The sequence below is a fragment of the Helianthus annuus genome, chromosome 13 (genome assembly GCF_002127325.2).
Source record: "Helianthus annuus cultivar XRQ/B chromosome 13, HanXRQr2.0-SUNRISE, whole genome shotgun sequence".
In the NCBI taxonomy this organism is placed as follows: Eukaryota; Viridiplantae; Streptophyta; class Magnoliopsida; order Asterales; family Asteraceae; genus Helianthus; species Helianthus annuus.
Window position 1 is genome coordinate 94,199,973 of NC_035445.2, and position 70,572 is coordinate 94,270,544.

Here is a 70,572-nt window from a genome sequence, read left to right on the forward strand (position 1 = left end):
CCACGAGCAAAGTTCTATGTAATCCTAGCAAGTAGGCAAAGTAAACATGAATAGTAGTACCTATGGTGTTGAGTCTTGCACGTGGAGCGAAGCGTCGTTGTGGATCGTTGAGCACTGTACTGGTTATAGTCTGGTTTTAATAAAAATGTTTTCCCCTTATTAAAACCGAGTTCTCTATAACCAATGGCTCTGATACCAATCTGGCACACCCCCAAAGTCCACCCGCGGAGTATCACCGCTTGGGAGCGTGACTGACCAGGATCAAGCCACCAATCATATTGAACAATATATGTATATATATATAAATGTAATTCAACCAAACCAATATGAAAGGTGTTCAAAACATAAGTATAATATCAACGTTTAGCGGAGCATAAAAGTAAACCCAACATAAGTATAAGTTTGTAATTTCATAATGTTTGACATAGCATCCATGATCCATGTCCACAACGACTGCGCCTCCCAGTGCAAGCTCCATGTGTACCTAACGACCTGCAAGGCATGTAACAGAGAGTCAATAACTAGTTGAGCGAGTTCACAGTGGGTTATTTAGTTATAGTGTTCATTTCGTAAACCGTTTGTTTATTTAGTAACCCATGTATCGTTTATAATTACATCGCGGCCCTCAAGGCATGTTTGCGAAGATTAGTGGGAGTTTCCCATGTATTGTAGACTAGTTATATATGTATCGCGGCCCTCCAGGCATGTGTGCGAAGTTTAGTATCAGTATCGCGGCCATTCCATGCATGTGTGCGAAGTTCAGTATCAGTATCGTGGCCATTCCAGGCATGTGTGCGAAGAGTAGTGGGGGCTTCCCCATGTATCACTAGTCTAGCAGTATCTATAAGTGACCTTCCCAACCGAGGTCAGTAATCCATAATTCCCAATAACAACGTAAGTACAGATAATCATCCAATCCCATTCCCTACCCCGGGAATCCCATGCCTTGGTAAGGGTGTGAACTCACCTTGGTTTGCTCGGTATGCTAAGTTATGTGCTCACGTTAATCAATTGAGTCCTAAAGTACGCACGTGTACGAAATCAGTTTGCATTCACGAAGTTCGCATATAAGTACAACCACAATGGACAATGCATCAATAATCACCGAAAAGCACATTGCACGTATTCATAATCATACAAGTCATGCACATCAATTAACGGCAGTTAACTAACCAGGTTAACTCTTAACATAATTAAACTAAGTTACTGTGCAAATTTCCCATTCGGCGAAACACCCTCTGTTTCGCCGTGAATTCCCTTCGAAGAAACACCACTATTTCGTCGTTGTAACCCTTGGCGAAACGCACTTCGTTTCGTCATGACCACCTCAGCGAAACACACATTCGATTCGTCATGACTGGTTCCGGCGAAACGCATTTGTTTCGTCGGATCTGTTTCGCCGTGAGTTGTTTTCATCAATAAATCAGTTACGTCGTCATCATATCAGTTACAAAGATTAACATAGAAAACCCTAATAATCATGAACAGCCGTTATCAACATCAAACAGTAATCATACAGAAATCGCTCAACGTATAATCATCATCTAATCATCATATCATGATCATCACAATACTCGTGTCTATCCTGAACCCTAGTTTAGCCGATTAACAAAATACACCACACCGTCGAACCGTATGGGCATGCTATCGTGCATTCGGATCACATTGGCAACATTCACAGTCAAGCATTCGATCGTACAATTCCTGGTTTCGAACAGAGTTAATACACAACAGATTTCTAGAACCCTAAGCAAATTGTTAGATTTCGTATAAAGTTACATATCCGGCTAAGCCATGCATAACCAGATCAGGATTATCATACACAAACATTCACAGCCAGTTCACACATGAATCGAATAACTAAGAAATCAGGAAAAATGATCTAACAAACACGCAACTAACCGAGATATTAGTAAAGATGGTTTGATCATTCGAGAGAGCTTGGGAGAATCACACACAGCTGCCGTCACAGGGGGGAGAGTTCTAGGGTTTCTGTTTTGCCAAAAGTGTGACGAACGAACTGGTTGATTCGCTAAAATACCCGTCGTTACGTGTTGGGCCCTTAATGGGCTTTGGCGAAACTAGGCTCGGCAAAACCCATCTGTTTCGTCGAGATTGGTGTGACGAAACAGACTTCTGTTTCGTCGGGTCCTTTCATAAGTCAAACAGTTTAAGTTTTTTGATAAGTTTCATGTTATAACTTAAATCACATAAACATGCAATAATCACAATACGTTGTCATAATACATCGTGTACAGTTACAAGTCAAATAGTCAAGCAATTAAACAGTCAACGTGCAATAAATGTGAATAGGAAATCTTGGAAACTCGAGTTGTCACATCTGCCATTGCATTTCTTTGAAGAAGATCAACTGTTAGATGATCAATACATCAAGGTCGTGCAGTTCTGTGTGAAAAACCAGGCAGTAAGTACTCGAAGCGTTAACAAAGAGAAGATCTTGAGCTTTACATTGAAGATCCCGCACTGATCAAGGGGGAGTCTATAACTGCACTTTGGGTGATAAGCTCAGGCTCTCAAAGTCATTTATGTAATTTGTTAAAAGTATTATGTTGGTCAGAATTTATGAGGGTTTCATGGTCAGGACTTAGTTCCTCTACTATAGTCTGAATTTAGGCATGTGTTAGTCAGGGTTTGCATTGTATTGGGCTTTGGGCCTTTCTATGTCCTGACTTTAGTAGTCAGGACTTCCCATTCTATATAAACTCTTAGTGAAATGTTATACGTGGCGATATCTTTTGTGGAAAGTTTGTTCTTCAAGAAACCCTAATCATTGTCACCGTGTGAATTGACGGCTACTGTGTGTACGTCATTCATCATTCTCATCATTCTTGTTCTACACTTTCTTGATCCAATACCATACAGTAGTGATTGCTAGGTGGATTCCGTAATTGTTGTCTCGGTGAGATCCTTGGGTAGGAGACCTTACAAAGGGTCGTGTAGGTTCAAAAGCCAAAATCTAAAAGTCAAATCTGCATGTGTTAGTCCTTGTCTGGCGGCTGGCTGGACCTATACGGGTCGTATAGGTCTATACGGGTCGTATTCCATTGTTTTTTTTTTTTACAAATTTTTGTATACATTTAATCATAGTTTTAACAAAGTTTAATAAAAGAATTCTTTTATTTTTTAAACAAAAACATTTTCAAAAATTTATCATGTCGTATAGGTTTGTTACATGTTTATTATATTATACTATCTATGTTATGACCGTATTATATACTACACTTTTTTTACATTTTTTTTTGTATACATCATAAAATGACACAATACGCCAATATTCGTCAAAATACGACGTGTATATGCATCGAACAGAGAAAAACAAAAAAAATACATGTTTTGGTATTTTGGCCAATACGAGCGTATTAGTATGCAAAACGATACAATTTTGGCCTATACGATCGTATTGGCCAAAATACCAAAACATGTATTTTTTTTGTTTTTCTCTGTTCGACGCGTATACGTGTCGTATTTTGACGAATATTGGCGTATTGTGTCATTTTATGAAGTATATCTTCAATATGCATCGTTTCGTTGACGTTCGGTTCCATGTGGTATCGTATTCTATGATTACGTTTAATTTTGTTTGGAATCCACTTCTACTCTAATCTATTGGGGTTGTCTGTATACGCCTTTTAGGATATCATTACTTGGCGTATTTTGTCGTTAAATGTCGTATTGTGACGTATATTGTCAATATGTTCCATATTATGGCATATATTGACCGTATAGGACCTATACCTCATCTATACTATACTACATTGTACATGGTATTCTTAAAAAAAATTAAGGAAGTTTTTATTTAAAAAAAATAAATATTGTTTTAGAAAACTTTGTTAAAACCCATATAGACCTATACGACCCATATAGGTCCAATCAAATAGACAAAATCTAACACATCAGTCTTTATCGGAAATTGAAAAAGTAATACGACCCGTATTGAAGGTGTCGATTTAAGAAGTCATGAGTGCCAATAATACGACCCATCTCCAAAACATGTGTACCATCGCCTGCTGGTTCCGTGAACGTTGGATGGTGTTTCACCGGAAGATTCATGGCCACCAACTTTTCTCTCTTTAGTAATCCGTGTGTCGCGTCCATGTGGCAAGCGGAATTCACACAACGGTGTTTATGTTACAATTTTTTTTGCCTAAGACTATGTGTGGTGGGTTGGCGCCCTATGCCATCTCACCACCCACATGCGCCAAACACCATTCCCCATTAGCGTTATGGGGCGTTAAAGGTTGGTGACATACCAACTTAACGGGCATATGGGACGATAATGAAAATTAACTTTTTTAGTCAATCAAACCGTAACAAATCTTTTAATATTATTTAATTTATTTTAGTTAAAACATTATAAACTTTTGAAAGAAAGTTATTTTTACTTTATTTAATTTGTTTTAGTTAAACGGATATACATTTTTGAAAGAAAAGTTAGAACGTCTTACTACAAACGTGAGAATCATTTTTTTTTTTACTTTTTAAAGTGAACTATACAAATTATGTGAATCTCTAACGACATTCATTTTAAAAACTTTAAAACTCATGTTTATTTTGTTAAAACTAACCGGTCAAATCTTTATTTTGGTTATTTTCCATATAATTCATCATATTAATTACACCCAATATACTGTTCCTTTCTCAAGCCATGCATGTGTTTCTCTATATATAGCAACCAAACTGGACAAACCCATCACACTAATCACTTAATCTACACACACTTCTTGAACCATGGCTCCATCAATCTCCATGACCCCCTCAAACCCACTCGACATTCTCGATTTCGTGGTGAACAAAGGTCATGGAGTTAAAGGCTTAGCAGACCTGGGGCTCAAGACACTACCACACCAATACATTCAACCACCACAAGAACGGTTTGATCACACTAGCAATGAAGAACTGAATGAAGATTCCATCCCGGTTATTGATTTGTCCAACTCGGATGACCCGAAAGTAGCAAAAGCGGTATGTGATGCAGCACAGAAATGGGGATTCTTTCAGATAATAAACCATGGGATCCCTATTCATGTTCTTGGAAATGTCAAAGATGCAACTCACAAGTTTTTTGAGTTGCCAGCTGAAGAAAAGAAGAAATACTCGAAAGAACAATCGGGTACCAATAACGTTAGATTTGGTACGAGTTTTACGCCTGAAGCCGAGAAAGCTCTGGAGTGGAAGGATTATCTCAGCCTGTTCTTTGTCTCGGATGATGAGGCTGCTTCCCTCTGGCCAGCCATTTGCAGGTACAAATATTTTATACAAGAGTTTTAGTTAGTAAAACATGGTTGTAAACAAGGTCTCCAAGGCCGAGTACTCCCCGAGTAGTCGCTACAAGGTAGGCTGCCGATGCGACTTTCTTCAACTCCGACTAATTACTCGGAATCGATCAAATGCGGTCAACATTGGCCAAAATCGGATCTAGTAGGTCAACTCGGGCCGAGTTTGACTTAAAATAAAATAAACCATAATTTTATGCCTATAATATTAAAGAAGGAATATCAATTTCACGTATTTTGTTATAAATATTAGTAAATTTATGTTATTTGACATATATTTAATTTCCGAAAACTAATTTCTTTATAATTTGGCATGTCCGAGTACTCCCCGTGTACTCTCCGCCTAGGCCGAGTACTCTCAACTCCCCGGTCGACCGACTAGGGAGCGCCTAGCGACTTTTGCAACCATGGTTTCATATCAAACAACCTGAGTCTATTCTAAATAGAATTTATAAAAATTAACCTAATAAAATTTATAGAGTCTGCATATGCAAATACATGTCTATCTATATACAAGGAAGAATGAGGCAAAATATATCCATATGTATATTAGCTGTAAATGAAGCAAAATATATCCATATGTATATTAGCTGTAAACTTTTGAAAATCTCACTAGGACACTAGACATCATTTTAAGTTTTTACCAAGGATTTGATCCTTTGTTGTAACAAATTGTTGCTTAGATTATTATATTTGTTCAATAGTTTATTTTAAAGCTATATTTTAATCATTACTGATAGAAGTCATAAATTTTATTCATAGAAGATATATGTGATAAATTATATTCATAAGAGATAAAATCATAAAAGTAACAAGAATCAAAGATCACTAACCAAGTAAACTGGTCATTACAGGAATGAAGCTTTGGAATATATAAGGAGTTCTGAAACGGTTGTCAAGAGGTTGCTCAAGATCCTGATGAATGGGCTAAATGTAAAAGACATTGACTCAACTAAAGAATCAATTCTAATGGGGTCCAAGAGGATTAACCTTAACTACTATCCCAAATGTCCTAACCCTGAGCTTACTGTGGGTGTGGGGCGTCATTCAGACGTGTCCACACTCACAATACTACTTCAAGATGACATTGGCGGGCTTTACGTACGAAACACAAAAACTATGGAATGGGTTCATGTCCCTCCGGTAAATGGATCTTTGGTGATCAATGTTGGAGATGCACTTCAAATCATGAGTAACGGTAAGTACAAAAGTGTTGAGCATCGCGTAACTGCAAATGGAAATGATAGTAGGATTTCAGTCCCGATATTCGTCAACCCAAGGCCTAGTGACATTATTGGACCTTTGGTAGAAATGGTTGAGAGTGGGGAGAAACCGATCTACAAACATGTACTCTACTCGGATTATGTCAAGCATTTTTTCAGAAAGGCACATGATGGGAAAGCCACAATTGATTTTGCAAAGGTGTAAAACAATATTATACTAGTTTCTTGTTTCTGGTTTCTCATTTAAGAATAAAAGTTTCTTAAGTAGTATAGGAAGGATCAACCCAAATGTTTTTTTTGGTTTGAAATAAAATTCTTTGTTGCGCATTCAAAAATTAAGTGTAGGAAGAATCAAGCTTGTACAAGCCAACTTCAATATATTAATTCAAGAAAGTAAGATTTCAGTACGCAGACTCATGATTTTATATTTCTAGAGTTGGTTTTTTTTATTGTTGAATGTTACTTAACTCAACATCCGGATATTCGGTTCATTTCAGATCATACAAAATTTGTCTTTTTAACAGTAAAATAAGAGTTAAAATGGTTTGAGTACTTTGATCAAACACATAAAATGTAATATGATTACAAACTAATGGCAAGTAGACGAGCAACAAACTGCGCCGCTACCCCTTTCGGAATAGCAAACCCTACCCTGCTAAACACAAAATTCTGCCCCTTAACATGTGCGGTGTTACTGCTTACCACCTTTTAAACCCGCTTTAAGAACCGCACCGCGTCAGGGGCGAGAGCGCCAAATGTATCGAAAGCGAACGGGACGAACGTGCTGATTACGAAATACTTTTACCAAATTGATACTCATATATTTTTTCTTTTTACTGAGTTTATCTATACTAATAAAACAGATTCAATTGCTAAAGATTAAGACATGTGCTAGTAGAAAGTTCATGCCACCATGTGTTTACTTTGTCTTCAACTTTCCATGACAGTTTAGTCAAAAATGGCTCCCCACATTCCATGTTTGTTACGAGTGCTTTAGTGTTTCAGTTAAGTTACGTTTCTATGGTTTCTATGGTTTGTTCATTTTCCTTTTTCAGACTAAATTTCAAAATTATACTATTTTCCTTAGTGACATTCTTAAACGTGTTATTTTAGTCCAAAAATTAACCTTAGTTAAAAATAAAACCTCGTAACTCAGTTAGCTCAAGAACGTAAATAACACTTAAAATCTAGGGTCGTAAATGGCACTTAACTCCTAGATTTTTTATTTTCTATTTTTTAAATTTCTTTTTATTATTATTATTATTATTATTATTATTAAATGACACTTAACAGTTAACTCCTAGATTTTTTTTCTTTTAAACTTTATTATTATTATATACACAGTCTCTTTCACTTCCCCCCCCCCATCACCACCACAGCCACCGACGTCACCACCCACCACTAGACAACCACCATCTATAACAACCAACACCCACCACTTGTTAAATATGTTTTGAAACATCAAAACAAATAGGGTCCACCATGTGTATCGGCCGTGTAAGACCCTAAATAGTCGTCTAAACAACCACCACCGCAATAGGAACAAATGAATACATGCCCAAATCTCAATAGATCGTAGGGATTTATGTTTTTCCAACACCCTTGGAGCCTGCGATAGATCTAATAAATGGTTTTTAGGCGGCGGTGTTGGTGTTAGAACTAGCATAAGACGACGACGCAAGGGTTCAAGTGGTGAGCGGAGGAGGCGACGACGCAAGGATTCTATGGTTGTGCAGGTCTTCGTCGGTGGTTATTGTGATGGTGGGAGTGGCAGGAGATGATGGGGTGGTCGTCGGAGGTATATGCTGCGGTGATGATGCAATGTTAGAAAGAAAGAGATAGAGAGAGACGAAGAAAACTGGACAGAGAGAGAGAGAGAAGTGGGAGAGGAGAAGATGGAGGTGGCAATGGTGGCACCGGTGGCTGTAGTGGTGGTGATGTAGAGAGTGAGGAAGTGAAAGAGACTGTGTATATAATAATAATAATAATAATAATAATAATAATAATAATAATAATAATAATAATAATAATAATAATAATAATGAGTTTAAAAAATAAAAAATATCTAGGAGTTAAGTGTCATTTACGTCCTTAGATTTTAAGTGTCATTTACGTCCCTGAGCTAACTGGGTTATAAGTTTTTTTTAACTGGGGTTAGTTTATTGAAATGAAATGACACGTTTTCTAAATATCAGGAAGGAAAACGGTACAAGTTTAAAATTTTGCCTAAAATAACAAAATGGACAAACTATAGAGCCGTAAAGAACACTCAACTCTTATTCTTTATTTTATTAATTGTTTTCTTTAGTTGTACTCTTTGCATTCTGCTTACTACTTTAACTCCCATTTCTCCTGAAGGCTAGAAGATAGTGGTCACCATTTATTTCTTCTTTTTTATGTGGACAGTGTCTTTTATGTGGTTGGTGTTTATTTCTTCTTTTATGTATGAATTTCGAAGAAATGAAAGACAATGACTTTATGTGTGAAGAATTTATTGATAGTCAAGTCTGGCAGCTTGAATAATATTTTTTGGATCCTATTGTTGAAGTGGTGAATATGTAGCTAGTCCCAATCGTGGGATGCCCTACGAGCTGGCTTTGAGTAGTGTATATCGATGGAACCGCAGTCTATCTGTTTCATTTGAGTTCAAGAGTTATGTACTCTGAACTATATCAACATGTTATGTTACTTTTTTAGGGTACAAATATGTTATAAAACTAGCCTAAACAAATTTCAGTTTATAACTATTGAGCCATTGATAAAAGGAGTAAGAAAAAATAAACGAATGATTCAATCTTACATGTATTAATAGTTACCTTGTATAATTTACTTTTTTTCCAATTTGAGTACTATGCCTGTGAATACAATTGAAGTTGCTATCATAAATGCAATTGGTTTATTTAAATATTTCAGTACTTTTAAGTTAACTAATTAATATTAATATTAGTTGTTATTATTATTAGGGCTGCAAACGAATCGAACGAACATGAACAAAATCTTGTTCGTGTTTGTTTGTTAAGAAATATATGTGTTTATGAACTGTTCATGAACGCTTTCCGAATGGGATTTTATGTTCGTGTTCGTTTGTTACGGAAATGAACTTGATCGTGTTCGTTTGTGTTTGTTTGTTAATTTTAGGCAACGAACGAAAACGAACGCTGATGAACACAAATGAGCACAAAATAATGTCGATGAACACAAATAAAAACAAACGAACACAAACAAGGGTTCATGAACAGATTATATAATACACATACACTTATAAGTATTTTATTTGTCAGAATTTTGAAGTATTTAAATAGTATATAAAAATTAAAACACTAATGAACTATCGAACACAACGAACACGTTACCGAACGTTCACGAACATAAATGAACGGACGCGGCCTCTGTTCATGTTCGTTCATTTAACGAAACGAACGAAATTTCTTGTTCATCTTCGTTTGTTTAATAAACGAACACACAAACGAACTTTCCGCCGAACGGTTCACGAACTATTCACCGAAGGTTTGGGTCGTTTGCAGCCCTAGTTATTATAACTTATACAAAGAAATATTGTTTAAAATATGTAGGTTTTAAGGCGAAAGCAGCCATTAAATCAACACAACCACCACTAGACAAAATTGATATTCTTTTTTAATATTTTTTATATAAAAACTAGAGTGTGAGGTGAAGGTTTGTTATTGGAGGAAAAACGAGGTTTTTAGGTTTACTTTTTTCCCCAGATTGAGTAAGAACAAATAAACGAATAATTCAATCTTACATGTATTATTTACTTTTTTTCCCAGTTTGAGATACAGATGTTGTTGGTCAGAATCAACTCAGTTCTTTACTACGTCATCATTTTGAATACAACTAATTTTTAAATAAAGTTATATCGAAATTTAGAGGGAAAAATTTAACGCACCGCATTAGTCCTTATAAAAAACCGAATGAATGAAAGTTATAAAAAAAATAAAACTATAGGGTTAAAAACGTATTTTATTTATAATATAAGATGTGTAGTGTCTCAAGAACAAGACAAGAACGGAGACACTCATCTGAAGGAATTTTCTATATATTCGTAATAAAACAATAAACATGGTTGCCTTTTATTGGCTTACAAAGTAAATTCCGGAATAACCCACTAAGGGGACACGAGGTGGTTCACTAGTGATAGAAACTATCACTCCCATTGTCCAATCATATCATGCCATGTCATCAACCAAATTTCTATCACTAGTGATAGAAATGTAGGCGGGGTGGTATCACTAGTGATAGAAAAGCTATTTAAAAATAGGTCTTAAAAGTTGAGGGACCTGAATTGAACTTTTCATCAAACTTTGTATTCAATTGTTTACAAAAGGACAAAAGAATCTTAATGGGTGGGACAAAAGAACCTGAAATTATTACGCGTGAAGATTATTACGAGTTATAAAAATAACGAGTGAAACTTAATAGGCGGGGCGGTGTTCAACGCGTTATTTTTGTTCATCACGGTGCTATAACGCACCACCCCGTGTCCCCTAACACCACAACTCAAGTAAATGTAGTGACTAAAAATTGTAAAATGGAAGCTAAGTCATAAAATGGAAAAATGCATGGCAACGTGGGTAATGGTAGTGATTGTGCACATATCATTGAGAGTTGAGAGTGGCATCGTACAATTTGTAAATTGGAAGTGTTATCGGTCAAATAGTAAAAGTTTTGATTATTTAAATCCATTATCCCAATAAAGAATGATGAATCTTCATCGCGACCCTAGTTCTTATCGCCTTTTGACATAAGCGATTGTTGATGATAATTGTAGAGATTATTGGATGATGCCGGTGGTTTTTGCATTGGTTGTGATGGTTGTATAGGGTGGTGAAAAGGTGGAAAATGATATGGGAGGAGACACGTCAGTTAATTGAGTTTGAGTGATGACCGTGGTTACTTCTTGTAAAAGAGAATTATACCAGTCCACTCTTGCGTCAAAGACTAAATAAACAAAAAAGTCTATATATCACGCACCGACTAAATCAAAATAAGTGGTTTTCTGGTTGGTATCATACGTCTTACCTTGACCTTTAAAGTCTAACGTTTCCAACAAGGCAAAAGCTTTGTCACCCAAATTAAGTTGGAAGAAAAAAAATCAAGATATTTTATTTTCCAAGATATTTTATTTGCTTTAATTCAATAAATAAATATATATATATATATACATATATATATATATATATATATATATATATATATATATAGGTGAAGTATAGGAAGAAAACACACTTTAGTTAAAAAAAAAAAAAAAAAAAAAAAAAAAAACCTTAAGAAACCTTTGTAAAAATCCTATTTAACATTTTTATTTTTTTTCTAGAAAAACAAGGAATGTAACATTAATATTTTTGTAAAAAAAATAACAAAAAAGTGCCGAGTAGTTTTTTTAAAGTTAAAGATTTCATGTTACATAATATATATGTCCAAAAAAATGTAACATGTAGATTTTGAACATTTTTTTTTTCTACAAAAACTAGTCGACGCTTTTTACGCTTTTTTATAAAAATGTTCAAATACATATATGTTACATTCCCTGTTTTTAGGGTTTTTTTAACTCAAATGGGTTTTCATTTTATTCTTCATCTATATACCTCTAATTAGAAGGTTTATTGGTAATGTAAAAAAGATTTACATCGGGTGTAAAAAAAATACATTGCCGTAAACAAAATTTACATCGGGCGTAACTACCAACTCGACAGTTTCTTTTTTTTATTTACATATGTGTTTATAATATTTTCATCTACGTTTGTGTATAAAATAGTGGCCCAACTCGCGCGAAAAGTAGGAGTTTTAATGGTTCTCACAAATCATGGTGGTTCTTAATTGAACCGAATCCTACATATATATATATATATATATATATATATATATATATATATATATATATATATATATATATGATAAGGATCATTACAGAACACTAATTATTGCGAGAACAAAAAGAACAACTCTAAATCACCAAATTTTGGGATTTAAGGTTCATATTTCTTAAATTTTATGTTTCTTATATTCATATATGCATTATATATACATAAAAAATTCATATATTTTTTCCTACACATAGTCTACATACATATATGTAATTTAGCTTACACATAACCTACATGTGTGTAGGTTATTTAGAAACTGAAGATTCTTCATATTTTGTTTTAAATTCTAGTGTGAGAAACAATAAATCTTACATTTATAACATTTTCATTTACTTTTTAGGTTTTTAGGATTGAAAAAATGAGTGATTCACTTTATTCTGCGTGTTCTCGCAATATTTAGTGTTCTGCATAGAACTTTATATATATAGTGGAGGGTTCAAATGAGAAGAATTTTTGTGTAAGAAGAAAAAAGAAGAAGTTTCAACCAATAAGAATGCTTCATTTTACTTCATTTAATATTTGCATTTAATTTAATATAAGGGTATATTGGTAAACTTACAAAAATCATTAATTTGTATCTTTCCCTTTAATAATTAACTAAATTAAATTTGTAACTCCTTTTCAAAATATATACTTTTTTCCAAATAAAAAAAACAACTTAATTTAAAGTGTAGAATAAATTACTAGTTGTGTAGGAGAAATTATGAGTTGTGTAGGATATAATTCGAGGCGTGTAGGATAAATTTCGACTGTGTAGGATAAAATTCTTTAATGTGTAAGGTATATGTAGGAAAATTTTGATATGTGTAGGTTTTGTAGATTATATGTAGGATAATTAATGATTAATTGACTAATTAATTAAAGAATTAAAAATTAATGATATGAATTATAAATGAAATAGTATTTTACTAATATGCCCTTTCTTCTTTTTCTTCTCACATTATATTTCTTCTCAAATGAACCTTCCCCTATATACATATATATATATATATGTATATATATATATATAATTAGGGTAAAATGAAAACTCATACGAGTTGTAAAAACTTAGAGAAATTGGTCTTATAAAAGTTTTTTTAAAAAAAAGTATTTACTAAAATCTTTAAAAAAATCAACTTTTCTAAAAATAATAGTTGTTGTTGATTTACACCACCCGTAAAAAACCTTACAGTTGATATAAAGGTTGATTCATGCTGATGTCAACAGATTTTTAAAGCAACGTAAAAAGGCTAAAAATGTCACTTTAAATTTTTTTTACAGTTTTTTTGTAATATTTTAATGTAGGTGTGTGTGTAAAAAGATGAGAGCAAAACTCGCACAGAGGGGTTTCACGAATTCCCACGCGTCTCAAACCAAAAGTTAAGACGTTTCCTCATCAGCCATCCACCGAAAGCCACGTGTCCACAAGTGCTGAAACGTCTCATTTTCTGTTCCGCTCGTTTTCCGGCAATCCTCTCCGGTACAGTTGAAACGTCTCATTTTCTGTTTTGACCCCCGACTGACACCGGCCTTTGAATCCAAACCCATCCGGTTCAAGCCAAGGAGACCACTCGTACCGCATGTACGACCCAGATGGTGATAAAACCTAGATGGTTTTGAGATGTTGGTCCGGTCTATTGAAGTTGTGGTAGGTGACGGTGGTGGGGGTTGTGGTTAGTACCGGTTTTTGTTGTGGGTGGTGGTTGTGGTGGGCGGAGAGTGACGATTGTTGGTAGGTGATGGTGGTGGTTGGTATGTGACCTGGACCATGGCGGTTTACGGTGGTGGTTGTGGTGGGTGGAGGGTGGTGGTGCTCGGTGGAGGGTGGTGGTGCTCGGTGAGGGTGGTGGTGGTGCTCGGTGAAGAAGAAAGAGGAATAGTAGTTGTGGAGAGAGAAATGAATGGGTCTGGATGATAACGTCTCAGCTTGCCATAGTTAAAGCATTTCAATGACAGCTGGTTACAATTGTGGACACGTGGTTGCAAAAGGTTCCTAAGAACCCACCTACTTGATAACATATGCAAATTAGTCAATGCTTTCTACAACCTTTTGTTTTTAAACATACAGAATTCTTTTGAAGTAATAATTTGCATAGGATAGACCAATAGGGAGGAACAAGGTAGATGGAGTGATTGCCTAAGTGTTTGGACATGTGGCTTTCGGTGGATGGCTGATGAGGAAACGTCTTAACTTTTGGTTTGAGATGCGTGGGAATTCGTGAAACCCCTCTTTGAGGGGTTTCAGTTGGCTATTTTTGAAATGTTGACCAAGTCTTGGCTATTTTGGAGATTACCCCTTCTAAATAATCTATTGCATGCAAACAACCCAAATTTCTACACACATTTAGGGCACCAAATTGCACCAAATACATCATCAAACAACACACATATGACCATTAACTTTTATGAACCATTTTAGTACTAAAAATATGAATAAAATGCAGGTTATATTATGTTTTAACAAGATCATCGAATGTATATTCATCATCATCCAAATAACACACATGTAAACAGTCTTTCAAGCAACAAACACACAACCATGTATACATACATATGTACGGATATACCTACACTTACAAGACTCCATTTTAAAAATAAAATTTCAACAAAATCTATCTATTATACTAAAATAATTCAACTTTGCCATATTGCCTATTATTGGCCAATCAATTGGGTGATGTGGACACTCTCTTAATCAAGAGAATCCACTCTAGGCGCCAAACCTATACTTTCCTTTATCTCATGACATTCATCCACTCTTTTTTATCAAAGAGTGATTGATACGTTTCACCATCAATCAATTCATCAGACTTTCCATTTTGTTTAAACCATTCCTTTTCATCTTATTGCATATCACAAACCCTAAATCTAAGGCAATCCTTGCACTTTGACGATTAATCTGTGCGAAGACAATGGATCTAACATTCTAGATCAAGGTTAGACTCTTCTTCTCTGTAGTTTTTCTTCTTCTTCTTCTTCAGATTTTGATTCTAAGTTCAATTTTCAAATCTGAAATTAGGGTTTATATTGTTTAAACAGTGTCGATTTTTTAATGAATCAAATGGTTTTATCAATGGATTTCTAGATAATCTCCTCCTTCTACGATTGTTTGGTGTGGATTTCTCACAATCAAAGGTACAACTTACCGGAGAAGACGATGTTTCGCCAAACCTATTCCCATCTCCAGGTTTCCCTACGAACAGAATGGTGACCCACAAAGTAAGATTTAAAGGTTAACCAAGTCTAATCCTGTTTCTGTTCTATCTACTACCGGTTATTGATGTTTACACTGATAATTTAGGTTTCAGTTCGTTAGGATTACAATGGAGATTTGTAGGCTGAATTTTTCCTAATGTTTCAAGGTTTGTTACGGTTTTAAGATGAACTTTAAATCATGTAATCGTTTATCCATGATCATGTTCATTATCTGCATAATTTTGGATTAAACACCTGATTGTGTTGATTTATGACTGGGGGTTTAGATGATGAATTTGAATTGTGCAGGCTTTTAACGCTTTTAATACAGGTAAATGTCGTATTGTTTTGACACTAGATGATTTGATTCTATCTGCCAAGGTGTTTTCTATGGTTATTTCTTGAGAACTTCTATGGATTTCAGTAAGGTAAACCACTGTTTGAGAGACCTACGGTGTAATTATGATTTGGTTGAGGTTTCAAAAAACTCATAAGCTTTCTTTCTCTTCAAGTTTAATAGTGAAATAGGCTTAATGAAGTGCTAGAAAAGGGTATATGGATGGTGAATAAGTTTAATAGCGTAATCTTGTCGTTGCAACGACAAGACCGTTTTGTATGTATAAACTTAACATGACCTCAAGAATACGGGCGGTGAGACCCCTATAGCGTTATAAATGTTAAGGGAGGCTTGTACGAAATTAATGACAAAGTATTGTGCAAGTAAGGTTTCTAGCATAAATGTATTTCTAAGTATAAACGTATAAAGCATGTTTGGATTCAATTGTATGAATAAAGTATTTGCGTATAAGTGTTTGTATGAGTTTTTGTGTATATATATATATATATATTGCACCCAAAAGTGATAAAACGAAAAAGGGGGTCATGTATACTCACGGTGAAGCGGTATGATCCTAAATCATGCGCCGACCATACAAGTCAGCCTCAGGTCGGGCGCGAGACCATACCCAAGTTAAAGAAAATTGATAACTTCACCGACCTTGTGGCGGCTAAACAAATGTGTTCCAAGTCGCGCGCGAGGTCAAGACCAAAACAAGATCAGTTTTGACACTTAGCTCCTTGGATAAAAGACCTAGCTTCCTTGACCTTGCACCGATTGTATGGGATATAGCATAGTCGCGCGAAAGCAAGAAGCGCAGGTAAACATCGGACAAGTACCAAAGGTACAAGTGGCAGAACAGTGGGCCAATAAACGTCCAACAGGTTGTACCTGATCGTGCTGCACGATGGATAATCGTACAGGAGCCAAAAAGGTACACAAGGACGTATACGTGGCACCAATCAGTGTGCGCCGACCACTGCTCCACGATCTCCATTTAGTTGCTGATGACAGACCAGACAGCAAGGACGATCGTCAGGACACATGGATCCATTCAGCATGCACCAGCTTCCCTCTCGCCTGGAATCACTAACGGTCGTGGCAGATAGAGCTGAATGGATATTTCTTGTTGTCGTCCTCAGGCCCAAGGCCCATCAGCCCATCTCTCCACAAACCACCTTAGCTATAAATAGGGAACTTCACCTCCAGGTTTCAGGATCGCTCTCTTGCTATCTCACTTAATACACACACTATTATCCTCAAAACAGTTACTTATTCTCACGCCGGAGGGTGGTTACAAGGAGAACCCCCCCTATTCTCCTCCTTCTAATGAGTTTACGATGTGTTAATTGTTTTGCAGGATCTTCATATCTGTTTAGACGAGAAAGAAAGAAGATTAACCATGTTTGGATAAGACACTAACCACAAACTAAGCTTTCCGATTAAACCGCGAGTTGACGAGTGAGAGTGGAGCATCGAAGTTACCCTACATTGGGGAAACGAATGTGTATGAGTATTTGGAGTTTGTAGAGGGTTCGGATTCGGAATTAAGTATAAAAGTATATGTACACGAAATTATATCTTGTCTAAATACTCGTTTTGACACTAAGTTCTTATGTGTTTTCATGGGTCCTAACTTGCCCATTAGAATCACAAACGAGGAGTTTAGAACGAAGATAATATAACCTATGTCCTTGACCTCTAATCATAACCCGATTAGCATCCAGAATTCGGTTAAATATATATTATATATTTTATGGTATAGGTTATAATTTGTCCATCATGTACTATCATATAAATCATGTAAGTCAAGCATGGAGGTAGGATTAACCTCATTGTATGTTTCACCAAAGCACAAAGTCATCAACTTAGTTGATAACCCAGCTGGTCAGAATAAAAATAAAAATACACCTAACGAGTTCGTCAAGTAGCCAAGTAAGATCAACTCGGGTGTTCCATACCCATCATGGCAAATGTTGGAGGTGCGGCAGGGTTGTGTTACTTTGATTCTTGGAAGCTACTTGGTGTATGAAAAATGTGAACAAGTGAGATTTTGTGGAACTTATTTGGATAGCCAAAGCTTCCATGGTTCACACACAACTCATGCACAAGACTTTCAACATAGAAGGTTGAAGCTTGGATGGATTTCAATCACTTGGAACAATTGGACATAATTTAAATAAGGTTTAAGCTTGTCTTCTTGGTGGAATTTAACTACAACACAAACCCACAACTATGAACTTAGTTGGGAGCTTGGTGGGTACAAGTTTACACCAAGTTTTAATCAAAACAAACAAGATATAAGAATGAAATTCACAACAGAAAGTTTGTAACTATCTTGGACCTCAATGTGGTGAGGTTCCACTTTAGTTTGCCAAGACAAACTTGTGGAAACCTTCCTAGAGCTTATCCAAGAAGTTTAGAGAAAACAAGAAGAAGAAAAGATAAACATAGTGAGTTAGGAACTTACTGTGAACTCTTGAAGTTCGTTGATGTGCTTGAATCACTTTGAGAGAAATGAGAGGTTGAGAGTGTTTGAGGTGAGTGGAAAGGATTTAGAGTGAAAGAAGGCTTGTATTTATAGGCTAAAATTAGGGTTTAATCATTTAATGAGTTGGTGTTAGTTTACGGTTGAATTAAAGTAAAAGCAGAACTTAAAAAAAATCTAACTGATGTTTGCGCGTAACAGGTACAGATGGTCCACGCGAAGGCATGATATCCCACACGAAGGATGCCTTGTCCGCACAAAGGCTACTCCTTCGTGTGGAGTGATGAGTGGTTTGCGGCAAAGAAAGGACATGAAGTCCTTGTTGTTCGCGCGAAGGAGAAAAAAAGGAGGCGAAGGCCCATTGTAGGTGGCACGAAGGCCCATTTTGGGTTCGTGTGGGAGAGAAGTGGGGGGAAAGCCCTTTACGGGGCTTGTGTTTCGTGTGGCAAGGGGGAGAAGGCCCCTTGCCTTCGTGTGGGCCTAAAGACCTTTTCGTGTTGGGCTTTGAAGGCCACTAGTGCCTTCGGCCAAATGGTGAGTAGGGTTAGGTTGGGTCCTGTTTCTCGTATTTGCAGCCCATTATATATAACTCTAATTTACAACATTTGTATGCATAGAGAGTTGTACATTGTGCTTTAATAATATGTTATACCAGTTTTGCTGATTTTGTCTTCTCATTGGGTAGATTGGATGGTGGAAGAGACATAAGCCCACACAGACACCGTCATTCATCCTCCTTCATATGAAAACCTAAATCATCTTCCTCACACTGTCACTTGGATACAGAGAGATCGGGAGAAAGAGAATCAGGAGAGAAAGATCCGACCACACTCCGGCGACCGCTGTGGTATCGATGACGGCGGTGCTTTATCTACTTTAGGGTGTTGTACCATTTGCTTCAACTTTTGTATCCTACATTGCGGTTCAGATTGACGATGCGTTTAACGAACTGCCCAAGGCTTCCATTACCGTTCCTCCAACTTCAGATTTGCGGTGTTTATCTCCGGTCCCAAATCTCAAAATTAGAGTGTTGTTTGTTTGGGACAGGCCTTTTTTAGTTTTTCGTCTTCCATACCAAATGGATATGGTGGCATTCTTTGGATGCAAAGGTTAATTGCTTTTGGTTTTTATTATAGTCAGTTGTAAAAAATCTTGCCTACCTAATCTATGTTTAGGTTACTGATATTGCACATTAGTTCTATTGTTAGACCATGCGTAATGGTTAAACATTATAATGCCCCCACCATGGGGCGTTTTGCGCCATGTGGCAGCCTAGTCAGCAAGGGGCATTATACCATAAAATGGTGTAGTGTGGCATTATTCAAATAATGCCCATGCAATCATTTCCCAATTATTTTTTTTAAACTTTAAATACTTTATTAAATAAAAAAATACAATACTAGAAATAAAAAACATAAAATGCGGTTAAATAAAAAAAATACTACAAATAAAAAAATTAAAATCCGAATTTAAAAAAAAAAGACTAGTTTTCATCTTCGCTTTCTTCACCCTCGTCCTCCGTTTCTTCCTCTCCCTCCGGTGGTACATACCGAACCGACCATGCGTGGTGTAGTAAATCAACCATTAACTGGGAATGGTACGGTTCGTAACGCAACTCTCGCGCATTATTCACTCTTTCTTCCATTGACGCCTGCGGATGCTCTTCTTGAACGGCTTCTGGCACATAATTCTGGCATATTGCCTTTCCTTCGTCTTCCAAAATCATGTTGTGCATGATTATACACGCGTACATAGCATCTCTCATTTTTTGCTTGCTCCATGCACGACAAGGATTTCTCAAATAATGCCAGCGTTGTTTAAGAACCCCAAAGCATCTCTCAATGTCTTTTCGTGAAGACTCTTGAACCTTTTTAAAATATGCTCTTTTTTCATCAATAGGATCACTATACGTCTTCACGAAAATCGAATACCTAGGATATATTCCGTCGCTCAAATAATACCCATGAGGGTAGTAGTTTCCATTTGCGTAAAACGACGCTTTAGGAGCTTTGCCAGAAATCCACTCCTCTAACAGCGGAGATTGTTCAAAAACATTAATATCATTGCATGACCCGACCACGCCAAAGTAAGCAGACCAAACCCAAAGGTCCTGTGAAGCAACCGCCTGAAGAATAATAGTGGGTCCTTTTTGGTCACCCCGTGTGTGTTGGCCTCGCCATGCAGTCGGGCAGTTACTCCAACGCCAATGCATACAATCTATGCTCCCGATCATACCAGGCAAACCATGCTGAGCATTATGTACCTCGTAGATCTTTTGAAGGTCGTCTCATGTGGGCATTCTAAGATAACGCGCACCGTACACATCAATTATACCTTTATAAAAAAAAATAGTCACAAAAAAAAATAAATTATAGGAATTGTAAACATAGACAAAAAAAATAAAAGTATACTCGATGTTAAAAAAATAAATTGTAAAGTATAGGAATTTTACCGCGACAAAAATGCTCCAAGCTATCTCTCGTTGTTTTCTCCCCCATTTTTAGATACTCGTCATTGATGTCGGTAGTGTTTCCATAAGCAAGGATTCGTAACGCCGAGGTACACTTTTGGATACCGGTAAATCCAAGTTCCCCTCTCGCATCCGCTTTTTGTTTAAAAAAATCGTAGTTGGCTTCCAAGTCGTGGACTATACGTAGAAATAACCGCTTACTCATTCGGAAACGACGTCTAAACATTTCGTTCGAATATGTCGGCTCCTCATCAAAATAATCTTTCATCAAACGATCGTGTGCCCCGCGTCGGTCTCGTTCAATATAACCTCTTTTACCTTTTTTGGCTTGGGGGCGACGACAATGCTCGGCATATCTCATCGCTAGTTTACAAGCACCCATAACCGCCTCTTGCTCAACCTCCTCATCGGTTGAACCATCGCCATCCGCAAAAAACTCGTGGTAGCAATAGTTTAGCATGGAGGAAGAACTAGGAGAATCCATCAAGTTTTTATAAAATGCTTGTATTTTTTAGAGAGTTTTTGTGATTTTTTTGGTTGAAAATGATTGTGTGTATATATATATATAGGGGGAAATGAAATAAAAAAAAAATAAAAATAAAAACTAGCCGTTAAAAACTAGCCGTTTGGATTGGTCATTCAACATTGTTCAAGCGTTTTTATAAACACGCCGGAAACAAATTTTTTCAAAAAAAACGCCCGGAAACGCCCCATGTAATGGGGATTCCGGCGTTATGGAGCGTTTTTTTTGAATTTTTTTTAAAAACAACGCCCCGTTACGGGGGGTCTTATAATCTGATGTCTAAGTGGAAAACTGCAAGGAGAATATGTAACATGAAAATTTAGGCAAATGGACCTGGCCTAATCGACTTATTCATGAACCTGGTGTATGGATTTTGCCTCCAAAAAGGTGAAAATCTCAATTACAAATGTACATACTTTTTGTTCTCTTTAAAAATCTTTATTTACAATATTTATTTCTATTGATCTCATATGCATCTCTCTCCAATAGTATGAGGGAATCATAGCTACCACATGCAACATTACTGATTAAGTGATAAAGGATCTGGTACTCTATCTTTTTTACACTTCAATTTGATAAATGTTTTTTAGATTTCTTATTTATACTTATGGAACACCCCACATTGCTGATAACTTTGGGAGGACTTCATCCGTTAAATATCGCAGTCATTCCTTGACAAATCTGGATATGAAGCCCGAATGCTATACAGTTGTTGTTGCAACTAATTAAGCGAGTCAAGTAAATTACAATTTTGATTTACATACATCGGACTATCTACTACTATAATGCGCATCTCTTTATTTTTTGTTATATTGTGCAGTTATACTCACGCCCAAAGAAGAGGAATTAATGTGCTTGCTGACATTGATGTTCCTACCCATGCTCGAGCTCATAATACTTATATATAAAATATTCTTATCTTTTGTTTGTTTGGTTACCCTGCATCTAGCCTAGGCGCCAAAAGCGATCGCCTTTAAACATTGTGATTCCACCATATCACTATCGATGTTGCCATGAATGGCTAGATGAAGAGATGGCCATGCTACTACATATTTTTCACACTTGCTTGCCGCCTTAACCTTCTTAAGTGTTGTGTACGGGATGATCAATAACCGCAGACAAAGAATGACTAGGCTTCAATCTTCTTTGAAAAAAGTCTTTAGGATTATTTTTCTAAGCTACCATCTAACGCATACTACTCTGACCTGCAATACGAGTCACCATCTTTCTCTTAAGAACCATTAACGGGCACCACTTTTGAACTTTGCTTTGGGCCTCCAAAACGTTTGAGCCGGCATAAATAATTTAAGTTATTGGAAGTTTTTGAAGACAAATCAAAGTGGAATAAAGGAAAATGGTAAGAATATTGCTGAAGATAGTAAAGGCTGACGATGAGGAAGAGAGGTTTTTGCGGCTTGACTTGACCAAACTTTTCTTCTCTTTTTCTTACATCCGCCACCATTTCCATTTCCTTGTATATTTTTTGGTTGAAGCTTAAATTTTTAAAGTGTAGGATTGTACTTAACAGGATTGAGAAGCCCAAGTTTTTTTTAAATTGCTATTAAATCGTGCCACTTGAATATTTTTTATCAATTTTTGGGAGCTATGAAAAAAAAGTAGTTCAGCAAGTGCGATGAAAAATACACGTTTAAAGCTTTCATATGTTTACCAGTGTGTCAATTGTGATTACTTTCATCTTCAGCCAATTGGGAGCACCCTTTCTAAGGTATCCCTCTTTTAAAAATCTTGAATGTGTAAAATTTTAACTTTCTTATTAGTTATCGTGTTTTTGTGAAGAATATTGGTGTAAGATATCTTCCTGGGTTCGGGCCGGGGTCCAACATTTGTGCAGTGGTTGTGGCAACAAATATAACATGCATGGGCTCATTTAATTACGCCCTGGATAGCGCCTACTGTTTTCTCCGATTTTTATTGCATTTTTGCAGGTAGGTTGGACTTCTATTCTTCTATCTTAACAAGCCTAGGGCTGAGTTAACATACCTACGACAGGTATGTTGCATAACTACTTCAGTGATTGTGATTTTAATTCAGGGAATTTGTTGTCACGACTCTCTTGTAATATTCTTTTGAGGATAGGATCTAACATGATTAAGTTGAATTGTTATTCAATTCCTTGTAATAAGTTGTATAAATAAAGCATATGAAGAAAACGCCTCACTCACACAATGTAAAAATTCACTGGCCCGCGGAGCAACGCCCGCGGGTCTAAATTCTAGTTATATTATAATTATTATACATATAATGTAACGATGTATTCACTAGATATAATGTCCGTATAAAATAATAATGTACTGTCTTGTCTCAAGTATAGGTTGCGAGTATGAATAAGCACTCAAGATTGTGATGTATAACACAAGTATTAGTCATGTGTATAAGTGTATAAAAATAGAATCTTCATTATGGTCAAGTCTCAGATATAAGATGGGAAAAATATATAATTACGATACGGTACGATTTCAAGTTTCCAAAAAAATAGAAAATACGATTTCACTTTTTAAATAAGGAAAGTACAAAAATGCGGAGCGTTACAAAGCCGAGCTAGGCTCAATTTCCAACCGAGTCGGCTCGGCTCAGTTTCAAATCGAGCTATATCGAGCGAGTTTTTTCCAAACGAGCTCTGAACTACGAGCTTTTTGAACAGCCCTGTGTGTAGCACCTTACCCATTTCAAAATTTTTAATCTAAAATTAATTTTGTATTGTTATGACATGTGAATCTCAACTAAATAAAATAATGATGAAAGAAAAGTTATCAACGACACTAAAATTAACTATACAATAACAATCCTTTTTATTTGCCTTCTGAACAACTAAAGTGATCTATACCATCTAAGGACTAAGAATATGCAAATTTACTATGAAAAAATTAATATATGTATGTTTTTTTTTTCAACACATGATATATGATGAATCTTGATATTAGAAGAGATTATGAACAACTAATTGACAATATAATCATACTCTCATAAATGACCTTGCTTAGGGCTACAAACCCCCCCCCCCCCCACACACACACACACACCCACACACACACACACACACAATGTGCCTCAAAAAACTTACAAATTGCATACCAACAACAAAAATAACCCAAGGTTTGGCAGTCACAACCAAACCATTACCAGTTTAATCCAAAATTCCTATCTAAATCTAATATCGCGATATTCCCAACGCTCACGCATTAAAAACGCTAAGAGCACAAATATCAGCTATACATAACCTTGAAAATCTACACGAACGACAACACAACGGTCACTAGAAACAAAAACATGATATCAGGAACAAGACCAGGTGATCCGTTTCCAGGTGGCCCGTCGGGTCCCATTGCAGGCATAGCCGTTCCGCCAATGCTTGAATTTGTGCTGTTAACAAACCGATTAACACATCAGCATTCGATTAAAAAAAGGTTCTTAAGTACGATAAAATGAAACGCTCTTACCTTCCTGTAAATAGGCATGACCCGTAACCTAAAAAATGAAGATACACAAACATTTAATCATTTGAATATTTTATCAGCATGCATACAACAAAAGATGAAAAAAGAAGCGATATACGTACTCGGGTCAACCATGGTTGTTACGGCTGTACCACTGAAGTCGCAGGTTCCACCCACGCTACGCATTCTTTGATAATAGTCATTAAAAGCATAAGAAGCATGGTTTTCTATAGTATCAGGCATATAACACGCTTGGCCCGATTGAATAGCGCTGCAGTTCGCCTGGCCCGGCCCACAAGCCCAGTTCAGCCCATCTTGCAAGCTAGATGTGTCAGCCCCTTTTCTTGCAACACAAAACCCGCCTGAAGCGTTGTTCACCGTAGTCTGGCCCAATGTATCCGTCCCAAAAGTGTAAACCGAACTCCCGTTGCTAAAATACACACCGTAGCTTTTTTCAGATAACGGGCCGGGCTTATTGTCTTCGTTAAACAACTCGTATATGTAAGTGTTTATAGGGATTGTCGGCTGACTAGGCGGGCCTGAATCGTTTAAGACACGTTTAATCAAATTGTTGCTAAACGTTTGGGCGTTTTCCACTGTGGCGTCACGTTCGTTCGCACCACCGGCCCATGGCCAACCGGTTTCGGTCACAACGATCGGGATTACCAAGTTGTTATAAGCTGACATGGAGTTATAAGCAGCATCCACCATGGCGTCAAACATGCTGTCGTAATGGAAGAGGGTGTTCGGGTCAACTATTTGTTTGACCGGTGTCAGCGGTTGAAAAAGAGCGTATTCGATAGGGAAAATACCGTTGCTTTGTAGATAACCGTAGTAAGGATAAGCATTCAGCATAAAAAAGGAATTTGTACTTTTTAAAAAGTCGAGAATTCCGGAAATCGTCGAGTTCCATGATGCGTTGAAAGTGGCGGCTGATGGCGGGAATGGTTTCGGGATTATGTCCATTGATATAGGGGTCGACACTTTGATCGGATAATTAAGGTTCGACGAAACTAACGCTTTGTGGAGATTTCTCATTGCGGGAACCAAAATGCGTGCAGCGTGCGGGATTGTTGAAAGAACTTCGCTACCAACAGCTATGGCGGTGATGTTAGTGGCGGGTACAAACGCTGCGACGTTTTTCTTGACCCAATATGCGGCTGCAGCCGATGATTGTCCGATTCTTAAAACGTCTTCGTTTGTTACGCTGACCATAACTTCAATTCCAGCGTCAGAAAGTGCGCTAAGGAGGTGATTATCAGCGTCGTAAAGACGTACGTGTGTTATTCGATGGGATCTAAGGATTGCCACCACTTGTTCGGGTGACGGTAGGTTTGAAAGATCAGTGCCGATGTTTACTCCGACAAATGCACCTGCGGTTTCGGGAATTTGACATGATTTTAAGAGAAGTAACAAGTTTGACTGAAAAAGTCAAAGTGAAGGGGGGTCAAGATTCAAGAACAGTTGACATTACCTAATGTGAAGGACAAACTTCCAAGCATAAGCAGAAGATATCCGAGCAGCATCGTTGCGAAACAGTTTGACCGGAAGTTTGACCACGAGTCTTCGGTCCTGAAGTTCAAGATCAAAAGTCAAAATTTGTGTATTGGAAGACATACAAAACACAAAATTTCAAAATTTGTGAAGTAAGCAAATTAATTTCAGCAAAAAAAAATGTATATTCACACAACACCTGCATATTTATTTCAACAAGATTGAAGACAACAAAATTCAAGATTTAATAAAACCCACATACAAAACAAAAAAAAAAAAAAAAAAAAAAAAAGGCCACCCAATTGAGCTAAAATCTCTATTTACACAACACCTGCATATTAATTTCAGCAAGATTAAACACCACAAAATTCAAGATTTTCAAGAAACCCAAAAACACAAATACACAGTAAGCTAAAACTTACATTCATACAACACCACATTGGTTTATTTAAGTTTTTTTTTTTTTTTTTTGTCATTAAAGATAAAACTTTTATTAAAGAACCGGAAAATTTACAATAGAATGGCAGGTAAAGTGGCAACAAGCTGCGCCGCAACCCCTGATTGAATAGCAAATTCGATCCTATCAAAAACAAAACTTTGGTATCTCGACGTCTAGAAATTGTTGTGCACGACCCTCTACGCCCAGTCCACGGATCAAAATCCAAGATTTTAAGAATCCCATATACAAAACACAAAATCCCCAACTGAGCTAAAATCATTATGCACACAACACCACATTGATTTTATCAAGAGTAAAGACAACAAAATTCAAGATTTTTGAAACCCAAAACCACAAACACACAATAAAGCTAAAATATACATTCACACAGCCAATGATCTCTAGATCAAGTGCTGGAGAGCTTGCATTTCTCTTGAGAGATGCAGGTTCGACTCCCACTTGGTGCAGAGTGAGGCACCGGTGGGCAATGATAGGAGACCCAGGGAAACCTGGGTTGGATCCTTGAGCCAAACAGGTTTTACCGGTAATTTCACTGTCGTGCCTACGGGCGGGTGGATTACCGGGTTTTCCCCGGAATTGGTGGTGGACTCGGGTTACTCTCGGAAGTACTCCGTTTGTCCAGTGGGTGCCCCTAGAGTGCTCGGGATTGAGTTTGTTGGTCGTTCAAAAAAAAAAAAAAAAAAAAAAACATTCACACAATACCACATTGATCTCAGCAAGATTAAAGACAACAAAATGTAAGCTTTTAACAAACCCATATACAAAAACCCTTGCAACAAAAATGGAAATACCTGTACTATACAAGTTCTTTATCAAAAGCTTTGAAAATAAGATCTAAGAGAGAACCTAAAGCAACATCAACCATTTAAGAAGCAGTTCAGTAGAGAAAACATAAACAAGAACAGCTAGTTTCCATTTTATATTCTATATCAATATATTACATAATAATTGTGTAATAAACAGATCATACCTGGCCACTACTGAAAATAAATATATAATTTTTATAATACTTTGTTGCTACAATGGGGATGTGGGGCAGAAGCTTCAGAGTTCAGAGATCTTGTTTTGACCTTTGTTTTCAAAACTTCTCTTTTTCTTAAAATCTTTATATTTAAATCTCAAATTTTTCTCTTTTTCTTAAATTTTTTATATTTAAATTTTGAGGGATTGTGTGAAAATGTATGGATTTTGGTGAAATACATTTCAAGATAATAATAAAAGGTTGACAGCAATTACGAGTAGAATCTCTTTTATAAGATTTTCCTATTAAAATTTTATTTTTTTAAAGAAATTAGTAACATGGGAGAAAGCTTTAAATAAAGAAAAAAAAAAGGGTATTGACAAAAGTGGACATTGAGAATCTTTAATTTGAAAATGAGTGATAATGTATTTTGGCTAATGAAGTATGGTTTATTTTAGTATCCACCCCTTTTGTATCTCCCAGAGGTAAATAAGGGGGTGTTTGGGATTGCGTTTTCAACCTGATTATTTGATTATTGTGTTTTGAAATCGCAAAAAATCTATTTTGAGTGTTTGGTAAAAAATTAATAAAAAGTGATTTTTTTACGTTTTGTAGAGTTCAAAACGTGATAATCCATAAGTAGGTCACCCCTTGCTGCAGGAAAACGTGATAATCCAAAAACTGATTTTTTACGTTTTCACTTATTTATTTTTTTGAAATATATATACTTGCCAAACACTTAAATAGTTGATTATCCGATTATTGTGATATCAAACAACATAATCAAATCCAAACAATGTTGATTATCTGATTATTGTGATATCAAACAACATAATCAAATCCAAACACTATCTGCAGCACGTTTTATTACAGCTAATTATCTGATTATGATTATTCAAAACGCATAATCTATTTTCAAAACTCAACCCCAAACACATCTTAGATGTATCAATACTTAATAGATTCTTAATGGTTTAGACATCTTACTAATTCAGCATTTAATAGCAGATGTCTCAATGCTTCACACATTTACCTCTAAATGATTAAACATTATATAGATTAAGACCTCTTATCTAAATATTGGGTCTTAACTGTTCATACCCCAAAGAGCCCCTTAAACTTTTAAAACTTATATTAAAATAGTGTGAGTCTAATTGTCGCGGTTAATATAATCTGGGTTTTATAAGTTAATGGAGTCATATTCCATATCAAACAATTGGATAATAAATCCAAAGTCATAACACCTAATGATCCAAATAGCTTATGTTTTCTAAATAATTTTAACTAGGATTACGACCCGCCGCAATGCGGCGGGGATTCTTTATTTATAACTAAGTCGATCTACGACCCACACGTTATGTTAAACCTGTCAAACGGGGTAAAAATAGACGATGTAAAAACGTTCACCCACACACGCACGTTGCGTCGTGTTAACTCGCAAAATTTAGAACGAAACGTAAAAACGTTAAGCCAAAGACGCACGCTGTGATGTGTTAAGTCACAAAATCTAGAACCAAGCATAGAGCGCAAAATTTGTGGAAAATGAAAACTATAAAGGACCAAAGTTAAAAGTAAAAAAAGTTATGATGATAGATTGTAAAAGATAAAAAGTTTTGGGTTAAAAGTAAAAATACAAATAGTTTTGGGTTAAAAGTAATTTATGAAATACTTTTGGGTGAAAAGTAAAAAAAATCAAATTTTTTTTTGGAAAACCCCCAAAGCCAACGTTACGACAACCATATGCATAACAATTTTTTCTTTGAAAAATCCCCAAAGCACACCCCGCGTTGCGGCGGGGCGTAAAACGGTGTCAAATAGTACTAATGTCACACAACCGTCATCGACAACCAACACTGACTCGACCTATAATATGCGTATTGCGACGAACCTGTCAAACATGGAAAAATAGAGGTAAAAACGTTGAACCACACATGCACGTTGCGTCGTAATAACTCGAAAATTTTAGAACTATATGTAAAACGAAAATTTGCGAAAGATGAAAAGTATAAGTGACAAAAGTTGTGAAGTTAAATTGCAAATAATGAAAAGTTTTGGGTTAAAGTTAAATAAACAAATTATGAGGGTTAAAATTGGAAAATGTACAAACCTTTGGGTTAAAACTAAAAAATCAAGTTTTTTTTTTTGAAAAACACCCAAAGCACAACTTACAAGTCCTTATGCACAAAAAGTTTGCTAATTTCTATAGGTTTTAATATATTAATAAGAAAGAAAAACATAAGTATGTATATATAAATATATATAAATACACATAAATAGGGTTAGGGTAGAATGAAAACTTAAAGGCTGTTTGGTAGCCTCTTAATGACTATTCAGATGCTACCTCTTAATGGTTTAAAACCTCTGAATGATAAATCATCACATGTCACATTCTTCTACCTTTTCATTGGTAAAATTCTTAATGGTTCCATTAAGAGTTAGTCACTTAATGACTATTCAGAGGCTATCAAACAGCCCCTTGCTAGTTGTAAGAACTTAGAGAACTTGATCTTACGAAAAGTTTTTTCAAAAAAAAATTAACCAAAAATCCTAAAAAAAAACAATTTTGCCAAAAAAATAAAAATAAAATGTTTTTTTTTTTCATTTACGACGGCCGTAAATGATGTAAAAAATGATGCTATGCTTGCTGAAAAAAGTGATGTCATACTTATGTCATCAGCTTTTTACAGCTGTTGTAAGGGGCCGAAAAACACTACTTCAAAATTCATTTATTTTTTTACATTTTTACGGCAGTGTTTTCTAACATTTTAATCTAGGGGTGTGAAAAAATGAAGGCAAAACTCACACGGTAAGATCGAATTCTCTAAGTTCTCACAACTCGGAAGGGTTTTCACTTAATTTAAATCTCATATAAATATACAACTATGTTTATACTTTTATGTATAACCCTCTTAAAAATTTTGATTGTATTAAGAAACATACCTCCGTAACCAATTAAAATTTGTTTATAAGCATTAAGCCATTGATTAAAAGAGTAATAACAAATATACAATACATTTAATCTTGCATCCATTAGAACTACTTGCATTGTATATTTTACTTTATTTTCCAATTTGAGTACCTTTGACATACAAAATAAATATAAAAAATGCTCTTAGTTTATTTAAATAATTCATTACTTTTAATTTATTACTATCAAATATTAGTTATTATTATAATAACTTTATATAAAAATTCATCTAATATAATAATAAGTATTTTTAACGGCAAAAGAAGCCATTAAATCAACACAGCCACTAGCCACTCATGGACTAGCTGAACCATCACTCCGCTGAGGCACATCTCTATAGTAATCACCTGGTTCACCACTTCGGCTCCTGCTACGGCTCGGACTTCTCACAGGACTCCTGCTTGGGCTCCGGCTCCTTGGTTCACTATATGGCGGAGACCGCTCTTTAACAGGACTTCGACTTGGGCTCCTAGGACTGCGACTTGGGCTCCTAACGGGAGAGCCCGAGTATGATCTTTCACGACTATACCTTTTGTCTCGTGGTGATATCGACCTGCAAAAGTTTACATTTTACCATTTTCAAAAAATATATATTATAACATGTAATGTTTGTTAAACTATGTGCTAGGGGTGCAAACGAGCCGAGCGGCTCGCGAGCTGCTTGAAATCGGCTTGAGAAAAAGCTCAAAACGAGCCGAGCCTTATCGAGCTCGAGCCTGAGCTGAGTTTGAGCCTAAAATAAAGCTCGTTTATTTATCGGGCCCGAGCTCAAGCCTGACATGTTAAGCTCGTCAAGCTCGTCGAGCCTTAGTGTAATATTAGTTTTTATTAATTGCCCGGATGGTCCCTGTGGTTTCACATTTTTTCACGTTTAGTCCTCATCTTTTGAAAAAAGCAGGTATGCTCCCTATGGTTTGTTATTTTGTTACTCGGATAGTCCCCTGAGTAGATGTAGTTAGTTTGGAAATAGCAGGTATGCTCCCAATGGTTTGTCATTGTGTTACTCGGATAGTCCCCAGAGTAAATGTCAGGGGACTATCCGAGTAACAAAATGACAAACCATAGGGAGCATACCTGCTATTACCAAAAGGTGGGGACTATTACTAAACGTGAAAAAACGTGAAACCACAAGGACCATCCGGGCAATTAACTCTTAACTAATATTTAATAACATTACCCCTTATTTAAAATTTTCTAGTAAACGAGCCGAGCCGAGCATATTTAAACTTGGTTACAGGCCGAACCGAACCTAAAAATAAGTTTGTTTAGTAAACAAGCCCGAGCTACACTTAACGAGCTCGTGAGCCTAAACGAGTCTATTATTTTTATTTAATATATTAATTTTAATTAATAGATAATAAACGAGCCGAACTCGAGCTTTGAAAACAAAGCTCGAACGAGCCAAGATCGAGCTCGAGTCTGGTCGAGCTCGGGCTAGACTCTATATGCAAGATCAAGATGCTTTACTAACCTTGAGTATTGTCTTCGCTTAGGTGGTGGAGAGTACTCACGGCCACGCGATGGTGACCTGGCATAGCGAGGAGGTGGTGAGCGGGAGTAACGACGAGGCGGTGACCGCCTACGATCACTAAATCTGCTGCCGCCACCCCTACAATAACATGAGCCGTATATATTAACTATTTTTTTGTGAAAAAACCAATATTAAACAGCAAATAATAAAATTTACCTCCGTTCTCTAAATCTCATATCATCTGGTTTCTTCCTATTCTCCTCAGCGAAAATGATAGAGATCGCATACGTATTAGTATATTGTAATAGTGTAAGGGGTATTAGTGTAATTACTTTTCTATAAATAAGGCATTAGCCATTAGTGAAGGATAGGAAGAGAATTAGTTGGTGATTAGGCTCATTGCCTTGTGCATGAGAAGGGCTTAGCCCTGGACCACTTTGGTGGCTAGTATTTGTATTATCTTCTTCAGTTTATCAAATATAGTTACAGATTTACTTTCATCATCTCCATTAAATCCTGTTTCCTATCAGAAAACAACCGTCATTTGCCTGCCTTGAAGAACCTGACCATCCATCTGGTATTTTGCTTCTGCGGCATCGGCAGGGTCTACAAACTGAACAAAACCAAATCCACGCGGTTCTCTGCCACATATTAAAAAATAAAATAAAATAAAAATTAATAAAAAAAAGAGTTGTATGTAAAATACAAAGAACCAAAAAACAGGTTAAAAATTTTGACAAAGTAAATTCAGTACAGTTTTTGTATAGAATTCAGAACCAAAGAGTTTTTACTGTTTGCGTAAAAGGACGAGTTACGAACTTCTCCTTGTTATCGGTATAAATTGTGACTGCTGACCTTAAATTTGTAGGTATAAATATGAGTTGAAAATCTTCAAGACTTGAGATCTTGAAATCTTCAATATCATACACACCACCTTCAACGAAACTCTATGAATTCAATATACCAACAAAACTTTTACTTCTACACAAACATAGTTGTCGATATCGAATAGCGACAAGGCACCTATTGGCTACGTAGCGAATAGCGATAAAATAGCGACGACTATTTTATAAATAGCGATTACACTAGAAAAGGAATTTTGAAAATTTTTATATGTATATTACATCAAAATACCCTTGTATATATGCTATTTTACATGTATATTTAACAAAAACCTATAAATCCAGCTATTTTATAGCTATATCTAATTGATATTAACATCAAAAAAAAAAAAACTAACTGTCGCTAAGTTCGCTATTGATCGCTAAGACCCATATAGCGACACTTGGTTGCATGACTACATAGCGCGCTATAGCGGTCGCTATAGCCGCTATTAACAACTATGTACACAAATAAATCTCAACAACCTTTACTTAAAAAACAATTTGAGGTAACATAAAAAAATTGCCAGCCGCCTATAGAACAGCATCTATACTAATAGGCTTTACAAACAAGGGGGATTGTAAAAACAGCATTGACAAATTTAAAAAAAAAAAAAAAAAAAAAAAAAAAAAAAAAAAAAAAAAAACCATATCAATTCAGAATTTTATAACCCTCTGGGTCAATTGCCAACGAAATGTATTATATATAACACCAGAGCTCACCCGCTATAATAATCCCTTGGCAAATAAATGTCCTTTAGCGGACCAAATTGTCCAAATGGCCTTCGGAGGTCTTCTGCCCTGTATATTACAACACATTAGTATACAGTTATAAAATTATTTTGAACTACGTTTGAAGAGCAACAAATAATCTATATTCTTTCAAATAAACAGAAGATTTTAACTCTCTCAAACAAACGAAAACAAGTCTCTTGAAGAAGCAATTCAACTAGAAACCCGTGATAATACGTATGCGCTGAGCAATCACTAGCCATAAGGTAAAAACACACGAATCAAATGGATTTAGAGGTTAACAGCTATAACAAAGCAAAAATAAGAGTTAAATGCCATTTTAGTCCTTGTGGTTTGGGCCATTTTGCCAACTTAGTCCAAAGGTTTGAAACGTTGCCATTTTAGTCCAAATAGTTTCAAGTGTTGCCATTTTAGTCCACTGGGTTAACTACGTCCATTTTTTATGTGAGCTAGAAGGGTAATTCGATCATTTTATATGGTTGAATTGCCCTTCTAGTTAACAGATTTACATTTAAAATGACCGAAATGCCCTTCTAGTTAACAAAATAAAGGGATGGAGTTAGCCCAGTGGACTAAAATGGCAACGTTTAAAACTATTTGGACTAAAATGGCAACGTTTCAAACCTTTGGACTAAACTGGCAAAATGGTCCAAACCACAGGGACTAAAATGGCATTTAACTCCAAAAATAATGTGCAGAAAGTAATTTTTGCAGCACTCATTTAGACTAAAATGATGTAAATGTTTGGTACATACATTAAAGATGCTCTAAGATAGCCATATAACAATCTGATAGCACATACCTACAATCACGGCGGAGATTACGAACTAGAAGACTGGTGGGAAGATCTCTACCTCGACTACCACCACCGCCGCCATAGCGGCCCCTGGGACTAGGACTCCTTCTTCTACCATAACCACCCCTGGGTGGCGGTGATGGTGAGTAGCTCCTCCTACCCATTCTCAAACTCTGCCAAATACATACAAAATAATATATATAAATATGTATCAACAAAAAGCATACTAAACCAAAACAAAATCATAAGCAATACAAGTGAATGCAGATTTAAACCAGATAATGATAATGATTTAATTAAACCGTTTGTTTTAAAATAATATAATGCAATAAACCTCTACCAAGAACATCACATCAAATAGGCGAATCAAGTAAACCTCTATGTTGTCAAAAGCCCCCTAAGCGCTCAGGCACTGCTTCTGGGCAATTTCTAGCCGCAACCAGCTAAAAATGGTTAAAAAAAACCTTACATAAGCATTGAATCAATCTAAAACATCTTAAACTAGCCCTAAGCCATCCTAAAACATATCTAAAATCCCTAAAAATGGTATTTTATACTATGCGCCTAGCTTAAAAAAGCCCTCGTTTGTAAGCACCTAGGCTTTGGGCACCTTGAGGGCGCCTTAGACTTTTAACAACATAGATAAACCCGACGTTTAATCTTCTTCTCAAGTCAATGTCTACACTCTATTTATCGTTGACCCTGGGTTTTAAAAAGCACGCCTAGGTGCGAGGCACACTAAAGCGCAGGCTTCAGCGACTCAGGGCACTTGAGGCGCGCTTTTTCCACAAAGCGCAAGAAAAGCGCATTTTCTTGGGTTTTTTGAGGTCTGAGGCGCGCGCCTTATGTATTTTGGGTGCTTTTGTGTTGTTTTTATGCATGAAAGTGTTGTACAATAGGTTTTTTGGCTTGTACATGTAGGTAGTATGATATATAAACCTTATTTATAACTATATTGTGGATAAGGGATGCTAAAAACCTATGGGATATATACAAAAATTTATATAATCTTCTTGCGCCTCGGGTACGAAAAGCCCACCGCTTTTGCGCTTCGCGCCTCATTTTTAGACCTCATCGCTTTTGTGCGCCTCTAGCTTTTTAAAACCAAGCGTTGACCATCAAAAGCAAAAACAAAATCATACGAACCGTCTATTTACTGCTTCACGAATATACCAACAATAACTGTCTCATAACTCATAAAGGACACATACCTACCAAACTACACAGACCAGTCAACCACAATTTTCAAACCTTACTACAAATTTAATTACCACAAAAAACATAAAATTAAAGACATAAATACAAAAACATCCTACTTCACTTATTTGCAATTCTATTGTCACTACACCACAACAATTTCCAGTACAAAACCCTAATTTTCTGATTGAAACCTCAATTTCTATAAACGTAGTTACCAAACGAGCAAAATTCAAATACAGATGTCTTCTAACTGCAACTACTGAAGATATGTGGACAAATTAGGTCAAATTAAAGTCGATTATAACATGAAAAGGTCTGTAAACCTAATTATGAGTATGTTTTAGGCAAGATCTTTAGAATATATAATATATCAAACAGGAGATGTTTAAAAGTCGATAAAGCTAATCAATATGATTTGAATTGCAAAAGTATATGAAAATACCTGTGAAATTCGAAGAAAAAGGTGATGAACGAAGAATTGGGGGAAAAACAGGCGGCTGAAAATATGCTACTCTAGCTAGCTAGGGTTTGTGTTTGTTCTTTAGATTCTCATAGTGGTTATTGGCACGTGTTTTTGCACGCCTAAATTTTTATTTTTTTTAATTTATATTGAATTTCAATTTTTTTTTGTTCGGTCCTCTACTGTGGTTTCTTGGTATAAGCTTGTTTTCGTGAGTTGTTCTTTATCTTCGACGCCTTTAACGTTATACTCCAAATGACATTGATTGCCTTGGAGGTTCCAAACCCAAAAGACCAACCTCAATCATTATTATGCTAGATTTATACTCAGTGACCCAGGATTTTATTTCAATGGGGTCTATTTACGGGTCGGTCCTTGTTTGGGTCGAGTTAAAATGAGGTTTGAACTAGATTTAAAAAAAATAGGCTTATCAAGGATTGAACCCATGACCTCTTGGTGAAAAAGAGGGAGATTTACCACTACACCACCTTTCTTTTTATTTCTATAGTGTCCACTAATTGTATTTATGGGGTCCATATACAATTTAATATACCGAATCTACTATTTTTTTTTTAAAGATTGAGGTCCGGGGACCCTGATGGCACCGATGTGGGTCCGCCCCTGTTTATACTAGGTACTTTTGTCTTTGATTACTTTTACAACCACCAAATTTGATGTCCATGTGAAACTACATGGTTATACGTAGGGCTGTCCAAACTGCTCGACGATCGAGGATCGCTCGATGATCGCTCGAAAAATGATCGCTCGATTCCCGCTCAGTTTGTAAATGAGCCGCTTGGATCGGTTCGATTCAAATTCAATCCAAGCATGAGCAAAGGTCCGCTCGCTCGTCGATCGCTCGGTTTCGCTCGAATTATTTTTATTAATAATTAATATATATATATATATATACATTATAGATTTTAAAGATTAAAAGCCCAAAAAATATACTAGCCCAAAAAAATTAAATGCCCAAAATATATACTAGCCCAACTTAATAGTTAATATCAAAATCTAACCCTAAATCCCTAATTCCTGAAACAATACTCATAAACTAATTATTCGACTTCGAAAACCTGCATATCGCTGCTGCCAGTTGCCTTGCCACACACCGAAATCTAACACCAGAAGTTTATGGCTTTTGAACTAAATGACAATTTGTATTTCGCACTTTATTTTGTGCTTCTTGATATTGTTAAGAACATTTTTAGAATCATGATTTTAGTTATGTATTGCTTTTGTTAGTAAAGTGTTGGACATCTTTAATTAAGTTAGGATTTGTTTTTGTTGAACGCAGCCTTATAATTCAATCGAGCGAAAACGATCCGCTCGATTTTAGTTAGGATTTGATAAAAACTGAGCGAAACCGAGCAAAAACGATCCGATCGATTCAAATTCAATCCGAGCATGAGCATCACTTTTGTGCTCGGTTTTACAAATTCGATCCGATCGGATCGGTTGTAATTCAATCCGAGCATGAGCAGACCCTCGATCGGATCGGATCGGCTCATGAACACCCCTAGTTATATGTGACATGAGGTCGAAGTCCTACTAAAAAATAAACCAACTACACTAAATATATAGTGGTAAATTGATATAGAACACAGGGAGTGTGTGGAAAATGTGTTTACTAAGTACTTTGCAAATTACTAAAATTAAAATTAAAATGCAGAAAAGTAATCTCGAAGTTTGGTTCGTTTGGTTTATAAAATTTAGATTAACTAATTATCACTTAACAAGTTTGTATTCAGAAATGATAAAGAATGTTTTCCCCTAGTTTCAGGTTTTCTATGAATAACAATGTCAAAGTTTACTTGAGATGAAACAAATAGACATAGTTCGTGAGTGTGTGTTTAATTGTGATAAAAGGGGACCAAGTACTTGGATTACAAGAATGCAAGGTTGTCACCCGATAATTAGTTTACTATAGCCAATCCCAAATCCCTCCCACTAAATCCCAATTGCCGATGGCACCAAGAACTTATGGTTTAGAACATGAAATCTAACAACATAACCACGTGTTGGTTAGCAAGACACACTTTCTTGTGTTTTGTCACTTTCAATCAAGGAGCTTTTAAAGCAGTGCGACGCACCATGAAAACACTACCCCTCAAGCCCACAAGAAGGGACACTAGTTAGATCTACACACACGTGTTTTCCCCCATCCATCCAAAGTCCAAAATGTCAGCGTGTCCAAGTATTGATCTTCTTTCCAACGAATGGGTCAAGAAATTCACACGTGCTTCTTTATTAACAAAAATCCCAACACGTCTAAATAAGTCAAGAAGAACATCCCTTTCCAAATCTTGTCGGTAATTCAACCCCATGAGCTCTCTGTAATGTACTACATGCTCCCCAAAGATGTTCAAACACGCCTTGCGACAAACATGACATATCTCATCACCCAAAAAGAGGAGAATCATGAAGCGATACTTAATGATAGTATCAAACCGAAAATCCTAAAAGTCAAGTTTTAGTTAATAACCGAAACAAAAACCAAATATATAATTCCCTTTGTCAATATGGTATAACCCACTTGGTCAGGGAGTTTCCACTAAGGGGGTGTTTGGGATTGCATTTTCAACCTGATTATTTGATTATTGTGTTTTGAAATCGCAAAAAATCTATTTTGAGTGTTTGGTAAAAAATTAATAAAAAGTGATTTATTACGTTTTGTAGAGTTCAAAACGTGATAATCCATAAGTAGGTCACCCCTTGCTACAGGAAAACGTGATAATCCAAAAACTGATTTTTTATGTTTTCATTTATTTATTTTTTTTAAATATATATACTTGCCAAACACTCAAATAGTTGATTATCTGATTATTGTGATATTAAACAACATAATCAAATCCAAACAATGTTGCTTATCTGATTATTGTGATATCAAACAACATAATCAAATCCAAACACTATCTTTCTGCAGCACGTTTTGTTACAGCTAATTATCTGATTCTGATTATTCAAAACGCATAATCTATTTTCAAAACTCAACCCCAAACACCCCCTAAGTGGTTGCTTTCTGAGGAGGTCTCACGTTCGATCCCTACTAAGTGTAAATTATGTAAATATGAATAAGTGAGCACCACTAAGAGGGATTCAAACGTGACGTAAGGGTTTAAATATTTGGCCCTTTGGAGTAAGCTGTAACGACGTGCCGTAAAAAAAAAAAAAAAAAAATACAAACTTTTTTTTTTCTACACAACCCCTCATTTTGAAACCTATATAGTATGAAAAACCTGTAAAAATTGAAATCCATACACCTCTGCTTCGCCGGAGATTCTCAACTTCTTCCTCATCGATTCCGGCCACCGGAGATCTCAGCAACGAACCAATGTAAGATCTCAACCTTTTCCATTTGTCGTCATCATTTTGTAATCCACAACAAACCCTAACCTCTCATTTGTTTACTTGCAAATTCACTGTATTTATAATGTCTTCATTTTAGGTTTTCCATTATCAATATATTTTTAACTAAACTACATCATCAGGTTTGTGTTATTTGTGTTCATTTGATTGCAGATGGAAGAACAGTTTGTACTGAGGGTCCCGCCTTCTGTTGCAGAGCAAATTGAACGTCTGTTAAATGAGAATGGTTCTGATGATAACTCACTGGATTTGTCATTCTCTGGTGAGATAGATATTCATCTTGGTTTAAAAAACCGCACCGTTTTTCGTAGGCGAGACACATTTTGTTTTATATTTTTTTCTTGTAGGTTTCTAGCATCATTTACCCGCTATTTAGACACAAATAATAAGTTTAATATGTGTTCTAGGGTAAGGTAAAGGTTCAAATACGTAGTCATAGGAAGTCTAGGAAGGGTATCAAACACACTTCAATTGAACTCATTCAAGCAGCGTTGGAACCGTCTTGTTTAACTCTACGATATAAGATTTTAAGTTTTCCCTTTTGGGGTTTTAGCTTGTAGATTTTAGAATTTTTGTTTAGATCACTGTGTCTTTTTATTTAGCATTTTGTCTTTTCTTTATTTGCGTCACTGGGTCTTTTTTCCTCGACATTCTGTTATATTTTGTGACCCATTGTGTTTTTGTACCCTTCCTAGATTTAGGAGACTTTGTAGGATAACTTTACTCTCTATTCCTAGGGGGTAGAGGTAAGGCTGTCTACATCTTACCCTCCTCAGACCCTACCTTAGCTTTGCTATTGGTGGGATTTACTGAGTATGATGATGATGATGATGATGTAGGATAACTTTACACATGTGTTTTAATATATAAGTTATTTACATGTATAACTTAAAAAGCCTGTTGTACACAACATCCTGCTACACAAAAATATGTCATGTAGGCTTGCCCCTCAAGGTTGCCTCATGCCAAGTTTTTGCCCCAAAAGCGCGCCTCACTTACGCTTATTGAGGTCGCCTTGCGCCTGCACTTTTTTAAACCAAGATAATCAATCGAATTTGATTATTTTGACCCTTCATGTTAAGATAATTGTATTTAGTTAATCACACTATGCGCACTGATTTATGGACTTTTGCTCTGCTTTATCGTCCAATTTGCATATTGTAGATGACGGTAGGAGCGGCACATTTGTCATAGGAAACGACTGTTTTCCTGCTTCACTCTTGGACCTTCCAACTATCGTGGAGTCGTACAAAACCTACGACGACAACGTTCTGATCAAAACAGTAGACGTTGGCCAAGTAGGCGGTGTTTACCTTTTCTTTATCTGTTTTCACATGAACATCATTGCTTCATTCATTAGTCTAGTGACAATTGTATAACGTCACAGATGATTGTGGTCGGAGAAGAGGTTGATCCTCCGCTAGATGTAGCGGAGTGCCGCCACGGTCTTACCCCTCCTATGCGAGACGCTAGAAGACGCAGATTCCGCAGGGAACCTGATTTAAACGTATGATTGCGTAAAGTTTTCGCACTCAAGTTACAATCTATAGTTCTATGCTAATTTTGGTGTTTATATTCGTTGCAGCCTGAACTTGTGCAACGAGTTGAGAAAGATCTTTTAAACATCATGAACGGTGGAACTGCTGAAAATTTTGATATCCTTCTGTGATTTACTTATTTTTTTTCTAATACGTGTTAACACGCACTCTGTGATAATATTTAGAGTAAAATGCCATTTTCATCCCTGAAGTTTGGCTAGTTTTGCGACTTTCGTCCAAAGGCTTGTTTTTCCGCATTTGGATCCAAAAGGTTTGAAATCTTGCCCTTTTCATCCAACTCGTTAACTCCATCCGTTTTTCTCCGTTAAATGAGGGTCATTTCTGTCTTTTTAGATATTTTTTTATTAAAATAAAAAACAATATAAGAAATAAAGATCCATCTCTCTTGACTTTCTGCCCACCCAAACCCCTTTAATCATCACAAAAATGTCTAAAATAACAAAAATACCTTTGACTTAACGTTAAAAAATAGACGGAGTTAACGAGCTGGATGAAAATGGCAAGATTTCAAACCTTTTGGATCCAGATGCGAAAAAAAAACCTTTGGACGACAATCGCAAAAGTAGCCAAACCTCATGGACGAAAATGACATTTTACTCTAATATTTTATTTACTGTATTTTCCTTGACTTAGATTTTCTTTTTCACATGTGGATATGACTGAACAAAATGACATGGGTGATACGAGCGCTCATAACACTATGAAGAAAGCTGCACCCGCGCTTGCAGTCAAACATGATGTTGCAGCGGCTGGAACAAATGTGGGAGAGCCTGAGAGAAGTGATTCTGATGACTCCGATTCGTATATTGATATGGATTAGAGCCAGTTCATTTTTACTATTTAAAATCTGGTATGATCGTTGTTATATTCCTATATGATATATTTTTTTACCATGTTTTTCGCGTACCATGGTACATGCAAACTGTTTTTTTTTTCCTATATTCAATGAAACATTATATGTGGTTTAATTTCTTGAGATTTAAAGTCAAATATATATATATTTGTTATCTCTTAGAACCCTTGAAGGATAATTTAATCTGTCTTTAGCTTATATTAACATCATGCATTTGTTAAAGGGGTAAACTGCACCAAATAGAAACGAACTTTACGCGTTTTCTACATGATTTTATTAACCAACTTGAACTTATGCAAAATAGAAACCAGCTTATAAATGCATTTGTCCCCTTCGCCTTCGACACCTTTGGTTCCCTAGCTCCAGAAGCTATCCGTTTGTTGACTAGGGTTCAAAAGGTTGTCCACAATAGTTGCTCATCAACAGGGGGCAGGGGTTTGTCTTTAATAGGCTAGGGTTTGCTATTCAGAAAGGGGTAGCGGCGCAGCTTGTTGCTCGCTTACCTGCGATATTGATGTAACTCGGCCAATATTTTATATTTAGTATAAAGTCTTATTAAAAAAAGGCTTATAACTCTATCACCAATTTTAGCACCCAAACTCATTTTCACCTATTTTACGTATAAACTGTTAGTGTGTCACGCGTTGATGCCACATCAGATGCCATATAAGCAAAAAATGCTTATGTCAAAAAAGTTACAAAATAAATGTACCTGCACATTTGAAGAAATGATAGTTATTCATAGATTTATATTCAAAAATAATTGAGGCAAAAAAAAAATTGGTGTGCTACTAGTTGAACAGGTGATTTGTTGCTATAATCCGTAACAAAATGTAACTTGGTTGTTAAAATCTGTAGCAAAACGTACGTTAGTTGCTAAAATCGGGATAAAAGTTACAAAATAAATGTATCTGCACTATCGCGTCACACTTTTCGACAGTTCGACATTATGTCGCATGGTTGGATCTGCCTTGATAACAAGTTACGTAGCTATGAGGTGCATAGTTTTAGGGGATGTTTGGATGTACATTATGAAAGTGATTATGTGGTATTGATTTACTACAATCTGTATTCAACTTAGGGCCGGCCCAAAGTTCTTGGAGGCCTTAAGCGAACTAAAAAGTCGGGGCCCTTTCGATTTGGTATAAAGAAAACATCGATTCTTAGAGCTATTACCTGGGTTTTTGGTGTGAGTTGCACCGAGATGATTCACTGTATATGCCCTTGACAAAAAAATTGCACCTTGTTCACTGTAGGCCTAGACGTTTTTCTTGTTTGGGTCACTATGTCTTTACTTATTTAGTTATTTGTTTGTTCATTTGGGCCAAATATCGGGCTGTTCCTAAAGCTCGCAGCCCGGCTCGTAGCTCGCTCGACTAAAGCTCGAAAAAATCTAGTTAAAAAAAAAACTCAATTTGAAATGATCTGAGCCGAGCGGGCTCATTTTGTAACTGAGCCAAGCTCAGCTCGGCTCATTGGCACATTGTTAGGCTCTTTTAACTTCTATCTCGAGCTCAAGCCGATCTGAGCTGCCTTGTTGATTTTTGAGCACAAGCTCAAGACCACCCTGGCACGACTCGGCTCGACTTGTTTACAGCCCTAGCCAAATACACATATAAGATATAGAAAAAAATAATTGGGGGCCCTAGGCCTACTGGGCCTGGCCTGCTAAGCCTATTGGGCCGGCCCTAAATTTCAACTGATTTAAAATGGGTTGTACTTGTAACTGCCTAAAGACAAAGACAAGTCTAGTGTTAGGGTTGAACAAAGTATTATTAGAACAGGTTATGCATACACAAATTTGTATGTAGTTCTTATTTTTCAAAACAATCAACTAGGTTACATAAAACCATATGCTGGCTTCTGCAATTAGTGATGTTGACAGCCTAAGACTAGGCATGTTTGTGACATTAGTTTTGTTTGGCCTTCACCATACATGTCTTAATTAATGTCCTAACAACCCATAAATCTGCTGTATTTTGGTATAATATTCATGTTATGTTTCTAACCCCATGTGGTATGCATATTACTTATTTTGACTAGAGTTGTGGGAAGTTGTTTAGGGTATGTTTGGCAAAAGTAACTAGTGGCTGGTAGCAATGTTTTAAAAACCGGTTTTTAAATCAAACCGGATTAGGCTAAAAAATGGTTCAACCGGTTGAACCAGATTGTACCGAGCGGTAGGGGTGAGCAAATTAACCACCATAACCGATAACCGAACCATAACCGACATAACCGAACCACTAATAACCGATAACCATTATAACCAATGGTTATGGTTATGAAACTTTGTATAACCGCTCAATCGGTTATGGTTATGGTTATGAAGCTTTGGTTAACCGATATAACCGAAACCGAACCGAACTTGTGATGTTAACTTTACATAATGGATTTGTGTTTTACAAAACCATATAGAGGGTTTTTAGTAAGATAAAAATATGTTAGTAACAAAATGATCTTGATGTAGATGTTATTTATTTTGATAAAGAATTATTATGGCCATAATTATTTTTGTTTGAGAATTACCTTATTAAAAAGAACCCTAAATCGGTAGTTTAACCAAAAAGTTTAGTCTCCGTTATCTTATAAAATAGGCTAAAGCTAAGTTCAAATCGCACAAACCTATTTATTTCAAACCTTGCTTGGTTACATAACCGAAATTAACCAAAACCGAACCATAACCGACTTCATAACCGATTAACCGTAACCGAAGTTTGGTTATGGTTACGGTTACCAAAACTCCATAACCGAACTAGCGGTTATGGTTATGGTTAATAATAAAAATCGAACCAAACCGACCCATGCACACCCCTACCGAGCGGTTCAACCGGGTTGACTAGTTAACTCTATAATTTCATAAATTATAGCATCAATTCAAAAGTTAATCTAAAAATGTCTAATTACATATTAAAAGATGATCCAAAAGTAAATCCATAATAAAAAGTAATCTAAAAGATAAACGAAAACCATTCAATTTTCCAACAAACTCTTTTAAATGAAAATGTACGATATGTTTAAGCCATTTGAGTGTTGAATACATCAACTATTTTCGTTTCATACAATATTAAATAAGAACTTTTAGTTACGAATAATCATAATATATATAAAAATTACATAAGATAAGTAACATATTTAAAAAAAGGAACAACCCAAACTAAAATAACCCTGAGGCGGTACCGGAATTACGTTTCAAACCGGTATACCGGATTTTACCGCCGGTACAAACCTTATGCCGTTTTACTTATTTACCGGGGTGTTTCGTACCGGATTTATATCTGAAAACGGTAATACCGGTATAACCGGCCGGTATTTACCGGTTTTTAAAACATTGGCTGGTAGCTAGAAGCTGGTAGCTGGTGGCTGGAAGCTGGTAGCTTTAGCTAATAGCTAATAGTTGTAGCTTTTTAGATATATTTGGTGTTTGGTAGAGTAGCTGGAGCTTTTAATAAAATGTATAAAATGACCAAAATGGACATAACTAAAAATTTAGAAAGTTGGTGCATTAAAAAGTTCCTTATTTTTAGTGGTTAAAATAGTCATTTTATCCCTAAAAGCTTGTAGCTCCTTCTAAACGCTACTAGTAGTAGCGTTCAACCAAAAGCTTCAAGCTCCTAACCTAAAAGCTTAAAGCTCCTTCAACCAAACAAGACTTTTTATTGAGTAGGAGCTTTTTCTTAAAAGCTTAAAGCTAGAAGCTCCTAAAAGCTCCATGCCAAACATACCCTTAGTTTGAAAGTATATGTCATTGTATTAGTGTAATTATTTTTATTTTGAACCGCGTAACTTCTATATAAATATAGAAAAAAAATTGGGCCAGCAAGAAGCTGGTGCATATGAAAATGACCCGAATGGTTCCATGACTAGGTTTTTTTTAGACTTACAACTAATTGCAAATACACCTCTAAAAACTCGTAACAATATCATATTTACTCCGCCAAAAAATAATATCCAAAATAGTTATTCAAAACACTTAAAATTTCGTTTTCACACATTTCTTCACCATCCACTTCTCGTTTTCTTTGTACTTCAAATTCCAATAAACTAACTCCCTGGGTGTTATAATTTTTCGTTAGGTAAATTGATTATTTTCAAGACAATGTACCTTATGTTTTCAAGTTTTTAAGTTTTATATGACGGTATACCTTATACTTAAAAAAACAAGGCTTGTGACGAAATGTCCATGAGTTCAAGTATGGCGTGTTAGTGGGCATATGAAAGGATTTATGAGTTTTTATTAGGTAAGTTGATAATTTCAAGTCTTGAGAGGATATATAAAATTATACCTTATCCTTAAAAACACGGCTTATGACGAAATGTCCACGAATTCAAGTATGGCGTGTTCGTGGGTATATCAAACTCAAAGGTAGGATGTTATGATATCTGGTTAGGTAAGTAAATCTAGGCAAGGGTGTAAATAAAGGAATTTTGGGGGTTTGTTTAGGGGATTCTTGGGTGTTGCTCTCCTTATCCCAGGGGTCCTCTGGGTGGCCGTTAATAAAAAAAGTTAGGTAAGTAAATAGTTTCAAGTTTTGAGGGGAATTTAAATTATACCTTACACTTAAAAACAATATCTTTTGACGAAATGTCTCTCATTACATGTCCGCACGTGTTCACCCGAATGTGCCTTTGTGTTCGTGTATATATGTTTTCATCGGTAAACTTGTTTGCGAACATAATTCTAATTACTAGTATTTTTTAACAATTTGTTTACGATTAACACGAAGTGTGTATCGAACTCGTGATCATTTAGTCATTATTCATAAATCATACTCAAGGTTTAAGGATAAATCACAATCAAAACTCAAAAGCCATTTGGGTCATTTTCCTAATAATTCTTATTTTATATGTGCATGGGGCATGCTTTAAACCAAAGTTGCCAAAAAGAATCAAAAGGTGATTTGTATTTCACATGATGAAAGCATACATGCCACCATACATACACGCTATGTTTGACTTTTTTGAACCCCACAGCAATAGTCAACACAAGACTACAAAGGTATGGTTGGGAGAGTGTTTTCTTGCTCACCAACCGTATACAATTAGTACAACCTTTACTGCACAATGTACTGCTTACTATAGCTTGATAGTCAATATATGGATTTACATTCTTTAAGCTTTATTGGTGTGTTAAAAGTCAACGCCTTGCTTATATAATTTCTTTTGGAAACTTGTGTTGCAATTTGGGCTTGTGGTGGTGAGTAGGTGAATGGGATTTGGTTGCCATGTTGACTTTTTTTATTCCTTTTTAGGCCCTGGATTTGACTTTTGTTGGCAGTGCAATTCTAAGAGTTATTTGAAGCTTTATTTATATCTAAGGCTGTGCGGGGTGTAATCGGGAACCCCATGTGGGGAGTATATCCACCGAGAGTGGTGGTACCGCCAACCTAGCGATGAGTTAGAGAGAGGGTGTGAATCCGGTGGGGAGGTGCCGAAGAGAGGGGGAGGAGAGAGAGAGGAGAGAGGGAGAGGGGACCAATCAATGCTTTTCTTTTTTTTTTTTAAAAAAAAAAAAAAAAAAAACAATTCACCTAAGAGGGGAGTGCCGCCATCAATTTAGCGTGTTAGGGGAGTTTAAGAGAGGAGTTGACGTGGCACACGAGGATTGGTTGGACGTAAGAGAGGGGACTCACCTCTTAGGTGAGCACCCCTTACACCCTAATGGTTTGGTTCTGACGGTTTTGAGGAAAATTTTAGTTTGAGCCGCTAACTACAATGCTGAGAAATAACAAATCAAACATGCCAGTTGGATGGATCGGCCAGACTAACTGGTTTTACCAGTTTGATAGTTTAACGTTTTGGTTTTGGTGGTTCGAATGGATTTTCTTATTTTCCGAAGTTACATATGTGTATTAAAAGTTTAAAGTTTCTAAGATGGTTTAAGATTATAATACATATACATAACTAGGATGGAGATCATTACAGAACACTAATTATTGCAAGAACAAAAAGAACAACTCTAAATCACTAGATTTTGGGATTTAAGATTTATATTTTTTTAAAATTTTAAATTTCCTACATTCATACGTGTATATTATATACATAAAAAACCATATATTTTTACCTACATATATATAGGTAATTTCACATACACACAACCTACATATGTATAAGTTATATAAAAACAGAAAAATTTTCATATTTTGTTTTGAGTTTTAGTGTGAGAAATAATAAATCTTACATTTGTAACATTTTTATTTACTTTTTAGGTTTTTAGGATTGAAAAAATAGGTGATTTATTATGTTCTGCGTGTTCTCGCAATATTTAGTGTTATTCATAAAACATTCGCCTACATAACTATATACTCTAAAGATATATTTATAAATAATAAAGGTTAAGCAACCAATTAGGTTTACACAACCGGCTCTATGTTGCATACCGGACCAGACTATTAGGTCACCAAACTGTGAAAACCGATCCGTTTAGTTCTTATGCTTTTGACACCCCTAATTTATGTTACAAATGGGCTCTAGTCAATTACTAGAAATGAAATTAAACTATTAATAATTTATGAAGTATAATATAATTAAAGTACTATAACTAAAAAGGTTATAATCACTTTATAAATATTCTTATAACATCACTAGTTAAGTCACTCAAATGTATTTATTATTATATGAACCTATTTTCAAAAGGTGGGCCTGGTTTCATAAAGTGAGGTGGACCATTAGTTCAACAAGTTAATGAAACATCTCACCAAACCGTCCATAACTCGTCGGTGTGATGGTGCGAACATTGACCCGCTTACGTGGCAATTGACGTGGAACTTTATTTGTTTTAAATTATTAACCTGTTATATTATATTAGATATCCCACATCATTAAACGTAAAAAAGTTTGTTTCGTCCTGATGTGAATATAGTTTTTTCAAACACCAAAAAGAAAATAAATAATTTAGTGATTGTACTTCAAAAGATCAAATAAATTCATGAAATTTCAAACATCAAAAAGAAAATTAAAAAGTTCAGTGTGTATTCTCTAAGGAAGCAAGGGCACTTTGTTTAGTTTTTTAATGGTTCAGATTTCTTACTGATTTAACACTTAATGATTTAGACTGTTTATTTCGTGAGTAGATGTATGAATGGTTCACATAATTGCCTCTGAATGGTTAAGTATTATACTAATTATGAATGATTAACACCTCAAATTTGAATTGATAATACATTTGCCTCTGAACAGTTAAACATTATACTGGCTCTTAATGGTTCACATCTCTTACTGATTGAGCACTTAATAATTCAGAGCTCTTACGCACTTAACTATTAAAAAGTTATCAAAGAGCCTCTAAGTTTGAAAGACACAAAGGATGATGGTTTTTTTAGCATTTTTTTCAGTAACAACCTATATATCAACCTTATTTACCCATCTTAATTTCTTATCTGGTCTGTGCTTCTTATATATTTTATGTAATGTATTTTTTGATGAATAACTTCAAAATATTCATTTTAATGTGTTAATTTACGAATGTGTAAGGTGCGGTTTGACAAGTTTTTGACGAACATTCTGAATTGAAACCCTAGCTACTATGTTCAAAAACTACAAACCAAACTGATCGGGTTGGTCGGTTAGTTGGACCAGAGTCGTCCTCAAAAACTCTTGAAAAAATTTAGGTCTCGGGCGACGAAAAGAATTGGGCCCAAAATTATAGTTAAGGGTAAATGAATTACAAAAATAAAAACTTAGTGATAAGCAAAGACTCGAACTTGAGACCTTTACATTATTTTGAGACGTTTTTTTGTCACTATACCACCAATACTTTTTTGTATAATAAACGGATGAATATATTAAATATATAATTTAATTAATATATACAAGCTTATAAAGACTTTTCGGACCCTTTGAAATTTTGGGACTCGGGCGTCGGCACGGGTTTGCCGGGCCGAGAGCCGGCCCTAAGTTTGACAACTTGGACGAGTCACTTTTAGCATTTTGACAATATTAACCGATTCTTTTAAATCATTATTTTGTGTTAAAGATTTTTTATAAAAAATGATACAAAAAATAGTCTAAATAATAAACCACCATCTATAACTAGTTTAATACCCGTCCGTTGGATGGGTTACATTGATATATTATATAGTAACAACATGAATGAGCCTATGAACACAAAGAAATAAAATAGAGCCATATTACACAAAATTATAAGAACAACGTGACAAACAAAACTAACCTATATTAAGGTCGTGGGTTTCCCTTGAAATGGTGGGCGGGCTGGATCATCAGCGCTATATGTGTTCCAATGGCGTGGGTGACCTTTCATTGATGAAATTACCCGGATGGCCGGACTTGTATAGTATACATTGATCGTTCAAAAGAATTTTCGCTTTTAAGAATGATCCTTTAGAATATGTTAGTAAATCCCAAATTGATAAGAAATAGGAAAACACACCCACCTCAACAAATATATATATATATATATATATATATATATATATATATATATATAAACAGAACAGGTCTTACATATAAGAAATTGAAAAAGAACTGCTCAAAATGATGGATCACCACTTTTTTTTACATCTAGAAAGGAGTGGTATGGGTTCTTATGATACCATCTATGCAACACGCTAATCTAGCAAAATATGTAGATTCCTTTGAAGTAGTCTCTGTGATAAAGAAATTAAATCATTCAGGAAGATGTATAATATCAACAGTGAGTTCAGGCAAAAAATTGAGCGCGTGACACTTGTCGTTGAGTTTTTAAATGGCGCATTAACAACAAAAACTTAAGAACATAAATAGTCGAATAAAATTAGGTGTACCATAACCCTTATTTTCCTTTTTAGCGACAAACTTTCTAGCCAATTTAACATCGCCTTATTGCTAACACAGAGAAAGGAAATATTTTTGATCTCTTCAACTAAAGAACTACCTCATGGATAGCTTCACTGGAAGATAATTCCTCCTGCACCAAATGCATCATGTAGTTGTGAGAAATATAGCCTTGACCGGCCAGCTTTGCTTGTGACGTCTTTTGAAACTAAGTATGCGGGAAACTCAAAATGTGATCAGTAGCACCCTCAACAACCATGAACTGTACACCAGATAGAAATCAAACACCATGTTAGATTGGTAAAGCAACAATTGACAAAAAGAATCGAGCATAGACTCCTCAGCTACACGGTAAAGTACCCGTTTTGACCGGTTGGTTGTTGCTTGACCCACATGTACGTATCAATGGGTTAAATTAACCCACCTATACTTTTATTGATTTTTTATCCATTTTGACTAAAAAGTCAAACGTTAAATTTTTTTCAGTCTTCCCAAAACTAATATTTTTAGCCCAAAAAATATATAATAAAATGTCAAACCTAGTAATGTATATGAATAAATGTAGGCAAATTAAAGCCACTAGAAACCCAATTGTGTATTGCCAATGTTATGTCTACTGTACCTTCTACTTCATAAATTGTACAAAATATGCATAGCAATTTTTTTAAGCCTTCGCATATGAACTTGTCATATATCTAAGTTAGATTATTTAATTTATGCTGCTGCATTAATTTCCACATTAATTGCAACCTCCACTTTTATACTCGTTCGGTGGTCGGGTGCTTTACCTTGTTAATATGAAAAAATGTGTCTCAAAGTTATACATATACAATATAATTGTTATACATAAAGATTAAACTTCTTCTTGATGAACTCTGAGATTATGGGGTAAAGTTTTGATAATTTAAGAAAGAGAATGAATATATAAATCATAGAATATTTATAATTAGTAACTGTGACCACAATTTAAAATTTTGGAAATCTTTTTATATCTTTATTTAGGATGCTCCTTTTTTAGCCACACTATCACTTAACCAATAGCAACACTTAGCCATTAGAGACAACTTCTTTGCTAAATGAGTCAGATTGGCACAAAAGACAATAACAACAATTAACCTAATTCAGCTATGATTTACATCTCTGATTTTATATACATACCAACCAAAGACAACCATTATCACAAATTTATCCCATCAAACATCCAACATACATAATTACATGATCATCTACAACTCACCTAAATCATTCATCTGTCTTTGCAGGAATTCCAATTCACCATAATAACACTTCCATTTTACGCGCGCGAAAGTGATGCTGACATGGCAAGTTATGATGAATCCTGTTGTTCTTAAAACCGGCTGAACATGTGGAATCAGAGGATCCTTATGAATTTTGAAGTTGATCCCATTACTTATTCATATGATAAAGAAATGAGTGAAGATATTCTACAACTTAAAAGCTTCGCGTTTGTATCAACGGGTCATAATCATAAGCATCACCCGTCTTCACAAACCGCCCTTTGACACACTTTCTTATATCAGCGCGCTAATTTCGTGTAGCATATCTTACTCTCTTCTCAAATCTATAAACAACACAGGTTTAGGGTTTATTATTATAAACTTTAAAATTAAACTCTTTCATATATTTTCTTTTAGGGTATTTAACGACTCACTTTCGCATTTTCTTTTTTTCCTTGTAACGGAGGACAACGTCACTTCTGCTACCAGAAGGGGTGGTGGTTTGATCAGGGCACGCGCCCGGGTTGCACCGTGGTGGGTCGCCCATGAGAAGCATTGAAGAAGCATCACAGTCTAGATGATACTCACCAGCACTGCTTTCTCCTGTAAGACTTGAAAATGAGATATTCGAGTGTTGCCTTGCATAACTACAAGGATTCGGTTCGGTTTTACAGCTCCTTAATGAGTCAGCTGATGTTGCATTACTGCATGCGGGATTCGAAGTTTCCTAATCACAAAAACAAATAATATAAACTCACCACAAATTACAATTTAATCATATCCAGATCAAAATTAAACAACAGTATAATACCTTGCCAGCATATGAAGATTCGGCACCCCCAAACAAACTATCAATCCCGTCTTTTGCGAAAAGTTGTTTGGGATCGTTATGGCCTACGCCAAAGAGCTCTTCATAATTCTCAATGCTCAAGTCTTTTGCGGTGTATTCGGTACCGGTACCGGTAGCACTTTTCCCCGTTTTTCGGTACCGGTTCGGTACCAAACGGGTACCGTGCTCATCCCTACTCTCAATATCCACTCTTAGGTTTCCTACTCACCATCACCTATACCTTCTGATATTAGTCACAACTAATAATCAAATAATTACAAGAAATGTACAATAGAGAATAACTAATCAACAATAGTAAATTTATATACCCAAATCCTACGCATTCGAGTTATTTCCATCATTAGTAAATTTATACACCTAGATCTTATTATTCTATCCTTTTCTTGTTTCGCAACATCCAGCATCATATCGTAGTAAACATGACTCAACAACCAATTCCTACACATAAACATCCGTATTAGGCTTTTCAACTACGAATTCCATAAAACCTTAAAAAACTGATAAATTAGTAACTAAAACCATTGAAATATGAGAAATTGTACTCACCGAGTAGTGCATAGAAACAGGGTGACCACGGCAAGAAAGGATGGCCCATAAAAGAAGTAAAACTTGTAAATACCCCCAATCACTTTGTATGTCGAAGAGGCCCCCCTGTACACCACACCCAGTCCGTTACAGATGGCATATTCATCGGCTGAAACAGGCGAAGTGACACGCCCAATTGCTGCAAGCAGTGACTGACGATTTGCTAACAAAAAAATGAATATACCGAATCAATGATGAAATTTAGATGATAGAAACCTACCGGAGAAGAAGAGAAATTAGATAAGTAATTTAGCACCGTGAAGGAAGAAAATGAGAAAATATAAATTGATTCATTTGAACAATTGTAATGATGACTGGATGAAGTAGTAGGGTTTACCAATCAGTTGGTGCAATCCCACAGATGACTCCCATGGATTGTTGATGAAATCTTACGACTCCAATGGATTGTAAAGTTGGATGGAAGATTTGGGGAGATGATCAATAAAATAACCTGGAGGTGCGGTTGTAGTAGCAAGTATTCAGGAGGAGAAAAAGGAGAGTAGGGTGAACCGAAGATGCCAATAACTGCTAAGAACTGGAGGAGAGGCATTCTGAAATCACGGGAGGTGGAGAACGTGGGGCAAAACATGTGAAACTTCAAGAAAACTGGCGATAACCGATGATAACTGCTGATGTAGCAGTTAAAAACATGAGTTTAAACGGACAGGATTTTATCTCAGCAAGATCTAAGGGTTAAGAATGATTTAGAAGTTGGTTAGACTTAATAGGTTCCATATATATATATATATAATTACCATATATCTTGACTACGATACTACTAGTTTTAATATGTACTAATGTACGTACTATGTAGGCTGTAATACTACTGATTATAATAATAATCTTTCTTTTAATACAACGATTATAATAATATTAATTTTAATCTTCGTATGGATAATAAATAAATAAATAAATAAATTATTAATTAATTAATAATAAGAAAAATTAATGTTGCCAACTGTTTGCTACTAGACCACCACGTGGACGCGGCACCGTCGACACCTTTGTTGTAGTCAGTGCCAGGAGTCCCTTTCCGTACTAGTGTTATTGTGTGGGCCCACACTATGTTATTTAATTGGACGTGGCTCCAGATTTTGGCACCGGCGTTCCCTCAGAAAACCATATCGTCAGCTGCTACTTTACAATCGTAGTGTCACTACAAAGCATAACTTTCTAGCATAACACACCGCAGTGGCGGACTTATAGTGTGAGTAGGGCTAGCACGGGCTACCCTCAACCCCATCTACGTAAGTCCGTAGTGTAAAAATACCCATTAACTCCATTTTCGTAGTGTAAAAATACCCATCAACTCCGTTTCCATTATATAAAGGATACCCCTGCTCCTAAAAAATAGAATACTCCTAACTTTTTGGGTTAGTTCCGCCACTGACACACGGTGAGACGAAAACCCAAGCGAGATCAAGATTCGCACTGACAACCTTGAACAAGGTCTAGCCCGAATCATTTATTTGCTTAATCTACCAAATGTGACAAAGGTGGTGGTGTCGACGTGGCGTTGGGCTATTGGTGTGGGTTATTGTCGTTGGGCTATTTTGTTTTTGAACGTCAAGGAACGACGTGGCAATCACCGTGACACCGTGCTCTGTGGCCAAAGGCGATTACTCGACCGACACCAGCCTCTTGGCTCTCCTAGATGCGTGGAAACCCGACCTCCACCCACCCGAAGGCACGACAGTGGAATAATCGATAGAACCTCGCCTCCCGTCCAAGACGAACTGGCGCCACCCGTATTCGCCCTTCACCTGAATGCCGTAGAAAATAATGGGGAGAGTGGGAGTCGAACTTGGGTCATAAGAAACAGCAAGTTTTTCCCCAACCACTCCACCACTACCTCATTGGCGTAGTCGTTTGTCTATTAGTGCTATTTTAAAAAAGTTAATAGAGTTTATATAAATTTTAAATATAAAATAACAACAAAAAATTGTGTCACGTGTCGAATAACGACACTCTTCCACGTCTCATCCCACTCCTCCTTTTTTTGCACCACGGCACTTTTCTGACGCGTGCTGACATGATAGCCACATATCAAATAACGCCACCATTTCATGCCTCTCCACACCATATGGTTTTTAGTTGCCATTCATTTTATAAATATACTAGTAGGATTCTCTGGCGTAATGCAAATCTCGTATATTTATAGAACATAAGATAACGTTTACGATAAAGGTGCAACTTCTAAAGTTATGCTACGGTATGATACGGTAACACTTTTGTACGATTGTACGAGTAACTAAAAGTTATTGTAACCAAAAATCACAAAATTCATCGGTATTACTGTTGTTTGGTCATTTTCGATCCGGTGATAAAATGTGTACCACAACTTTAATAAGTTTATTTACAATAATTTAATTAAAAAGGTGTTATTTTTCAAATTGGGTTAACTGAATTCGAATACCTTTTTTTATAACTTATTAGTATGTTTTTTAACATCTATATAAGATTAGTAAAAATGAAGTAAATCTTTTGCACGTCGTGTTTTGAACTGGATCATCGATGTTTCCTTCAATTTAAAGGGAGCTCCACTTAACAAGTGACCTATTTTGTTAGTGCAATAAGTTTGAATAAATATGAAATACAAGTAGTTTTAATTTTTAAAACTTTTCTTAAAGATTATGCCAATAACAAGTAAACTATTAGAAAAATCTAAATCTAATAATCCAAAATGTAGTCAACTAATAATAATAATGAATGCATACACTCCCCTGTGTGCCCTCCAGCTTGCAGTTGTATATTATTATTTCCAAAAAAATACCATAAAGAAACAAATTTAAGTATTTAAATATGAATATAGTTAAGTTCTCGCTATCTTCTAACCAGCTTCCATGCTGCCACCTATCCCTTCCAGAAAAACGATCAATATAGTAACATCTTTGTTGTAATCCGTCAGTAATCCAAATTTACCGTTTATAAAAAATAGTAACATTTTCATATTAAATGGACATGTTAAGATGTCACACATTTAAATATAATATATCAAGATTCACACCTGCGACTTAGACAAAAAATCATGAAGTTATTTCGATGATTAGATAGTTTCCAGAATAAAAGATAGTTTTTGGTGATGGAATGAAGTATTGTTTGCCGTTAAAAAAAGAAATAGTTTCTAGAATAAATGCATGTGCTCTTTAAAACTTTTACCCTTTTTATTATGCTGTAATTATGTTAGATTTGATTTAATCCCATTTATGTTAATTTAGTTAGGGTTTCCTACGTAAGAACTCTTAAAACATAATTTCATGTTTACACAAAAATAAAATCTGTTTAATTTTTATTTTTTACTACCTTCATCAAATTTGAAAATTTAAGTTACCTAGATTTTTTACATTTATCTGTTCTAATACAAAAAAATCACAAAATTGTTCTGTCTTTAAGTGTATTTATATGCTACGATCATATCTTATAACATTTTATATTAATAATCGACCAAAAAAGCATAAACATTTCACGTATACGTAAAGCATATAAAAAGTAACGAAACTAAAAACTTATAACCGAGGGTCACAACACACATATATGTATGTGTGTACTGTATATATAGAGTAGAAACCTTAAGTCTTGAAATAGACAAACTAATAAAGAACTATCATCCATTGGGAATAGCCCAATGGTGTTGGTGAGTTAGATAAGGTGTAGGATAGTAGTAGGTCATGGGTTCAATCCCCATGGTGTGCAAGTTTAGCCATTCAAAAAAAAAAATAAAGAACCATCATATCGACAAAAAAAAAAAAAAAAAAATCAAACACCAAGAGAAAGAACTAGAACGGTGGATCTCTAGTGAAGAAGGGACGGTTAATGGGTGGATCAGTGGACTCTCTTGACCCTTTTGTAGTTTTGCCCTTGTCTATAAATGTATTGGACAAATTGTGTAAATTTACATGTGTAAATTTGTATATAATTGACATGACTTATAGAAATTTGTAGCGTATTTTATAACCATAGAGGTAAAAGTTGTTTGATACAGTATAAATACAAAAAATAAACATATTAAAGATTTTTATTATCTTAAAGATATTTCGACTATTTGCGGCAGCACTTTTTGTGGAAAGGAGTATCCATGTGAATAGAAGGTGACATTAGCTGGGGCTGATTTAACATTTCCAGCAAATCAGTCAAATATAGCACATATAAAAGATAAAACCAATAAATTCAAAATAAATAAAATAAAATAATTTTGTGATTAGACCATTTATTAGATATGTAACCGACTCACTCAAGTGTCTTATTTCTTTAAGAACAAGAAAAAAAAAAAGCAAAAGGCTGTCTTATTTCTTTAAGAACAAGGAAAAAAAGCAAAAGGCTAAAAGTTTTTTTTAAGGAAACATTTGGATCGCTGATGTATCGTTAAAGTATTATTGTGCCACTAGTGAAACCGCACAATTATATCCATCTTTTTTTTTTCTTAGCATCACCTAGATCATTAATCCTTATAAATATTTATTATATCTCTTATAACATATCCTCCACAGATATATTTACAATTCTACATTATTATAAGTCTTTCACCTTCATTTTTCATAATCAAATAACTTATTATGATAAATTATTTATTTCTAATTCGTATTAGTTATACAATAAGATTTTTAAAAACATAAAATAAAATTGGACTGTGAGAATATGTCACCTTAAAACTCGGGTATTATTTTTGTTGACACATCAAAAGACTTTTAAATGCATTACGAAGTTTGTTACAAATTATATTTTTTTCTACAAATAAACTTAATTTAAATTTTACATTAACATCTATATCTATCTATACTATATAATAAAAGAAACCTGTTTTGGGACACTTGTCATTCTCTCATTTAATTGATTAAAATTATTAATAATACTAATAATAATAATAATATTTAATCTAAATTAATACAAATTCTTATTATTAATAATATTTAATCAAATCTAAAATCTACACACCATGTTTTTAACTTATTGTATTTTAAATATTAAAATAAATTTCAAATCGTGTTATCTACGGCTTACTTTAATAATTCAAATAAATAACTTTATTATCTAATCAAATTTAAAGTATATATATATAATATTAAAAGAAACGATTTAGCGCTTTACTTAAAAATATATATTTGAATAAAACAACAACCTAAAACATAACATAATATTCTTGGCTGTTTTTTATATATATTAACACATGGTTTTTAAAAATATAACTCTTTTTTATATCTATTCAATACGTGTAATATACGGGGTTTTTCAGGATGTAATTTTTTTTATTATTTGGTAGATTTATTCAACCCGATTATATACGGGGTTTTTCAAAGATACGACGTTTTTAGTATTTAATACACAAAATTACATTTATTTAGGATATACTTTTTTTATTATTTGGTAGATTTTTTTCAACCCGACTATAAACGTGTTTTTTAAAGATACGACATTTTTAGTATTTAATATATAAAATTACATTTATTTAATCTGTGTAATACACATGAAATTAAAATATATAATTCTTTTTAGATCTATTCAACACGTGTAATATACGGGGTTTTTAAGAATGTAATTTTTTATTATTTCGTAGATTTATTCAACCCGATTATACATGGGTATTTTAAAGATACGACGGTTTTAGTATTTAGTATAGAAAATTACATTTACTTAATCTGTGTAATAGATATGGTTTTTAAAGATATAACTTTTTCATTATTTGATATATAAAATGACATTTATTTAACCCGTACAATATATAGGGTTCATAAAGATATAAATTTTTATTATTTAATATATAAAATTATATTTATTCAACCCGTGTAATACACGGGGTTCTAACCTAGTTTATAACTATTTGATTTCATCAACTGTCTTAATGTCCTTGTCCGATAACCGATATGCCACATGATCACTTACCTAAACTCACCCTGAAACACGTACTAAAAGAGACTAGTTTACGCTAATGAGTTGATAATAAAAACTTATATGCGTCAGATGCGATTTCCTACGATATGGTGTAATTGGATGTATGGTGTTTTATCTTCCGCCGCGTCTTCGGTTCTTGTGAACGGCTCCCCTACCTTTGAGTTTTCTTGCAGTAAAGGTATTCGTCAAGGTGACCCTATCTCTCCTTTTTTATTTATTTTTGTCATGGAAGCATTTTCTAGTATTATACGGAAGGCGTGCCAACTTGGATGTTTTGACGGGGTGCGTCTCCCAAATGGTGGTCCGGTGATGTCTCATCTTCTTTATGCTGATGACGCTATGGTGATGGGGGAGTGGTCGAACTTTAATTTTAAATCCTTGAGGAGGATCCTTCGGATATTTCACTTATGTTCGGGTTTGAGGATTAATATCCACAAATCTACTCTTTATGGTGTTGGGATTGCTTTGGATACGGTCAGTGAGAAAGCTTCCTGGTTAGGTTGCGAGGCGGGTGAGACTCCTTTTAAATATTTGGGTGTTCAAGTGGGTGGGAATATGAACCGGATTAATAGTTGGGAGCCAGTGGTTCAAGTTTTTAAAAAATGCTTGTCCACTTGGAAAGCTCGAATTCTATCCATGGGGGGAAGATTGGTTCTAGCTAAATCGGTGCTAGAGACTATTCCGTCTTATTTTTTCTCCTTATATAAAGCTCCGGTAGCGGTTATTAACAAGCTAGAAGGGTTAATAAAAAGATTTTTATGGGGAGGGAATGATGAGATTGGCAAAATTCATTGGGTCGCTTGGGATAATGTTGCCAAACCAAAAAAAAGACGGTGGGTTGGGGTTGATCAAATTGACCGATTGCAATTACTCGATGCTTCTGAAATGGTTATGGAGATTCAAAACTGAAGATGGGGCTCTGTGGAAGAGGGTTATTGTAGCGCTTCATGTTTCTAATCGGAGATGGGATATTGTGTCGTGGAATAAACAATCGACAGGTCCGTGGAGTAAGCTAGTCAAAGTGGCATACGCTACCAAGGTGCAATGTCACACCCCGATTTCCACGTGTCTCACCGGTGGGCCCGGTGGGGGATTACCGTGACGTAGTTGGCAACAATATAGTCAACCACACAATTATATGAATACACAGCGGAAGCAAAAGGTAAAATATATTACAATCCGAATATAAGTAATATCCAGTATTACAACGGAGAGTAAAAAGATCCACAGACGGATCGATAATAAAACAGAAACAATAGTTCAACAGACTTTGACATCTAGAGCTCGCGAGACTTGGGTAATGATGTCTGGAGTAGCCAACCTATTACATCTAGCACCTGCACTTAACCTTTTTGGAAAATACGTCAGTTTATACTGGTAAATACAACTCAATTGACTCGTTTTGAAAAGAGTTTGTAAATTGATTTGAATGCACTTCGGCAAAACTATCTTTATAACTTGGGACAATTATTTGTATATAATCTTGTATACATATTTACTTATTTGGCGTCCATCAGTACCGGTTAGAAGAGCCGGTTTAAGTTATCTGACACGCCACCGGTATAATGCCCACAAGGTAGATTCCTTTAGTGGATTACCAGTTTTTACATATTGCATCTATCAGGTGTACGCCTACACCCCGTGCTTAGGTCGTGGCCATTTCGTAAAACGATGCCAAGGATATCCGGGACATGGTCATTTAACCCCAAGAGCCATACATCAAATAATGCAGAACAAAGCGGGTTATGTAAATACATTAATCACAATCCGATTTAAATGACTACATACCCGACCAAGCGGTACTTTTATAGTACCGTATCCCAAGCCCGTATAGGGTAAATAAGTTAAGAGTATTTACCTGAGCAAAGTATCAATCAAATACAACAAATGCAAGTACTTTTACTGGGCTCCTAATCTGGAACGAAGGTTTATAATAACCTATTAAAATCCTAACGGGTCTTTAATTTAGCCTTAGCTTAGACCGGTCAGTTTCAGAAGATAACTATGGTTTAATCGCGTGAAAGGCGAAAACCGGGAATGGAATGTGGTTTGGAACCAACAAGTTTGAAGACTTGTTTTATATGGGTAATATGACCACACTTTGGATTTTGAGGTCAAAACAATAAGTTTTGACCCTTTTCGGCTAGTTTATGTAAACTAGTTACATAAGCCGAACCGTGCGCGCAAAAGGCGTAACGGTTAATCCGTAGGAGTCCTACACAAGTTTCCTAAGTCAGTATGCCTTAAAGAGGTTGTGGTATCAGTAGGATACCTTCCATAATGCCCGTAACGAGTTTAAATTCATTTTATGCCCCGTAGGGGTATTTCGGGCATTTTAAAGATGATAAAAGAGGTTTCTGAGTTCTACAGGAAATCTGAGTTTCCCGAATAGTTTATAAAGTTCAAAATACTCTATTTAATATTTAAAATCAGTAGCAACTGGAATCGGGTCAAAAGACCTTGTAGAACTCAAGTTATGGCCGAAAAGGGTATATTTGGTAATTACCGAACTGATGCCATAACCGCAGGTTATGAGCAGGCTAAAAATAATTAAAAATCTTTAAAAATTCCAAAATATTATTTTACATCAGTGTGCAAAAGGTTTGGTGTCGAAATCTGGGTTTAGATAGGCGTTATGCTAATTGCGCTATTTAATTATTAAAGTTTCCGTAATTTGCGCTATTTAGCATAACTCCTATTCTGGACCTCGGATTGATGTGAAATTTTAGGGACATGCTTAGAAATCAGTAACCAAGGTTATGGTCCTTTCACGTGTCCGAAATTCTTGTTTTAATTTAAAAAGGGCGTTACGGTCAACTTTTAAGCATTTAACGGAAATGTGTAAAAGATTCGGACAAACAACGAACCGGTCACAGAGGGTTATACCATCATGTAGCCTGGTCCTAAGAGAGTCCTAAGGCATATCTAAATCATACTTTAACGGGTCAGAACTGAAGTCAAAGCAAAAGTCAAAGTTTTGCGACTTTCGGCTCCGAACCGGGTCAAAACAGTAAATGGTCGGATCAAACAAGCTTAGGCTAGTTAATATACTTATTATCATGTTTTATGAGTGTTAAAACATGTTGACACAATTAACCCCTGTAGCTTGAAATCTCTCACTTTCTTCCGCATTTCGCTCCGTACGATCCATGATTCATTCGTTTGAAGGTACGAGCATCATTTAGGATTACTATACAGTATATTTACCCCTCGTTGACATTTTTAGCCCTCGAATTTACATACTTTCAAGGTTTGTCAACTTTAGTCCTTTATTTATTATTTAATGCCACGTGTAAACTTATGACACGTGTCAACACATTATTGGACACAAAATTTCGAGGTGTTACATCCTCACCCCCTTAAAATAAATCTCGACCCGAGATTTACTGAAACAAATAGGGGTATTTTTCTTTCATCGTGGATTCAACCTCCCACGTGAATTCGGGACCTCTACGTGCATCCCATTTGACCTTAACAATAGGTACATGCTTCCTTCGAAGCTTCTTTACCTGTCCATCTTCAATCGACAAAGGCTTTTCCACAAATTTTAAGCTCTCATCTATGTGCACATCTGTATGTGGTATTACCAGTGATTCATCAGCGAAGCACTTCTTTAGATTGCAGATGTGGAACACATTGTGAATTCCATTGAGCTCCTCTGGTAGTTTAACTTGTAGGCAACTGATCCGACACGTTCGATAACCTCGAAAGGTCCTATGTATCTCGAGCTTAGCTTGCCTTTCTTACCAAAACGCATCACTCCCTTCCAGGGTGATACCTTAAGTAACACTTTTTCACCTACTTCGAAGTGAAAATCTTTACGCTTTGGATCTGCGTAACTTTTCTGCCTATCTCGGGCAGCTTTGAGACGGTCTCGAATCTGGACAATCTTGTCCGTCGTTTCGAAGACTATCTCTGGTCCTGATAGTTGGACATCTCCAACTTCCGCCCAACAAACGGGCGATCTACACTTTCTACCGTATAATGCCTCGAAGGGCGCAACCTTAATGCTGGTATGGTAGCTATTGTTGTAGGAGAATTCGATTAATGGTAGGTTCTTATCCCAACTACCACCCAAATCGATCGCACATGCACGTAGCATGTCTTCCAACGTCTGAATAGTACGCTCACTCTGACCGTCTGTCTGAGGATGGTAAGCCGTACTAAAATTCAACCGTGTGCCCAAAGATTGCTGGAAACTCTTCCAAAAATGCGACGTGTATCTAGTATCTCTGTCGGAGATAATAGACACAGGTATGCCATGTAAGGCTACAATCTTATCAACGTATAACTGGGCTAACATGTCGGAGCTATAAGTCTCCTTGATGGGTAAGAAATGTGCTGACTTAGTCAGTCTATCAACTATAACCCATATTGTATCATTTCCTTTCCTCGTCTTGGGTAACTTGGTAATAAAATCCATAGTTACCATTTCCCACTTCCATTCGGGAAGTTCAGGCTATTGTAGCAAGCCTGACGGCTTTTGATGCTCAGCTTTGACTTGCGCACAAGTCAAGCATTTGGCTACATGAGTGGCTACAGACTTTTTCAAGCCTATCCACCAATAATTTGCCTTTAGATCCTGGTACATTTTATCAGCTCCGGGATGAACAGAATATTTGGAACTATGGGCTTCCTGGAGGATAACATCTCGTAGTCCTCCATAAATTGGAACCCATGTTCGTCCATTTAATCGTAAAATTCCGTCCTTGCTAAGAGTTAACTACTCCTCAGTTACTCCTAGCTTTTCTTTAGGATAGTTAGCCTCCAACACAGCTTCCCTCTGTGCAGCTAACAACCTTTCAATCAAATTATTCTTCACTTCAATGCTCTTGGCATTGATTCGGATGGGTTTCACCCTTTCCTTTCGACTCAAGGCATCAGCGACTACATTCGCCTTGCCGGGATGGTATCTGATTTCACAATCATAATTATTTAAAGTCTCCATCCAACGGCGCTGCCTCATGTTTAAATCCTTCTGATTAAACAGATGTTGAAGGCTCTTATGATCAGAATAGATCACAAACTTGATACCATACAGATAATGCCTCCACAGTTTTAGTGCGAACACAACGGCACCCAACTCCAAGTCATGGGTGGTGTAATTCTTTTCATGCACCTTTAACTGTCTTGAAGCATAGGCAATAACCTTGCCTTTCTGCATGAGCACACATCCCATGCCAGTGTGTGATGCATCGCAGTAAACTACGAACTCTTCGGTACCTTCAGGCAATGTCAGTACAGGAGCGTTGCTCAACTTTTGTTTCAGAATATCAAAGGACTCTTGCTGCTTAGGGCCCCAAACGAACTTTACTTTCTTCTTGGTCAAGGAAGTTAAGGGCGCATCAATCCTTGAACAATTTTCGATGAAACGCCTGTAGTATCCTGCTAACCCCAGGAAACTACGAATCTCTGTAGGCGTCTTGGGCTCCGGCCAATTCATGACAGCTTCCACTTTAGCGGGATCCACTTGGATACCACGCTCGCTGACAACATGTCCAAGGAATTGGACTTCTCGAAGCCAGAATTCGCACTTAGAGAATTTGGCATAGAGTTTCTCATGATGCAGGAGTTTGAGAATACAGCGAAGGTGTTTCTCATGGTCAGCTTGGTTCTTAGAGTAGATAAGAATGTCGTCAATGAAAACGATGACGAATTTGTCTAAGTGTGGCTTGCAAACGCGATTCATGAGATCCATGAACGCAGCCGGTGCATTAGTGAGCCCAAAAGGCATCACTAGGAACTCATAATGACCATAACGAGTCCTAAATGCGGTTTTATGTACGTCTTCATCTCTGACTTTCAGTTGATGGTAGCCTGACCTTAAGTCAATCTTCGAGAAATAACTTGCCCCTTGTAACTGATCGAACAAATCGTCGATCCTCGGCAAAGGATATCTATTCTTTATCGTGACTTTATTAAGCTCGCGATAATCGATGCACAGACGCATCGATCCATCCTTCTTCTTGACAAACAGGACTGGTGCTCCCCAGGGAGACGAACTAGGTTTGATGAAACCTTTAGCTAGTAGTTCATCCAGTTGTGTCCTTAACTCCTTCATTTCGGTTGGTGCTAACCTGTAAGGTGCTCTAGCAACAGGTGCTGCTCCAGGGATGATATCAATCCTGAATTCCACTTGCCTATTTGGTGGCAAAACAGGTAGATCTTTAGGGAAAACTTCTGGGTATTCAGAAATGACGGGAATGTCTTCTATCTTCGGTTTAGGCTCATCAAATATCACTTGTGCCATGTAGATGACACAACCCTTCTTTAAACATTTTGAAGCTTTGAGCATAGTCACTTGCTCAGGAAACCCATACTGGGTACCTCCCTGAACGGTAAGCGATTCACCAGTCGGAGTCTTTAACACTACTTGCTTTCTGTTGCAGATGATTTGGGCCTGGTTGTGAGATAACCAGTCCATACCCAATACTAGGTCAAAACCGGCCAATTTAAAGGGAAGTAGAGATAGAGGAAAAGAGTGGTTCTTAATGGATATCACACATCCATCTAACACAGTGGAGACGGTTTCTATGGTGCCATCTGCTAGCTCTACCTCATAATTCACATTTAAGGTTTTGACAGGCATATTCAGCAATTTGCAAAATTTATGATCTACGAAAGACTTATCAGCGCCATAATCAAAAAGTACTCTTGCGAAGACATCATTTACAAGGAAGTTACCTGTGATCACGTTATCGTCTAGGATCGCTTCTTTGGCATCCAATCGAAAGACTCTAGCATTTGTCTTCTTGACCTCTTCAGGTTTCTCGGCATACTTAGGGCAGTTGGTTTTGATATGCCCTTTCTCATTGCAGTTGTAGCATGTGGCATCTTTTATCTTCTTGCACTCTATCGACTTGTGCTCTTTAGACTTGCATATCCCACATGCAGGTGCTCCTGAATTAGAATTGGATTCAAGTCTGCATTTTCCAAAGTGGCGTCTCTGGCAATTCGTGCAGTTTGGTTTTTCCTCTGTTTGCTGACTGTTCCTTCCAGACCCAAACTTCTTAGAATCAGTGTTTCCCTTGCGCTTCTTCTCTGACCCTCGTGAGTTATCATCCTCACGCTTCCTCTTACTTTCTTCAGATTTCTTTAGCGATCTCAACCTGACCGCATCTAAAGTAAGGGATAGAGAGAGATCAGCTGTTGACCTAAACGTAGCAGGTCTTGAAGCCTTAACACTGGCCTTGATTTCTGGGGCTAAACCCCCAATGAAGCGAGCAATTCGCTTGGGCTCTGGTGTTACTAGGTAAGGAACCAGTCTGGACAGGGTATTAAAACTGGTGAGGTAAGCTTGACAATCTAAGTTTGTCATCACCAATGATAAGAAATCGGATTCAATCCTTTCGACCTCATGTTGAGGGCAGTAGTTTTCCATAATGAGGGTAACAAACTGCTCCCAGGTTATGTTGTAGAGCGGGATCTTCCCAGCAGCTTGAATTAGAGACTTCCACCATGCCAGCGCCTCTCCTTTGAACGATTGGGACACATACTTTACTACATCCCTTTTAGCATAACCGTTGATGTCCACCACCGTGTCCATCTCATCCAACCAGGTCATACAATGTACTGCTCCCTTTTCCCCAGTGAAATCTCGGGGTTTACAGGAAACAAAGTACTTATAGGTACAAGACTTGGTACGTGGTTCATTATCGAACACTGGCTTCTTGGATGGAACACTGTGTTCATTTGATGAATGACGATCGTCATCCTTCTTTGGTCCTTCATTCTTAGAGGGCGGCTTGTTATGAGGCTCTGAATGAGTTTTAGGGACAGATTTAGAGCGGGGTACAGATGAGGCTCGACTATGCGTCTCACTATACTCCTTAAGTTGTTCTTCTACAGCTTTAGATACAGCTGTGTAAATCAGTGAACGAAGCTCTCCCTTGGTTATATTAACCCTATCATTATCATCGTGGTTTTCCAAAGGATGACTGTTTATCTCGTCAGAGTCAGCCATGTAGTCTTCGCTGCTACAAAAAGAAGATAGGGGCAAAGTTTATTTAGAAGCCCCTTCAGTACTATCGTTCTTAAACAATTTATTAACCATGCTTTTAATACACATTTTAGTTAATTTGTTAAAGATAAAATTGTTCAGGATCTTTATCATAATCCTAAATTATAAGTTAATAATAGCACAAAAGGCCTAGTCACGTAGACAAGTTTAATTTACAAGCCATGATTTCGGAGAATCGAGGCATTGAGGTTCGAATCAAAGTTCAATACCTTTTCTTGACAGGGAGTCATAAGCTACCATTGTCTTTAGTCTCGGAGGACGTTAGTCATAGCCCGTGGGCACTTCATCCATAAGGGATGATTATATAGATAAGGGGATTTAGAATAACCCTTTTTAAAAATGACTTATGTGATTTTTCTTATCGTATCACACTTTGTCAAGCATGTTAATATGCTTTTAGATTTTTAACAAAATTTTGAATCTCTTAGATAGGTTCTACCATCTTGGCCATGTCTATAATGACATTCAGGCTAGGTTTTACTCTTTAGATTCTTTTTAATAATTAACGTAGAACAATCCTTAATTGGAATGTTAACGAGGATTTGAATCTAATTATGGAACTACCATCATGGCCCTGCTTTTTAAATGACACATGAGCTAGGTCTTGTCCTTTTTAGATTTTGCCATCTTATTATAATGGTAGATCTTATATAATAAAGGAATGATATTTTAAACATAATCGTTCCTTAAAATATTCCAAACAAGTATATATGGTTGCCCTAAACGGGACTTCTGAAGAACATGACTTGCCCATGCAAGGGCTAATCAGAAAAATAACAAGGAAGTAATGAAACGAAATGGAATTCGTCCTATGTTCTTGTCTAGACTCAAGAATGTGCAATTGCGTAACTGAGATTAAACACAAAGGCTAGTGTTTAATTCACTCAGTGTTGGCTCTGATACCAACCTGTCACACTCCGATTTCCACGTGTCTCACCGGTGGGCCCGGTGGGGGATTACTGTGACGTAGTTGGCAACAATATAGTCAACCACACAATTATATGAATACACAGCGGAAGCAAAAGGTAAAATATATTACAATCCGAATATAAGTAATATCCAGTATTACAACGGAGAGTAAAATAAAACAGAAACAATAGTTCAACAGACTTTGACATCTAGAGCTCGCGAGACTTGGGTAATGATGTCTGGAGTAGCCAGCCTATTACGTCTAGCACCTGCACTTAACCTTTTTGGAAAATACGTCAGTTTACACTGGTAAATACAACTCAACTGACTCGTTTTGAAAAGAGTTTGTAAATTGATTTGAATGCACTTCGGCAAAACTATCTTTATAACTTGGGACAATTATTTGTATATAATCTTGTATACAGATTTACTTATTTGCCGTCCATCAGTACCGGTTAGAAGAGCCGGTTTAAGTTATCTGACACGCCACCGGTATAATGCCCACAAGGTAGATTCCTTTAGTGGATTACCAGTTTTTACATAATGCATCTGTCAGGTGTACGCCTACACTCCATGCTTAGGTCGTGGCCATTTCGTAAAACGATGCCAAGGATATCCGGGACATGGTCATTTAACCCCAAGGGCCATACATCAAATAATACAAAACAAAGCGGGTTATGTAAATACATTAATCACAATCCGATTTAAATGACTACATACCCGACCAAGCGGTACTTTTATAGTACCGTATCCCAAGCCCGTATAGGGTAAATAAGTTAAGAGTATTTACCTGAGCAAAGTATCAATCAAATACAGCAAATGCAAGTACTTTTACTGGGCTCCTAATCTGGAACGAAGGTTTATAATAACCTATTAAAATCCTAATGGGTCTTTAATTTAGCCTTAGCTTAGACCGGTCAGTTTCAGAGGATAACTATGGTTTAATCGCGTGAAAGGCGAAAACCGGGAATGGAATGTGGTTTGGACCCAACAAGTTTGAAGACTTGTTTTATATGGGTAATATGACCACACTTTGGATTTTGAGGTCAAAACAATAAGTTTTGACCCGTTTCGGCTAGTTTATGTAAACTAGTTACATAAGCCGAACCGTGCGCGCAAAAGGCGTAACGGTTAATCCGTAGGAGTCCTACACAAGTTTCCTAAGTCAGTATGCCTTAAAGAGGTTGTGGTATCAGTTAATGCCCGTAACGAGTTTAAATTCATTTTATGCCCCGTAGGGGTATTTCGGTCATTTTAAAGATTATAAAAGAGGTTTCTGAGTACAGGAAATCCGAGTTTCCCGAATAGTTTATAAAGTTCAAAATACTCTATTTAATATTTAAAACCAGTAGCAACTGGAATCGGGTCAAAAGACCTTGTAGAACTCAAGTTATGGCCGAAAAGGGTATATTTGGTAATTACCGAACTGATGCCATAACCGCAGGTTATGAGCAGGCTAAAAATAATTAAAAATCTTTAAAAATCCCAAAATATTATTTTACATCAGTGTGTAAAAGGTTTGGTGTCGAAATCTGGGTTTAGATAGGCGTTATGCTAATTGCGCTATTTAATTATTAAAGTTTCCGTAATTTGCGCTATTTAACATAACTCCTATTCTGGACCTCGGATTGATGTGAAATTTTAGGAACATGCTTAGAAATCAGTAACCAAGGTTATGGTCCTTTCACGTGTCCGAAATTCTCGTTTTAATTTAAAAAGGGCGTTACGGTCAACTTTTAAGGATTTAACGGAAAGGTGTAAAAGACTCGGACAAACAACGAACCGGTCACAGAGGGTTATACCATCATGTAGCCTGGTCCTAAGAGAGTCCTAAGGCATATCTAAATCATACTTTAACGGGTCAGAACTGAAGTCAAAGCAAAAGTCAAAGTTTTGCGACTTTCGGCTCCGAACCGGGTCAAAACAGTAAATGGTCGGATCAAACAAGCTTAGGCTAGTTAATATACTTATTATCATGTTTTATGAGTGTTAAAACAGGTTACTCACCATCTACATTACTGATTATGCGTAAAATCGCAAAATAGCATTTCTGTTGACTTTTTCTAAGCACGTTTGACTCGACATTCGGACTAGTTAGAGTGGGAATCAGAGGGTGCCCTTTTAGGGGTTTAAATCCCACATGATTACCAACGTATAACTACCTTTGATTCGACAAACCACTGGACCATTTGCGATTTATCGCAAAGTCAATCGTTAGTTACGACGGTATGACTTCTAAGC

General features: G+C 36.1%; 5 protein-coding genes across 10 annotated transcripts; 2 read left to right on the forward strand and 3 right to left on the reverse strand.

Annotated features, from left to right (window-relative positions):
• The first annotated feature begins 4,701 nt into the window (after positions 1 to 4,701).
• LOC110898740 (feruloyl CoA ortho-hydroxylase F6H1-3) lies at positions 4,702 to 6,921 on the forward strand. Its single transcript, XM_022145572.2, has 2 exons — positions 4,702 to 5,261; positions 6,149 to 6,921. The coding sequence occupies exons 1-2, from the start codon at positions 4,750 to 4,752 to the stop codon at positions 6,720 to 6,722; spliced, it is 1,086 nt and encodes a 361-aa protein (XP_022001264.1). The 5' UTR covers positions 4,702 to 4,749; the 3' UTR covers positions 6,723 to 6,921.
• A 13,767-nt stretch (positions 6,922 to 20,688) lies between these two features.
• Positions 20,689 to 21,408, reverse strand: LOC110901344. The gene is made up of 2 exons (XM_022148177.2): positions 20,854 to 21,408; positions 20,689 to 20,735 (listed from the first exon to the last, which is right to left on the reverse strand). The coding sequence occupies exons 1-2, from the start codon at positions 21,353 to 21,355 to the stop codon at positions 20,689 to 20,691; spliced, it is 549 nt and encodes a 182-aa protein (XP_022003869.1). The 5' UTR covers positions 21,356 to 21,408.
• A 3,051-nt stretch (positions 21,409 to 24,459) lies between these two features.
• Positions 24,460 to 27,915, reverse strand: LOC110898741 (glucan endo-1,3-beta-glucosidase 4). Of its 3 annotated transcripts, none has more exons than XM_022145574.2 (5): positions 27,774 to 27,915; positions 26,324 to 26,421; positions 24,972 to 26,222; positions 24,853 to 24,880; positions 24,460 to 24,775 (listed from the first exon to the last, which is right to left on the reverse strand). In XM_022145574.2, the coding sequence occupies exons 2-5, from the start codon at positions 26,373 to 26,375 to the stop codon at positions 24,643 to 24,645; spliced, it is 1,464 nt and encodes a 487-aa protein (XP_022001266.1). In that variant the 5' UTR covers positions 26,376 to 26,421; positions 27,774 to 27,915; the 3' UTR covers positions 24,460 to 24,642. The 3 variants fall into 3 exon arrangements, with proteins under 3 accessions (XP_022001266.1, XP_022001265.1, XP_022001267.1); XM_022145573.2 differs by lacking the exon at positions 27,774 to 27,915 and adding an exon at positions 27,595 to 27,735; XM_022145575.2 differs by lacking the exon at positions 27,774 to 27,915 and adding an exon at positions 26,858 to 27,265.
• Positions 27,916 to 30,785: 2,870 nt separating this feature from the next.
• On the reverse strand, positions 30,786 to 36,427 carry LOC110898743 (serine/arginine-rich SC35-like splicing factor SCL30A). Of its 3 annotated transcripts, none has more exons than XM_035982095.1 (7): positions 36,276 to 36,427; positions 34,640 to 34,806; positions 33,808 to 33,885; positions 32,738 to 32,844; positions 32,420 to 32,474; positions 32,204 to 32,260; positions 30,786 to 31,285 (listed from the first exon to the last, which is right to left on the reverse strand). In XM_035982095.1, exons 2-7 carry the CDS (start codon positions 34,795 to 34,797, stop codon positions 31,027 to 31,029), a joined length of 714 nt encoding a protein of 237 aa, XP_035837988.1. In that variant the 5' UTR covers positions 34,798 to 34,806; positions 36,276 to 36,427; the 3' UTR covers positions 30,786 to 31,026. The 3 variants fall into 3 exon arrangements, with proteins under 3 accessions (XP_035837988.1, XP_022001268.1, XP_035837987.1); XM_022145576.2 differs by having other exon boundaries at positions 32,204 to 32,341; XM_035982094.1 differs by having other exon boundaries at positions 32,204 to 32,344.
• Positions 36,428 to 39,482: 3,055 nt separating this feature from the next.
• Positions 39,483 to 42,191, forward strand: LOC110898744 (transcription initiation factor TFIID subunit 7). 2 transcript variants are annotated; one of them, XM_022145577.2, is made up of 6 exons: positions 39,483 to 39,629; positions 39,816 to 39,924; positions 40,827 to 40,960; positions 41,050 to 41,169; positions 41,248 to 41,317; positions 41,869 to 42,191. In XM_022145577.2, exons 2-6 carry the CDS (start codon positions 39,816 to 39,818, stop codon positions 42,039 to 42,041), a joined length of 606 nt encoding a protein of 201 aa, XP_022001269.1. In that variant the 5' UTR covers positions 39,483 to 39,629; the 3' UTR covers positions 42,042 to 42,191. The 2 variants fall into 2 exon arrangements, with proteins under 2 accessions (XP_022001269.1, XP_022001270.1); XM_022145578.2 differs by having other exon boundaries at positions 39,541 to 39,629; positions 39,785 to 39,924.
• Positions 42,192 to 70,572: the final 28,381 nt, after the last annotated feature.

What these genes read in the sequence shown, in the direction of transcription:
- LOC110898740 (XM_022145572.2), top strand. Translation starts at nt 4,750, where the DNA reads ATGGCTCCATCAATCTCCATGACCCCCTCAAACCCACTCGACATTCTC. An exon ending in CTCTGGCCAGCCATTTGCAG is followed by an intron (nt 5,262 to 6,148) that starts GTACAAATATTT and finishes TGGTCATTACAG; the next exon opens with GAATGAAGCTTTGGAATATA.
- LOC110901344 (XM_022148177.2), bottom strand. Translation starts at nt 21,355, where the DNA reads ATGGATTCTCCTAGTTCTTCCTCCATGCTAAACTATTGCTACCACGAG. An exon ending in CTTGGAGCATTTTTGTCGCG is followed by an intron (nt 20,736 to 20,853) that starts GTAAAATTCCTA and finishes TTTTTTATAAAG; the next exon opens with GTATAATTGATGTGTACGGT.
- LOC110898741 (XM_022145574.2), bottom strand. Translation starts at nt 26,375, where the DNA reads ATGCTGCTCGGATATCTTCTGCTTATGCTTGGAAGTTTGTCCTTCACA. An exon ending in AAGTTTGTCCTTCACATTAG is followed by an intron (nt 26,223 to 26,323) that starts GTAATGTCAACT and finishes CCGAAACCGCAG; the next exon opens with GTGCATTTGTCGGAGTAAAC. An exon ending in TCATGCCTATTTACAGGAAG is followed by an intron (nt 24,776 to 24,852) that starts GTAAGAGCGTTT and finishes GTTTGTTAACAG; the next exon opens with CACAAATTCAAGCATTGGCG.
- LOC110898743 (XM_035982094.1), bottom strand. Translation starts at nt 34,797, where the DNA reads ATGGGTAGGAGGAGCTACTCACCATCACCGCCACCCAGGGGTGGTTAT. An exon ending in AATCTCCGCCGTGATTGTAG is followed by an intron (nt 33,886 to 34,639) that starts GTATGTGCTATC and finishes TGTAATATACAG; the next exon opens with GGCAGAAGACCTCCGAAGGC. An exon ending in AGGCAGGCAAATGACGGTTG is followed by an intron (nt 32,475 to 32,737) that starts TTTTCTGATAGG and finishes CGATCTCTATCA; the next exon opens with TTTTCGCTGAGGAGAATAGG.
- LOC110898744 (XM_022145577.2), top strand. Translation starts at nt 39,816, where the DNA reads ATGGAAGAACAGTTTGTACTGAGGGTCCCGCCTTCTGTTGCAGAGCAA. An exon ending in ACTGGATTTGTCATTCTCTG is followed by an intron (nt 39,925 to 40,826) that starts GTGAGATAGATA and finishes TGCATATTGTAG; the next exon opens with ATGACGGTAGGAGCGGCACA. An exon ending in AAACAGTAGACGTTGGCCAA is followed by an intron (nt 40,961 to 41,049) that starts GTAGGCGGTGTT and finishes ATAACGTCACAG; the next exon opens with ATGATTGTGGTCGGAGAAGA.